The sequence below is a fragment of the Enhydra lutris genome, unplaced genomic scaffold, assembly GCF_002288905.1.
Source record: "Enhydra lutris kenyoni isolate GAN:26980312 unplaced genomic scaffold, ASM228890v2 scaffoldscaffold7, whole genome shotgun sequence".
NCBI classification, from domain to species: Eukaryota; Metazoa; Chordata; class Mammalia; order Carnivora; family Mustelidae; genus Enhydra; species Enhydra lutris.
The window spans coordinates 35,680,490-35,752,267 of record NW_019154091.1 but is presented as its reverse complement, the minus strand read 5'-3'; the positions used below and the strand labels follow the sequence as shown (position 1 = coordinate 35,752,267).

Here is a 71,778-nt window from a genome sequence, read left to right as displayed (position 1 = left end):
TCACCTAGTGGCTCCCATCCTTCCCTAATCACCTGTCCCTCCATCCCTGGATCCCATAAGCCAGTGTGACTCATGCAGGAACCTACCAGCACTTCAATTCTAAACTCTAAACTCAAAGTCAACGGTGTGTTTCTCACCATCATCAATACCCCCTTGGCTTATGTCTGTCCTGTTTGTCCTCTAAACTCAGTGTCATTGAATCACCTCAATTCTCATCTCTGTTGTTCTAGGCTTTGCATCTGTCTATTCCTGACATTTCCATCATGAGTCTCCATCAGCTTTAGCTGAACTCTTCAGCTTCCAGTAAAAGCTGTTGATTTTGGTGGGATCAAAGCTCTATCTCAAAACTCAGGAATCGAATTCCATTTTCCAGTGACAGTGACTGGTCAAGCTGGCCATGTTTCCTTCAAAGCAGAGGGAAAGGAGACTTCCGTTTCTGTATCATCTATCTTTTGAGCACCTACTATTTTAACAAACACGTTGGTGGGTACTCATGCTACAAAGTTAATGAGAAACACCTTAAAAAGCTCTTTTTTTTCTTTTTAAAGATTTTATTTATTTATTTGACAGACAGATCACAGGTAGGCAGAGAGGCAGGTAGAGATAGAGAGGAGGAAGCAGGCTCCCCGCTGAGCAGAGAGCCCAATGCGGGGCTCAATCCCAGGACCCTGACTGAGATCATGACCGGAGCCGAAGACAGAGGCTTTAACCATCTGAACCACCCAGGCACCCCTTAAAAAGCTCTTAGAAAAGAGAGAGGCTAACAATCCACAATTACACACAACTCGGCATAAGTACACAGACATACGTGTGGAGGAAGTTGTTTTAATTAGCCTTGAAGTTCCAAAGAAGGCTTTCCAGAACAGAATACCCAGGAGCTTAATATTATTAAGTTTTAAATAATTTTTTAGTATTAAAATATTTAAATATTTAAATATTATGCACATAGAGAGAAGTGCATGAATCACAAATGACACTTTGAGAATTTTCAAGACTGTATGACAATCACCAAGATCAAGAAAGAGGGCACCTGAGTGGCTCAGTTAGTTAAGCAACTGCCTTCAGCTCAGGTCATGATCCCAGAGTCCCAGGAGGGATCGAGTCTCTCACCGTATCAGGCTCCCAGCTCCATGGGGAGTCTGCTTTTCCCTCTGACCTTCTCCCCTCTCATGGTCTCTCTGTCTCCCTCTCAAATAAATAAATAAAATCTTTGAAAAAAAAAAAAGTGTTTCTTAAAAAAAAAAGAAAAAGAAATAGAACATTACTAGCATTTCGAAGCTCCGCTTCTGCCTCCTCTCAGTCCTCTTGCTTACATTAACAGAAATTAGGAGTGAAAAGTGGTAAGGAGGGGTGCCTGGGTGGCTCAGTGGGTTAAGCCTCTGCCTTTGGCTCAGGTCATGGTCTCAGGGTTCTGGGATCCAGCCCAGCATCAGGCTCTCTGCTCAGCAGGGAGCCTGCTTCTCCCGGTCTCTCTGCCTGCCTCTCTGCATATTTGTGATCTATCTATCAAATAAATAAAATCTTAAAAAAAAAAAAAAGGAAAAGAAAAGTGGTAAGGATATACTTGGCAGAAAGAATGGCATAGATTGAGAGGTTTAGGGATGCGTGGGTGGCTCAGTGGGTTAAGCATCTGCCTTCGGCTCAGGTCATAATCCCAGGTTCCTAGGATCGAGTCCCACATCAGGCTCCCTGCTCTACCTGTCACTACCCCTCCTTGAGCATTCTCTCTGTCTCTATCTCTGACAAATAAGTAAAATCTTAAAACATACAAAAAACAAATAAACACTGAGAGGTTTAAAGTAGTACAGAAGGTAGACATTTCTGTGACTTAGGTAGTGGGAGAAAGGGGGTGGTTGGAGAAGAGCTATCTCCTGTATAAGCAGGAGCCTGATCGTTAAAACCTGTTTTTTTGTTTTTGTTTTTGTTTTTTAAGATTTTATTTATTCCAGAGAGAGAGAGAGAAAGAGAATGCGCAAGTGGGGGAGACAGGCCCAGGGAGACAGACAAGCAGACTCTCTGCTAAGCAGAGAGCCTGACATACAATGGGTGTGGGAGCATCTGGCTCTCTGCTTTTCGGAGAGCCTACTTCCCCCTCCCCCTCTGCCTACTTGTGATCTCTCTCTCTGTCAAATAATAAATAAAATCTTAAAAAAAAAAAAAAAAAGAAAGAAAGAAAACAACTTGATGGTGATCTCATCACCAGGAAAGAAAACAAACGAAGAAAAAAGAAAAGGGTGATAAAGACAATGGGTTTATGGGTTTTTTTTTAAACTTCTTTATTTAAATTCAAGTTAGTTAACAAAGTGTATTATTAGTTTCCAAGGTAGAGTTCAGTGATTCATCAGTTGTATACAACGCAGTGCTCATTGCATCAAGTGCCCTCCTTAATACCCATCACCCAGTTACCCCCATCTGCCCATCCACCTTCCCTCTAGCAACCCTCAGGTGTTTCCTAGAGTTAAGAGTCTCTTATGATTTTCTCCATCTCTATTTTCATCTTATTTTATTTTCCTTCCCTTCCCATGTTCATCTGTTTTGTTTCTTAAATTCCACATACAAGTGAAATCATTTGTCTTTCTGACTGACTTATTTTGCTTAGCATACTACCCTCTAATTCCATCAACATTGTTGCAAGTGACAAGATTTCATTCTTTTTGATGGCCAAGTAATATTCCTGTGCGCACGCGTGCGTGTGTGTGTGTGTGTGTGTGTGTGTGTGTGTATACACATCACATCTTCTTTATCCACTCATCTGTCAACGGACATCTGGGCTCTTTCCATAGTTTGGCTATTGTGGACGTTGCTGCTATAAACATTGGGGTGCACGTGCCCCTTCAGATCACTATGTTTGTATCCTTTGGATAAATACATAGTAGTGCAATTGCTGGGTCATGAGGTAGCTCTATTTTTAACTTTTTCAGGAACCTCCATCCTGCTTTCCAGAGTGACTGTACCAATTTGCATTCCCAACTACAGTGTAAGAGGGTTCCCCTTTCTTCACATCCTCACCAACATCTGTCATTTCTTGAGGACAAGGGGTTTATATTGAGATATGTTAAAGCAGGAAAATGGTTATAAATAAGAGATGTGGGTTGGAAAAAATAATTTGGTAGTTATCAGCCTTATACTTTCTTAAATGAATCCATGCACGTGTAGGAAGTCCCCAAGAAGAAAGCAAATAAAATGCAAACAAATGAAAGAGAACTGGGGAGTACAGCTATGTAAGATGCAGAAAAGGAAAGAATAATCTAAGAATGAGTCTCAGAAGAAAAATCCAGAGGAAAAAAAGGCAAACCAAGGCAGCAGCATCCATGGAGGCAAAGCAGTAGGGAGTTTTCAGAAAGGAATGTTTAGAGGCAGGTAGGATAGTAAGTACCAGTTGGATTTAATGATGTGGAGGTGCACAGGGACTTCAGTGGAGTGGTGGAGGCGTTGGGTTGAGGAAACGATGGCCAGGAAGAGTCATTCTTTTATAAAGCTTGACTGTATGAGGGAGAATTAGAGGGTTGGTATTCTTTTGCCCACTGTTGTCTTAGAAGAAGATTATCTGAAACACGATAGACCCTTGATACATATGTTGTTCTGATTGACTGCATCTTTTTTTTTTTTTTAAGATTTTATTTATTTGTTCAATAGAGATAGTGAGAGAGAGAACACAAGCAGGGAGAGTGGCAGAGGGTGAAGCAGGCTTCCCTCTGAGCAAGGAGCCCGATGCAGGACTCAATCCTGGGATCAGGACCTGAGCTAAAGACAGGCACTTAATGACTGAGCCACCCAGGCTCCCCCTCATTTTTTTTTTTTGAAAGAGAGAGTGGGCATGCAGGCTGGGGAGGGGCAAAAGGAGTGGGGGAGAGAGAATTTTTGTTTGTTTTTTAAATATTTTATTTATTTGAGGGTGAGTCAGAGAGAGCACAAGCAGAGAAGAGGGGCAGACGGAGAGGGATAAGCAGACTCCCCACTGATCAGAGACCCCAATGTGGGGCTCAATCCCAGGATCCTGGGATCATGAACTGAGCCAAAGGCAAAGGCTTAACTGGCTGAGCCAACCAGGCACCCCTCATCAGTAGATTCTTAATTCTACTGAGACTGCCTGCAACCAGGCTATAACTTCTCTTGCCTGGAAGGCACAAATAATACATATCTCCTGCTGTGCTGGAGAGCAGACAGCTTTATCTGTCAGAGCAGGTGACGCCTGACATCACAGCAAGCCAAGGATTGCAAGTACGTTAGTCAATGATGAATCTGTCAGGTCTTACTGAGAGGAGGGCTGATACCATATCCATCAACAGTTGAGATTACCTCAACCAATCCCTCCTAAAAAATGTGAAGGTAGATTAAAGGACATCAGGAGATTTGGTAAACTAGGTTATGGCCTGGAGTCTGAGCTACCCTAGGCCTTGCAAACTTCTCAGAGATCTAAAAACTATTTGAGACCTAAAAGCAAACACCTCTAAGATACAGCTTACCCATTGCCAAATTCCTGAGAAGCAAAGTAAATAAATGTTTAATTAAATAGCAACAAAACATAATATGCCAACTGGCCAATAGTTCCTTAACTCACATATAAATTTAATGTTATATATAAACAACTGATATATAGTAGGGTGTCCTGTGTTGTACATAGATTTTTTAAAGATTTTATTTATGTATTTGAGAGAGAGATCGAGAGAGGGAACACAAGCAGGGGGAGTGCGAGGGGAGAAGCAGGCTTCCCACTGGCAGGGAGCCCCATGTGGGGCTTAATCCCAGGATGTTGGGATCATGACTTGAGCCCTGAGCTGAAGGTAGACGCTTAACCGACCTGAACTACCCAGATGCCCTGTTGTACGTATTTTTAAACTTTTTCTCTGTATTATATCTTGACACCTTAAGAAGGGTCATGTGGCTGGCCCAGTGGGAGCATGTGACTCTTGATCTCAAGGCCCTGAGTCTGAGCCACATGCTGAGCCTAGAGATTACTTAAAGAACAAAAAAAAAAAACAAACAACAAAAGAAAGCACCTAAAACTAAAACTAAAAAATGAAAAATAACCTTCTGGCTGGGAAGCTGCTGCCCCTCCTGGGGGCTAGCCAGTTCTTAAAGAGAGCAAGGACCCAGCCTGTCCTTGACGTGCAAACACCAAATCCACAGCCACACCTCCCGTAGTTGGCCCAATCGCCCCAGGAGTCAAAATTCCTCTTCCTTAGTCATCCCAAGGCCAGGTACTAGGCAAGGAGGGACCATCTCTATAGGTTAGAGCCCAACCAAATTATGCACACTAGGTAATCCTGAACTGTTAACCTACCCTGCCTTGCCTTGCTCCCTGAAAACTCCAATGGAAGATCTGCCCTAGACCTTCCACTCCCTCCAAGTCTTCTGCTTCCTGACCACTCTGATGGTCTTCCCTGGGGCTCTGTTTGACACGCTGTGCCTCCTTTCTCTAGAACCTACGAATAGAGTAAATTTTCCCTGATTGTCTGGGTCTCCTCTTAAATGGCTGCACTTGACTGACGATCTCATAAAAGAATACAAAGCGTGCCCCAACATAGGACTGCCTCAGGCCTACAGGTCTTAAAAGAGTTCTAAAAATAGTACCTAGTGATCTCCTTGACCCATCAGTGATGATTGTATCTTACACGTGCCTCTTTCCCAAGGCCATGAGTGCATCTGGTTGAACCTGGAAATGCCTTCCCGCCCCACCCGGGTCACACACTGTACTGGGTATTCCCTTCAAGCCCTGACCGTGTCTCTTGTTTTATCAAACATAGACGACAGATTCTTGTCATTCTCAGGTTTAACATTTTCTGGTTGAAGGGGAACAGAATATGCCACCGCCAAATATGCCCCTTTGGCATATTGATTATTGTGAATCAAAGGCTTTTGAGAAACAGCTGTGCAAGAAGGACACTCCTACCCTCCCTTGTCCTCCTGGAAGCAGGTGATAATCCCATGTGAAAGGTACCTTCCCCGTAGCAGGGCGGGGAAGGCATCCTTCTCAGAGACGGTGAATTTTGGACTGAGAAGGTCATACAAACAAGTCTTTTACTTCTTCACCATTTAGCTCTCTGAAGTTCAAACCCTGTTGTTTTGCCAATTCTACACAAATTTGTGTTTGTCTGAAAGCTTCCTGCTTTGGTCACTTCTCTGAGTCTCATATTTTTATGGGGCTGCAGTACATATAAAATTAAATGTGTTTTCTTCTTGTTAATCTGTCTTATGTCAATGTAATTATTACACGAACCAAAAAATGTAGAAGAATGGAATATTTTTCCAACCCTACATAGTTTTATTATTTCCTTAGAAGAAGTTTCTAGGATATGGAATGAAGTAATTTATGTATATGGAATAAAGGAATTTAAAAATTCCTTTTTTTTTAAAAAGATTTTATTTATTTATTAGAGAGAGAGAAGAGAAGCAGACTCCCCACTGAGCAGAGAGCCCAATGTGGGGCTTGATCCCAGGACCCCGAGATCATGATCTGAGCTGAAGGCAGCTGCTTAACCAACTGAGCTACCCAGGTGTCCCTGCAATACCTTTTTAATTTGTTTGTGCATCAACTTTAAGACTGGTATAAAGGAAGTTGGCAGCCTAGAATCTATATTTCAGCATGGTTTTATTAGCTTTATTGTACAGGGGATATATGTTGTTTCTTTGTAGGGAAACAAATGGCTTGAAGTGATATATAAAATTTTACTGAAGTCAGAGAAGTTTATTACCTTGTGGTATAAGGATGTTCTTAGGAAGCATGTGATTCTCCATGGAAATGTGATTTGGGATGCAGCTAACTAACCCATACAAGCATTTCCCTTTTCAGGGATTTGGGTGCTCAGAAAGACATAGGGTAATTTTCCTTATTATTTTAAGACTCTAGATTATTCTACTTCAGTTGCTTACCTGACTATATAATCCCTCGTACAGCTCTCATTATAGATAACTATTACACAAAACACTGCACGAGTCTTCTACTTAATGACTAGTCAGATCCCAGAAGAATGTCTCTGCCCTTTCTCTCTAAGAGAATGGGATTTACTCACCCACCTTACCTTTGCAGAAATCCCACAGAATTTATCCCTCCATCAAGAGTGTACCATTCTTCAGCAGCGATGGCTTTATCCTAGGAACTTGCTCAGACCTCTCTGCCCTATCACTAGCCCAGAAGATTTACACCACTCACCAGCTTTTCTAAGATATTTGATAAGTTGTGGGGTGCCTGGGTGGCTCAGTGGGTTAAGCCTCTGCCTTTGGTTCAGGTCATGATCTCAGGGTCCTGGGATCAAGCCCCGCATGGGGCTCTCTGCTCAGCAGGGAGCCTGCTTCCCCCCCCCAACCCCGGCCTGCCTCTCTGCCTACTTGTGATCTCTTTCTCTTTGTCAAATAAATAAATAAAATCATTTAAAAAATAAAATATTTGATAAAGTACTAACAGAAAATCCAAGCTACAGAAGTTGAGGGTTTGCTTCTTGATATGTCTCCCCTACCTCCAGTCCAAGCTGGAAGACTGCCCCCTTCTTTTCAAGCTACTATGGTAATAGAGTTAATAAACCCTTTAGTTTCTCATCTCCAACAACCTTTCTCTATTCAGATACACCCTTGTTGAAACTTCTAGCTCACAAACCAGTATCCAGCTCCCATAAGAGTGAAAAAGAGCAGGTGCTTGAGAAACTGCCAGCCTTCCTCTGAGTCCTGGGCCATCTCTAATACTTGGAGCAGTAGGAAGACCATGTGACCCAAAGACAGGATCTGGTTGCTTGCACAGCTGGGTATACAAGAGGCGAACTTAGGTCCCACTCCATACAGGTGTCCAAGCTGAGGGCTGGTGTCTCCTTTATTCCTGGCCCTGTAAGCCATAACAGCAAACTACTACATGCATCCACACGCTGGTTCACAAAGACAGTCACCAAATATTGTCAGTGTCTACAAGCCTGGGAAAAGCAAAAATGTATTTCCTATCGATTTCATAAAAATGGTCAGAGTCCTGGCAGCCACAGACGTCACGCTTTATTTACAAGGTGAGAAGAGGGCTTCGGGGAGCCAAAAAGAGATCATGAAGTGTCCTGGGGCTAGTAATAGCTGGGAGGGGGTCCCACATCATGGCTGAGAGGCTAGGGAAAGGTGTGATTGTCAGGATCTGCACGGGTTAGCTGGGAAGAGGGCTGCTCAGGAAAGAACCTGTCTGAAGTCACACACCATTGGAGAGATAGGCACAAAGCCTGGCTAGGTTGAGGCAGAGCGAGCTGTTCTAATCTTTGGACCGTGAAATGTGCACAGCACAAATAACCACCTCTGAGTGTTTATCAAATAAAACCTGCCCCTAGGGTTTTAAAGCTGCCATGGTCCATGAAATCTGGTTTCTTTTTCCTCCTGATTTAAATCCCATAGGGATGTCATGTACCCTTTATCAGAGATGAGATCCAAGCCCAAAATTAATCCAGGAGGGATAAAGAATACTGAAACCAGTGAGCTACAGAAGTTGGCAAAGGCCTTCATAAAGATTGGTGAAGTTGAACTAGAGTCTTAAAAACACAAAATCAGTCAACGATAGAATGATAAAATTAGAAGGAACCTGGGGCAATCATCTACTTGGGAGTATAAACTCTCACTTTTTTAATCCTAACTATGATACTATTTTTAATGAAGCATTTTCACATGGGTTCACACAAAAATGAGATTTCATAAGTATATACTACAAAACAACTATGGTAATCATGTATATGGCAATAGCAACGTAAGCTCTGAATTCCACCCTGTGTATCAGGATGGCTCATCTGTTCCATTATTTTAATTTATTCAAGATACTGTTAATCTTTCTTTGGTACAATACCCGGTGCTGTCCTTTAGGCTTATCTTGACATTGATAATTCTCCTATAAAACAGTTATTCCAGATCATCCAGTGTACTCTTTTTTTTTTTTTCAAGATTTTATCTATTTGAGAGAGGGAGAGAGAATGAGCCAGAGAGGGGGGCAGAGAGAGAGGGAGAAGGACTCCTCACTGAGCAGGAAGCCCCATGTGGGGCCCGATCCCAGGACCCTGAGACTATGACCTGAGCCTACCCTTAACCGACTGAGCCCCCAAAGTGCGCCCAGTATACTCTTATTTGAAAATTTGTAATTTGTGTCTGATGATTTAAGTTTGGGAGACACTGCCTTGGCAGTTTCAAAGGTGCCAGTTCTTAGCAAATACTGGGTCTCAGTGAAGCTAAGTGACTGTCATCAATGCTAGAAACATAAATAGCAGATTTCTCATTATATAGTGTAAAAATTATGAACTTTTTTACTTCTTTGTGGGCAGGTCAAAATTTATTATACCATTGTGTACACAGGTACACATATCTGTGTGTTCACTTGCTCTGAGTTCTGGGACGAGAAGGTAGTTACTCATAATATAATTCAAGTTTGTTGGTTCCTTTGACTCCAGCTTTGGCATTGGTTCCAACAATGTTCATTTCCTCTTTCATAATTAGGCGATGAGGGGCGCTTGGGTGGCTCAGTCGATTAAGTGTCTGTTTTCGGCTCAGGTCATGATCCCAGATTTCAGGGTTGGAGCCCCGCATTGGGCTCCCTACTCCACAGGAAGCCTGCTTCTCCCTCTCCCACTCCCCCTGCTTGTGTTCCCTCTCTCGCTCTCTCTCTGTCTCTGTCAAATAAATAACAAAATCTTATTTAAAAAAATTAGCCAATGAGCAGGGCTGTCCGAGCAGACAGAAATGGTTCTGTCTCAGAAAACTAACTTTATACATTAAAGTGAAGAATATATCTTTCATGATAAAGGATCAAATGTTTAGGGGCGCCTGGGTGGCTCAGTGGGTTAAAGCCTCTGCTTTCGGCTCAGGTCATGGTCCCAGGATCCTGGGATGGAGCCCAGCATCAGGCTCTCTGCTCAGCAGGGAGCCTGCTTCCTCCTCTCTCTCTGGCTGCCTCTCTGCCTGCTTGTGATCTCTGTCTATCAAATAAATAAATAAAATCTTTAAAAAAAAAAAAAGGATCAAATGTTTAAAAATATGAGATCAAAAAGTCAGTCACCATCAGGGCACTGATCCCAGGTACCAAGAAAGGATATACTGTTATATTAACTAGCAGAACAATTGTCCACAGCTTGCTTCCTCCGGGGGATATCTTAGAATTGTAAAATCTGGAGGGTAATAGATCTGACATGTAAAAAGAGTTGTAAGAAATGCTCTTTTTGTCACAAATAACTGCTTCCTCTTTGGTGAGGCAGTAGAGTGGCGTGCAAGGACCTTAAAATGTGGAGGCAGAATCACTTAAAACTTAGAAGCTATGTGACCTTGGTCAAATCATTTGACCCTTCTGTGCTTGTTTTCTTAATTATAAAGTAAGAATAAGAACAGTACTTACTTGATGGATAGTTGCTAAGATTAAGTGGGCCCACATATATGAGCAATTTATACCAGTACCTGCTACAGGATGAGCACCTTTTTGTGTTTTTTTAAGATTTTATTTATTTTTTTTGTCAAAGAGAGAGCACAGTGCACAAGCAGGGGAAGTGGCAGACAGAGGGAACCTCAGGTGCCCTGCTGAGCAAGAAGCCTGAGGAGGGACTCAATCCAAGGACCCCGGGATCATGACCTGAGCCAAAAGCAGGCGCTTAACTGGCTGAGGCACCCCATACACGATGAGTATCTCACATAACTGCTGTTTTTATTACTTTCCCCATTCAACCCAGTACTTGTGATCAAGCACATACAAAATTTGTTTCCCTGATTTGTTTACAAGTCTGCTTCTATAATCATACTGAACCTATAGGTTTCCCAAGCAACCATGGTCTCGTTGAGGGTGGGGGGAAGGCACTTAATCTATAACTTTAAAACTCAGGGAGGCAAAAGTCAGGATTGGAGACACAGTTGTAGAATAATGAATAAGAACAGCTTTCATTTATTGAGTGCTCATTGTATTCCCGGCTGTTCTTTTTTTTTTTTTTTTTTTTTTTTTTTTCCCGGCTGTTCTAAATGTGCTTTCCATGTTCATCTCATTTGATTCTCCTAACAACCCTACAATATAAGAACTCTACTATCCCTCATTTAGAAGATGAAACTGGAGCAAACAGGTAACTTGTCCCAAGTCACACAGCAGGAAGCAATAGAGTTAGAACTGGAGATTCCAGTTTGTTCTCTTAACTCTCAGACATCATATTGTCATATAATATTTATATATTGTAGGTTGGGCCGATATTCAGCCAACATCACAGTGCAACCAGACTAGTTGTCTGATTGGCTGGAGCCCTGTTCTGACTTAGTTGGTGCTTGGGTGATACCAACTATTACTCTATTATGACTATCACTTCCGATTACAGGTGGTCGTTAAAGCCGTGGAGATGGAGGAGATCTTTTGAGAAGTGTGTTTTTATAGTAAAAGAAAACTAGCATTTGAGCACCAGGAAAGCAAAGGTGGGATCCGTTTTGGTCACTGATAATTTTCCAAAATTGATTTTACTCAGTCTCTGTAAATATGTAAAGGAAGATAAAGACCGAAGAGAGTCTATCTGTCCTTAGCATAGGTTTTCCAAAGGAGTTGAAGAGCAAAAGATAAGTAAATAAAATAATGTGTATACACTATTATTTTAAGAAATGTGGCTGGGAAGAAATGGACACAGGGCAGTACCACATTATTGGAGAAGAGAGGAAATGTTGCCTTTTCTACCGGACATTTACGGCCTTGTTAATGACATTCTGAAAATTCTAACAGACCCTTCAGAATTCCACAAAATTATTCCAGAGCTCATCTACTAAAAGAAATATGGAAAATAAATAAATAAAAATAAAAGAAACATGTGAGAACACCAAGAAAAATTCTGAAACTTGTTAAGAACACCAAGAAAACAGCAAGAAAATAACGGGGCTTACCTCTTAGTTACTTGACCTCCTCCTTGATTCTACCTTCCTTCTCAAACTCAAGCACAGACTCCCTTGGTCACACCCTCAGCAATGTTATCCATTGTAGCCATTTGGCTTTCAGAATAGCTAACCCATCCTGTTTCTGACCATAACAGACTATTCTTCAAGCTCCATTGTTGAAATACACCCACGAGACCTGTTTCATGATCTAATCAAGATTTCCAGCTGGTTGACCTTTCTGACTTTGCCCAACCTACCAGTCCTCTTCTTCATTTTCTTATTCAGCTCAGACTTGGACTCATCTGAAGCTTTTTTGCCCCTCACTCTATTGCTTTCATCTGCTAAAACCCCAACTGCCGTCTCCATGCCTGCACCTTAGCTCAGTGTGACTGGAGAATGCCACACAAAAGGGAGATTAAAGACTATAAATTTAAGACCACCATCCCAGATGGGCCCTTATGACTGCAGAGCATAGTGAGTCTACTCAATTTTTCCTGGGGACTCTCTCCCCTTACCTTGGGTGGGAGGAGGTGAAGATGAGAGAAATATACTCTGATAGAGGTAAAAGTCTTAAGAAACATTGTCAAAGAAAGTAAAATAATTGAGTACCAAGTCTGATACTCTTCACTCAAGGGAAATTCATCCAGGGACTGTGGGAGTCCAATGCCTCACAAACAATGGAGGGCTCTTCCCCAGGGATGTTTGGCCAAAATTGAGTATTATAATGATATTCTGAAATGTCATTAGAAGCCTCAGCTTGGAAACTTGGCATGATTCGCTAGGATGTAGGGATTTCCTTATAAGGCTAGCAGACCCTGTTTTCTAGGGTAAGGGGAGCTAAGCCGAGTGTGTATGTGTGTGTGTGTATGTGTGTGTGTGTGTGAAGAAGGGTTGTGATTAGTGTGATGCTTCTTTAACCATGAAGCATTTCTCATAAGTACGGACTGATTTAGGTTTCAACTAGTTTTGTGCCATGGACTGGCCACCATTTTGTGGGTCCCTAAATGAGGTTCTGGACTCAATTCCAATATAGGAGGGAGGTTACCCCCAAAGCTTAGGACACCAACTGGTGTCCACTCGATTCTGACACTATCTACTGGGAGATAGCATCAGTTTGCACAGAATGAAGGCTCAGTCCCACAAGATTGTTGCGCAACCCCCCCCATCCCTGACTTCATACCCCAATGGCAGGTTGATTACCTTTGTTTTGACTGATCGGCTACAAGCAGGGAGTTTCCAACAACTCCCTGCAAAAGGATACCAATCACAAGTCCAGGCTGTCACCTGTGCTCCTGACCAGCTGGCTATAAATCAGGGTCTCCCTCAACCCTCTCCTAGGATTTGATTAATTTGCTAGAGGGGCTCACAGAACTCAGAGAAACATTTTACTTACTAGAGTGCCAGCTTCTTATAAAAGGATGTAACTCAGAGACAACCAGATGGAAGAGGCACAATAAGCAAGGTGTGGGGAAATGAGGGGAGCTTCCACACCTTCTTCAAGTGCAGTGCTCTCCCCAAATCTCCACCTGTTCACCATCCCTGAAGCTCTTCAAACCCTGTCCTTTTGGCTTTTTAAAAAACGATGTCTCAGGGCGTCTGGGTGGCTCAGTGGGTTAAAGCCTCTGCCTTCGGCTCGGGTCATGATCCCAGGGTCCTGGGATCGAGCCCCGAGTTGGGCTCTCTGCTTGGCGGGGAGTCTGCTTCCCCGTCTCTCTCCCTCTGCCTGCCTCTCTGCCTACTTGTGGTCTCTGTCTGTCAAATAAATAAATAAAATCTTTAGCAAAACAAAACAAACAAAAAAACGATGTCTCAGGGCACGTAGGTGGCTCAGTGGGTTGGGCCTCTGCCTTCAGCTCGGGTCATGGTCTCAGGGTCCTGGGATGAGCCCCGCATCAGGCTCCCTGCTCAGCAGGAAGCCTGCTTCCCCCTCTTGCTGCCTGCCTCTCTGTCAAATAAATAAATAAAATCTTAAAAAAAAAAAAGCACCAAAAAAACGATGTCTCCTTGGGGCACCTGGGTGGCTCAGTCATTAAGCAACTCCTTGGGCTCAAGTTCTGATCTCAGGGTACTGGGATGGGATCCCACATCAGGCTCCCTGCTCAGTGGAATTCTGCTTCTCCCTCTCACACTCCCCCTGCTTGTGTTTCCTCTCTTACTGTCTCTCTCTCACTGTCAAATAAATAAAATCTTTTTTAAAAAAATGATGTCTCCAGTGCTTACGCAATGATGGATTAAATCATTGGCCATTGGAGATCCGTTTAACCTCCAGCCCCTCTCCCCTCTTGGAATTTGGAACTGAAAGTTCCAACCCTTTAATCACTTGGTCAGTTCCCTGGGCAAGCATCCCTCTTTGTTAAGTGACCCAAGGCATTCCAAAAGTTACTTAATTAACATACAAAAGACACTTTTATCATTCATCCCTCCAGCCCCTTAGGAAATTCCAAGGATTTTAGAAAGCCCTGTGCTATAAACATGGTTGAAGACCAAATAAGTATTTATTGCAATTCAAATTTTAATTCACAGTATCACAGTCCGGATATACAAATTACCTTTATCAGCGTGATATAGAAACTAGAGATTTATATATTTGACTGCAGAAAATTTTAACCTTTCTCCAAAGGGGAAAAACAAACACATCAAAAGACGGAAAAATACATATGACAGAAATGGATGTTTTCTCTAATGTACAAAGCTTGTTTACAAATATTAATGGAGGAGAGATGACAAAACCAACAGATAAATGGGCAAACGATAATAACAGACAATTCCCAGAGGGGCTGTTTCTCCATTACCCAGTGTTGGCAAGAATGTGGGAAAACTGGAAGTTCACTTTTTGTCTTAGATATGTTCTTTCTGGACCTCTTTGCCTTCTTGCCCCAAACTATGTAATTCCTTACTGAGTCTACTGTTATCCTGGGATCTCCCTTCACTATCACCCGGGAAAATTTTTTCTCCTTTCTTCTGTGCTTTAAACTTTTCTGAGCAGACAACATCAATACTGTCTTAAGAAAGAGTTGGATGTTGGGGCGCCTGGGTGGCTCAGTGGGTTCAAGCCTCTGCCTTGGCTCAGGTCATGATCCCAGGGTCCTGGGATAGAGCCCCGCTCAGTAGGGAGCCTTCTCCCCAACCACCCCCACACCCCCACACCCCCACCCCCGCCTCTCTGCCTGCTTGTGATCTCTGTCTGTCAAATAAATAAAATCTTTTAAAAAAAAGAAAAAAAAGAAAGAGTTGGGAGGTTTAACCAACTCAGTCACCCAGGTGCCCTGGGAATTTGAAATACTAGCAAAAAGTTGCAAATGTTTGATGAATAGCAGGTCTATTATAGGTGCTAAAGTGCTGTGGTCAAATTCTAAATCCCAAGCAAGAACCATCAGGTTAATCAATTCCCAAATTCCTGCCACAGAAACTGAGAGAAAGTTTGTCTTGACTAAGCCACTAGGTTTTGGGGTAATTTGTTATATAGCAATAGATAACTAATACAGTAGTATTTGTTAATACTAATACTACTAATACTAATAGAAATTTCCAACTTCAGTCTTCCCTTTCCTTAAGCTATATATTATCTTAATCATTTCCTTTTCCTTAAGCCATGATCATCAAAATTTTATAGAGAGTAAATTAAGGCCCAGATAAGTTAATGTACTTATTCAAGTTTACAGTGTTTAAGTGATGAGCTATGAACATTTTCAGGTTTTCTGACACACAGACAGTGTTCCTTGTATCCGCTCATGTTGACTTTAATAGTTTTTGAATTATTGATTTTTTTTTCCCTAATGAAATGATGACTAAAGACAGGAAGGTCCTCTATTAACCGCTACCCTAGGCACTGGGGATAAAAGGATGGGTGAGGCAGGTTAAGTGGCTTTTGGATAAAGTCGAACTGTGAGATGAAGGACTAGTACAGGGATAAATCTCATGAGAGTAGTGGATATGAAAAAGCTCAGATGCAAAATGTCAGAAAAAAAGGAATCTGAGTGAGTATTTGAGCAAGACAGAAATTTCAAGATTGAAAAAATTTATATTGACCTCAGAGATTAGTCAAGGGTCAAGCTAGACTTATTTTTCTTCGAGAAATATGGTGATCACAGGCATATCTTTATTTAATGTTATGTATTTATTTAGAGTTTTAGGTCTTTTTTATATTGTTCCATAACTTTATCACATAATTCTTATATTGCTCATCATTCACACTTTAATGACTTAACCATGCCAACTTCACAAATCATGAATTTAATATTCAAGTTAGCAAAACTCTTTTTTTTTTTTTAAGATTTTATTTGTTTATTTGACAGAGATCACAAGTAGGCAGAGAGGCAGGCAGAGAGAGAGGAGGAAGCAGGCTCCCTGCCGAGCAGAGAGCCCGATGTGGGGATCAATCCCAGGACCTTGGGATCATGACCCCAGCCGAAGACAGAGGCTTTAACCCACTGAGCCACCCAGGCACCCCAAAACTCTTATTTTTTTAAGATTTTATTTTTAAGTAATCTCTACACCCAACATGAGGGTTGCAGAGGGAAAGACTCTTAAGCAGACTCCAAGCTGAGTATGGAGCCCCAACTCAGGGCTGGATCTCACAACTCTGAAAAATAACCTGAGTTGAAATCATGAGTCAGACTCTTAACCACTGAGCCGACCAGGAGCCCCATAGTTAGCAAAAACACTGAAAGCAAGAATAAAATGACAAAAGGTAAGTGATTCAGGGTGTGGAAAAATATGTTTAATATGTAAGACAAGGCAGGGAGGCTGGCTGGCTAAGTCAGTAGAACATGTGACTCTTTATCTTGGAGCTATAAATTCAAGCCCCACATTGGGTGTAGAGATTACTTAAAAATAAACTCTTTAAAAGTGTGTGTGTGTGTGTGTGTGTGTGTGTGTGTATAACAGAACATATATATATGTATATATATATGTACATATATATATACATACGTATATATATATATATATATATATATATATATATATAACAGAACAACATTTAACATTAAACAGATACATTTAAACTTAGTTCTCAGGGCGACTGAGTAGCTCAGCGCCTAAGCATCCAGCTCTTGATTTTGGCTTAGGTCATGATCTCAGGGTTGTGAGATTGAGCCCCATGTTGGGCATGGAGCCTGCGTGAGATTCTCTCTTTCCCTTTCCCTTTTCCCCTCTAAAAAAAGGAAAGAAAAAAAAGGACAACCACCACCAACAAAAAAAAACTTAGCTCTTAGTTCCCTAAAAATCAAAACAAATGAGACTTTAAAAAATTAATAATTTTCAGTATTCTTCTTGTATAATAAAAGGAAATATATCAGTTCATGTGAGAAACTGTCTCTTACCTTTGAGAGGTCTTTTTTTTTTTTCCCAAGATTTTATTTATTTATTTATTTATTTGTCAGAGAATGAGAGAGAGTGCACAAGCAGGCAGAGTGGCAGACAGAGGTGGAGAGAGAAGTAGACTCCCTACCAAGCAAGGAGCCCTATGTGGGACTTGATCCCAGAACCCTGGGATCATGACCTGAGCCGAAGGCAGCGGCTTAACTGACTGAGCCACCCAGCTGTCCCGAGAGGTCTTTTTTTAAAGAATATAAATCTTTTGGGGTACCTGGGTAGCTCACTGGGTTAAGCTTCTGCCTTCGGCTCAGGTCATGATCTCAGGGTTCTGGGATGGAGCCCCACATCAGGCTCTCTGCTCAACGGGAACCTGCTTCCCTATCTCTCTCTGCCTGCCTCTCTGCCTACTTGTGATCTGTTTCTTTGTCAAATAAATAAATAAAATCTTTAAATATATATATATTTTTATAAGAACAATTAATAAATGGTATCTTTCATAGTAGTTAAAAAATGCATATAGTCAGGGTTCCTGGGTGGCTCAGTTAGTTAAGCATCTGACTCTTGATTTCAGCTCAGGTCATGATCTCAGGGTCGTGGGATCAAGGTCCACATTGGTCTCTGGGCTGAGAGGGGGGTCCGCTGGAGAGTCTCTCTCTTTCCCTCTCTCCCTCTCCCCCTCTCCCGAGCTTACACACTCTCTCTCTCTCTGTTTCTTTCTTTCTTTTTTTTTTTTTAAAGATTTTATTTATTTATTTGACAGAGAGATCACAAGCAGGCAGAGAGGCAGGCAGAGAGAGGAGGAAGCAGGCTCCCGGCTGAGCAGAGAGCCCGATGCGGGACTCGATCCCAGGACTCTGAGATCATGACCTGAGCCAAAGGCAGCGGCTTAACCCACTGAGCCACCCAGGCGCCCCTCTCTGTTTCTTTCTTAAATAAATATATCTTTTTTAAAAATAAAAAAAAATTAAAAATGCATACAGTCTTTAATAAGTTCTCAGCCCCTATTCAGCCCCCAAACCACTGTATATCCCCATGCCAACCCAGGAAGGCAAGTGAAGCAAGTGACCGAACCAGTCTGCCTCCATTATGGAAATTGGTGATATATTGGTTACTGGCGTATCCTGAATGCCCAAACAGATTTTTTTTAATTAAGTAATTTTTTTAAAAAGCACACTGACTTAGTTCCATGGCATTCCTTGTCTGACTCTGGCTAAACTGCATAATCTTTCAGTTTCTTAGTTTCCTCATGTGCCAGGCACTTTATATGTTCACCAAACTCCAGTTTCTTCTCTTCCTGGACTCTGTTCTGTCTTTCTTAGAGTTGGGTGGGGCCACATTACTGATTTTTAATTAGTGGAATTGGGTCAGAGATGATGTTTGCCATTTCCAGCCCTTGATCCTAAGTGTACTTTCCAGACACCTGCATGGCTCAGTCAGTTCAGTGTCTGACTCTGGATCTCGCCTCAGCACTTGATCTCAGGGTCATGAGTTCAAGCCCCACACTGGGTTCCATGCTGGGTGTGGAGCCTACTTTTAAAAAAATAGAGTAAATAAAAGAAAAAAAAAAACACTCTTTCACACAAATTAATGCTTTCTGTCTCCGTTTCTCTCCTCTCTTGTGTGTACTCTCTCTCTCGTGAGCTGGCAGAATGTGGAGAATTCAGAAGGCCATAGAAGATGGTGGAGTCCACAGTTGGAAGGAATTTGGGTCCCTGACAAACTGCACAGAACAACGACATTCTCACCCAGTTTACATTAGGCTGCAATATGAGCGAGAAATAACCCTCTGGGGGCACCTGAATGGCTTACTTAGTTAAGTGTCTGCCTTTGGCTCTGGTCATGATCCCAGGATTCTGGGATCAAGCCCCACATTGGACTCCTTGTTCAGCGAGAAGCCTTCTTCTCCCTCTCTCTTCACCTGCTGCTCCCCCTGCTTGTGCTCTCTCTTTCTCTGTCAAATAAATAAATAAAATTAAAAAAAAAATAAATCTTTTTTGTGTTTAGCTTCTCAAAGTTTAAGATGCTGTAAATTACAATAGTAAATCATCCTATAAATCCTAACAAATTGTCTATTAAATCTTATGATATTCTGAGTCAGAAGTAAGTAAAAACTTGTTCCTTGTTTCCCTTTAGCATATTAAAAATTAGTCCCATGTAATTATTTGTCCTAAACACACAGCAAAATCCAAGATGGCCTCCAATTATTCTCATCTCCTGGGATTCAAGTCTTTGTGTAGTCCCCTCCCACCCTGAATCACGGCTGCCTGGTGTTACCAACAGAATACTGCAGAAGAAATAGTGTGTGATCCCAAGACTGAGTCATTAAAGACATGGCATTATCTATCTTGGTCTTTCTTAGACCACTTGCTCGGTAGACGGCCAGCTGCCATATCATGAGGACCTTAAAGCAGCCTATGGAGAAACAGACTTTGCATCAACCATTAGCACCTACTTTCCAGCCATGAATGTGCCACCTAGAAAGCATATTCTCTAGCCTCAGTCAAGTCTGGAGATGAGTGCATCCCTGGCTGACAGCTTGAATGAAACCTAGTCAGAGACCCTGAGCCACAAACACTCTGATAAGAAGCTCCTGAATTCCTGATGAAGTTGACATAATAAATATTTATTGTTGTTTTAACTCACAAGGTATTTGAATAATTGGCGACAGGACAGTAATGACACAATCCATGATAGTATTGTTTGGTAAAATTTCTAGATTCTTCTTTGATTTCTTTTTTTCCCCTGCAGCATTATTGAGACATAGCTAACATATAACATTGTATAAGTTTAAGGGGTGCAAAATAACAGTTTGATATAATATATACTGCAAAATGATTACTACAATAAAGTGAATAAACACATTCATCACTCACATAGTTACAGTTGTGTGTGTGTGTGTGTGTGTGTGTGTGTTAAGAATGTTTAAAATCCACTCTCTTAGTAAACTTAAAGTACACAGTACAGCATTATTGGGGCGCCTGAGTGGCTCAGTCAGTTAAGCGTCTGCCTTCAGCTCAGGTCATGATCCTGGGGTCCTGGGATGGAGTCCTTCATTGGGCTCCCTGCTCAGCAGGGGAGTCTGCTTCTCCCTCCCTTTTTGCCACTGCTCATGTGTGCTCTCTCTCTCATTCTCTCTGTCAAATAAATGAATAAAATCTTAAGATAAAATACAGTATTTTTAAATATAATCACCATGTGGAACATTACAATCCTAGAAGTTACTCTTCTTAATATTGGAAGTTCATAACCTTTGACTACCTTCATCCCTGCCCCTGGAAACCACTAGTTTTCTCTTTGTTTCTATAAGTTTGGATTTTTTAGAATCTGCATATAAGTGAGATCATATAATATTTGTTTCTCTCTATTTCAAATAGCATAATGCTCTCAAGTTTCATCCATGTGGTCACAGATAGCAGGATTTCCTCCTTTTCTATGGATATATAATATTCGTGTGTTTCTGTGTGTGTGTCTATGTGTATAATATATATCACATCTTCTTTATTCATTCCTGTTGATGAACACAAAGGTTGTTTACTTGTCTTGACTATTATAAAAAATGTTGCAATGAACATGGGGTACAGATATCTTGAGATATTGATTTCATTTCTCTCAGATATATACCCAGAAAAAACATTGTTGAATCATATGGTAGTCTTTTTTTTTTTTTTTTTTTTTTTTTAAAGTATGCTCCATCCCCAACATGGGGCTTAAACTCATGACCCTGATATCAAAAACTGAGATCAGGATTTTGGATGTTTAACCACCAACTGAGCCACTCAGGAGCCCTTATGGTAATTTTATTTTTAATTTTTTAAATGTGCTAGAATCACTTTATTTATATTTTTGAAGTGTTTGTTTATTTATCTGAGAGAGAGAACATCCAAGAGAGCACAAGCAGAGGGGAGGTGCAGAAGGAGAAGCAGACTCTCTCTCTTTTTTTTCTTTTTTTAATATTTTATTTATCCACTTGACACAGAGAGAGAGGTCACAAGTAGGCAGAAAGAGAGAGAGAGAGGAAGGGAAGCAGACTCCCTGCCAAGCAGAGAGCCCGATGCGGGGCTCAATCCCAGGACCCTGGGATCACGACCTGAGCCGAAGGCAGAGACTTTAACCCACTGAGCCACCCAGGCGCCCCAGCAGACTCTCTTTTGAGTAGGGAGTCCAATGTAGGGTTCAATCCCAGGACCCTGGGATCATGACCTGAGCCAAAGGCAGATTCCCACCAACAGTGTACAAATGTTCCCTTTCTCCACAATCTCTCCAATATTTGTTACCACTTATGTTTTTGATGATAGAAATTCTAAGATGTGTGAGATGGTATCTCATTATAGTTTTGCATTTCCCTAATGATTAGTAATGTTAAACAACTTTTCATGTAGGTGTTGGCCATTTGAATATCTTCTTTGGAAATATGTCTATTCAGGTCCTTTGCCCATTTTAAAATTGGATTGTTTAGTTCTTTTGCTCTACACTTGTATAAGTTCATTATATAGTTTGGATATTTGCCCCTTATCAGATGTGTAGTTTGCAAATATTTTCTCCTATTCCATAGGTTGCCTTTTCATTTTGTTGGTTGTTTCTTTTGTTGTGCAGAAACTTTTTAATTTGATATAGTCCCACTTTTCTATTTTTGTTTCAGTTGCTTGTGCTTTTAGTGTCATAACGATAAAATCATTACCAAGACTAATAACGTCAAGGAGATTTTTCTCTATGTTTCCTTCTAGGAATTTTATGGTTTCAGGTCTTGTGTTTAAGTCTTTAGCCCATTTTGAAATAATTTCTGTGAGTGGTGTAAGATAGGGATCCCATTTCATTTTTTCTTTTTTAAAGATTTTAGCATTTCTTTTTTTTTTTTTTTTGCATGCAAAATCAGTGTTCCCACCACCATTTATTGAAGAGACTATCTTTTCTTCATTGAATATTCTTTGCTTCCTTGCCAAATATCAGATGACCATATATGCGTAGGTTTACCTCTGGGCTCTGGATTCTGTTTTATTGATCTATTTGTCCGTTTTTAATGCCAGTACCATATTGTTTTGATTACGATGCTTTGGAATATAGTTTGAAATTACAAAGTATGATGCCTCCAGCTTTGATCTTGTTCCTCAGAATTGTTTTGGGCTTTCAGGGTCTTTCGTGGTTTCATATGAAATTTAGAATTTTTTATATTTCTGTAAAATGTCATTAGAATCTTGAAAGGGATTACATTGAATTTATGGATCACTTTGGGTAGTATGGACATTTTAACAATATTAATTCTATCAACCCATGAGCATGGGATATGTTGTCATTTATTTATGTTCTTTCCTTTGTCTTTTATCAGTAACCTAGGTTTCACAGTGTACAAACTTTTCACTTCCTTAGTCAAATTTATTCCTAAGTATTTTGTTATTTTTGATACAATTGCAAACGGGATTTTTAAAAAATTATTTTTTTAGATAATTTGTTGTTGGTGTATAAAAACACGAACTGAAATTTTCTACATTCTGGTGGCACTCACTCTTCCGTGGGTCTTCAGTGTCTGCTATAGAAACAGTGTACACAAGGAACCACTCTGTTCATCTCCAAATCACAGGAAGTTGTATCAACCCTGTATCTAAAAGGATATGGGGTGGAATAATTTGGTAATGGCAATTTTGAAGAGTAAGTCTGAACAATGTAAGCTGATTCTGATTTCTTCTTGAAATCTTTAAACAGGGAGGGAGACTCTGGAAGAAAAAAAAGTTAAATAATATTTTTCTTCATACTATTATTACCAGAAACATTTTATTTTATTTTAAGATTTATTTATTTATTTGAGAGTGAGAAGTGTGAGTGGGAGGTGGGGAGGGGCAGAGGGAGAGAGAATTCTCAAGCAGGCTCCTTGCTGAGCATGGAGCCTGATGTGGGGCTTGATCCCAGGACCCTGAGATCTTGACCTGAGCCCAAATCAAGAGCTGGCCACTTAACCGACAAAGCCACCCAGGTGCCCTTACCACAAACATTTTTTTTTTTTTGACAAACAGAGATCACAGGTAGGCAGAGAGGCAGGCAGAGAGAGAGAGGGAAGCAGGCTCTCCTCTGAGCAGAGAGCCCGATGCGGGGCTTGATCCCAGGACCTGAGATCATGACCTGAGCCGAAGGCAAAGGCTTTAACCCACTGAGCCACCCAGGCGCCCCCACAAACATTTTAAAACATTAGTTGGAAGACTACTGAACAACTTTGAAGAGAATACAAATGGGACACCTCCATTTCTTCAATAGGATGGCACATACCAACATGGGAAAGGAGAATATCTGCAATTCTGTAGAACCCGTGAGTGTTGTGATAATAATGATAGTAATAATAATATCAAGTTAACGTGGAATCTACATATATCTTAGATCAGTTTATCCATTCCCTTCTCCCACTTTCTTCCTACAGAGGGATTGTTTTGTTCTCACATTTTCTTCAGATAGATCAAGTAATTAAATATAATATAAATGGCAAAAAGATGGTGAGGAAAGTACATGTCAATTCATCAGAAAAGGAGTTTGAAGAAGGATGCTTCTTTTGGCATGAAAATCTCTGCCCCTTAGAGTAACTTACTAGAATTATGCAGTAGAGTTCCAGCTCATACAGCTTCATCCATAGCTCAGGGTATCTTGGCCAGTGATCTTCTTTCCCAGGTGGGTAGTTGACAAAATTCTTCCAGCAATGATCATACTCTGAGGAAACACAAATCTTGGTTCATTCCATAAATACAGCAGAAATTTACTTCAGGGAGCCCAACTTATAGATATACTGTCTAGAAAACCCATTAGCCTTTTTAGCATTGGAGAAGGGCCACTTTCCCCCAGAATCCCTAAAAAAGAACAAAGATGAAGATGGCTGAGAGGTCATAGTGGCAGGAATGGAGAAAGGGGTCCTCTTTTTGATACTTCCTTCCTATGAAGTTCAGACCCTGTCCTTTCTTACATGATTTTGGACTTTCACTTCTGAGACTTTCAGATAATAATAATAATAATAATAATAATGGGATAATCAGTATCCTGGCCTTGAAACATACCAGCACCATGGTCTCTCATAAACCATGAGATTCTTTGTTGTTTTTACCTGGGGCTCTCATGATCTGGACAGTCACACCACTTTTGAGGAGGTCTCGGAGCCCTTGCCGGTTTTGTGGATCCATGTGCCAGAAGAGCCGTGTTACATAAATAACCAGAGTGACACTAGGGTGTTGACTCAAAAATCCTCTAATAGCCTTGCAGCATTCCCAACACGGACTCCAGGACAGGAACCAGGTGATAGAACAGTGGGTGGATGGGCAATACCGTCTTTCTGAAGTAAATTTTTCTATAAAATTGAGTTCCACATGGTTGGCAGTATTTTTGCCTGTGTTTCGCCACATCTTATGGCTTGTGCCCCACTGGATTTCATAGAGCAGGCAGGCCTCTTTACGGAGTTCTCTGGGATCAAAGAAGACTTCAAATTCCCAGGGTTCAATTCTCCTCCTGAAACACAAGCAGCACTCCCATGTTGTCACGCTATCTTTGGAGGGACCTTGAAAATCACTTCCTGCTCCCCTCTTCTATCAGGCAGATATAAAACATGACATCTCAGGAAATCTTGTTTCCTATTCTATTTCTCCAAGTTATCTAGGAAGGTCCATTTGAATTATCAGAGTTTCTCTCACAAGCATAGTGAAGAGATTTTTCCCAACCCATCTTATTTGGTTACCATTCTCTCTATACTGTTATCTACTAATTTTGAATCAGATATAAATGTGTCCTTGTTTCTCTTTTAAAGGCTTCTCTTTGGGGCACCTGGGTGACTCAGTTGCTAAGCGTCTGCCTTTGGCTGGGGTCATGATCACCATCCTGGAATTAAGCCCTGTATTGGGCTCCCTGCTCCTGCTCGGCAGGAAGCCCTTTTCTCCCTCTCCCACTCCCTCTGGTTGTGTTCCCTCTCTTGCTGTCTCTCTATCAAATAAATAAAATATTTATTAAAAAATGAAATAAAGGCTTCTCTTTATTTTCTAATCTTTCTATCTCATCATGGAGTTGCCAGGTCCTGATTGTTAATCTTCACCATGCCTCAATAGACTCTAACTAGATTTTAGGTGTAGAAGCCTCAAATTGCCAACAAGAGTCTATTGCCAAGTCTGAGAAGAGAAAGAGTCAGCCTCAGGATTCTTCCACATTAAATTCTGTATACTAATTCCTCACAAGAAAAAAATTCTGCTCTCCCAATGACATCTTTATTCATTTAATTTTTAAGATTTTATTTTTAAGTAATCTCTACACCCAACGTGGGGCTCAAACTTATGACACTGAGATCAAGAGTCATAGGCTCTACTGACTGAGCCAGCCCGGCACCCCTCCCAATGACATCTTTAGATTTAATATTTTCCATGCGTCAAAGCTGGAACTCAAGGGAGACTCAGGATTGTGCTGAGGACTCTTTTTTGCAATATGGTTGAGTCATCAGCTTACTACACCCTAATATTTCCACTCATCCCTAAAGTATTACATTTATTTATTACATAGATCAGTCCTTCCACCCACCCTGAGATAATATATTCCCTGACAGAAGACCCCCTGCTATCATGCTACATCTGAAAAATGGGCATATAGTATAAAACAAAAGGATGAAATCAAAGTGACAAATGAATTCTCCAGACTTTTCACTAATGGCTATACAATCATGTGATTTAAACAGAGAAGAAACAGAGGCAAGGCAAAAATGGAACAAAGCTGGAAGGTAATTTACTTGAATAAAAACCAAAAGACAGGAGCGCCTGGGTGGCTCAGTGGGTTGGGCCGCTGCTTTCGGCTCAGGTCATGATCTCAGGGTCCTGGGATCGAGTTCTGCATCGGGCTCTCTGCTCGGCAGGGAGCCTGCTTCCCTCTCTCTCTCTCTCTCTGCCTGCCTCTCTGTCTACTTGTGATCTCTCTCTGTCAAATAAATAAATAAAATCTTAAAAAAAAAAAAAACAAAACCAAAAGACATACAAGCAAAGATACAGAAAGCAGTGATTGTAGAGAATGAAGTTAGAAAAGGTAAAAAGAGTAGCGCCTGGGTGACTCGGTGGGTTAAGCCTCTGCCTTCGGCTCGGGTCATGATCTCAGGGTCCTGGGATTGAGCCCCACATCGGGCTCGCTGCTCAGCGGGGAGCCTGCTTCCCTATCTCTCTCTGCCTGACTCTCTGCCTACTTGTGATCATTCTCTCTGTCATATAAATAAGTAAATAAATAAATCTTTTAAAAAAAAGAAAAGGCAAAAAGAAAAGAGTGGGAGCATGATAAAAGAACAAAGGAAAAATATGGAAAGCTATAGTCCTATAGCTCTTAAATCCACTTATTCTTGGTTGTATTAAATGCTCACTCTGATGGTTTTATTCTTACCTCAAGGTGGCATCTCCTGCTGAAGGACCTGTTGACCAAGAGATGATTATGTCAGATAACACCCACATACAAATTTAGCTAAGAAAAAAATACTCTGTTCTTCCAAACCTGCAAACCGTATCAGAAAATGGAGTTTAAAATTCTCTCCTGTATTAACTGGATTGGACCATTAAGAAAAGCAAGTTTCTAAGGGCTTTGCCAAAACCTGTTTGTCCAATCCGAAACCAAGTAATCCTCCTTAAGGCTCCAACAAGAATGATTCAGTGCAATGAGAAAGTCATTCCTCAGAGGCTCCTATGGTAATTTCTATGTGTTTCCGTAGCATCTTGTACCTCCTTCATCATAGCAATCGTGCTGTATTTTTTTTTTAGATTTTATTTATTTATTTGACAGAAATAAATAAAATCTGGGGCACCTGGGTGGCTCAGTGGGTTAAGCCTCTGCTTTCGGCTCAGGTCATGATCTCAGGGTCCTGGGATCGAGCCCCGCGTCAGGCTCTCTGCTCAGCACTGAGCCTGCTTCCTCCTCTCTCTGCCTGCCTCTCTGCCTACTTGTGATCTCTCTCTCTCTCTCTGTCAAATAAATAAAATCTTAAAAAAAAAAAAAAGAAATAAATAAAATCTAAATAAATAGATTTGTTGATCGCGAGAGAGGGAATACAAGCGAGTGGAGGTGGGGGGGGTGGGTGGGGGAAGGAAAAGCAGGCTTCCCACTGAGCAGGGAGCCGGATGCAGGGCTTGATCCCAGGATACTGGGATCATGACCCAAGCCAAAGGCAGACACTTAAAGACTAAGCCACCCAGGTGCCCCAATCATGCTGTAGTTTGATTGTTATTTATATGTCTATAATAACACTGAATTGTAGATTATGTGAAATATGGTTTATGTATATCTTGTTCCAGACCCTATCACACTGCCTGAAACATGTTGGTTAGCAATAGATATTTGTTGAGAAAATACCTGAATGAATCTCACTACTATCCATTATAGGATAGCTGTAGGCAGATAAATAAATAACAACATTGTGCAGAGAAAGTGGATCTCTCATATATTGCTGGTGGGAATGTAAATTGATACAGTCTCTCTAGGAAATAGTTTGGGTGTTCCTTAATTAAAAACAACAACACGGGGGTGCTGGCTGACTCAGCTGGTAGAGCTGTTAATGAGGGGCTTACTAAATGTTAAGCACTCTTTGAAATACAGGAACAGGGAACAAAAAAATATCTCTATCTTTATGCTCATGGAGTTTATATACTAAGCCACGGATTTTATTTGAAGTGTCCTGGGAAGCCATTAGCACATGTAAGGACTATCCAAGTTCAAGTACTAGATTTTAGAGGCCCATACTTCTCAAGACTCAGAGCTTTGAGGATGAAATGGACACTGGCTTGACCTGAATTCAGAATATTCACAGAACAGAATTCTAAAGCTCTGAGGGCAGAAATGCGAGTCATTTGTTTTATTTGGAGAAACATGGATATTTATTTTGGCAACAAGCATTCCTGTTAAGGATTTGCTCCCTGGTTATTTGAAATCTAAAATTTGGGGAAGCAGGAGAAAAGGATCATAAATCAAAAGGCACAATTGTTGCTATTACCAGTCTCTCTTTTCCAAGAAAGAGAAGACACAGAGCAAAAGGCTCCCTTAACATGATACCCTTTCTCAGGGGGCCAGGGAGATGCACAAGTCACTGCCACCTCTGAGGGTGAAGTGGCTGTGCAGCTATGCGGGCAGGACGTTCAGCCTATCCTGCTGGCAAACCTTAACTCTGAGATGGTGTTTTCAAGCCAAGAAGAGTCACAAGTCTTGGAAGACACTTCCTCCAAAATGGGAGGAATTTTGCCCAAGGCTCTGTGTGTGTGTGTATGTGTGTGTGTGTGTGTGTGTGTGTGTGTGTGTTTGTGTGCTTGTAGGGGTCCAGAGTATGCCACTGGCATAAAAATTATTTGGATCTGAAGACATTCAAAAATAGACTGTCTTCCCCTGAAATCTCTTGACTCTTACCACTCAAGATACACTCCCACACAGACATTGTCACAAAAGCATATGTCCATCTAGTCTCCCAAGGGCCCATCTAGATTTCCTAAAAGTTTATTTGTTTTTCTATAAGTGCTCTTGTGCATCTCTGCTTTTCCTCTTAAGGTGGTATATAAGCCCCAAATTCTAAACACCTCTTTGAATCATATTTTTGTGAACTCTTGTATGCACGTTTGTCTTTTCTTTCGCTAATCTGTCTTTTGTTAGTTTAAATCTGAAGGCACCCAAAAACAGAATCTATGAGGGTAGAGGAAAAATTTTCCTCCCCAGCTCTGTGTATGTGTGTGCTGGCTGCCTCTGGATGTGCATTTGTACTAGATGGTAGAGGGATAGTCCAGAGAAGATCCATGGCGCAGTTTCCTGTAGACGGAAGATGATCCTAGTTGGAGGGTGGGACCTTTTTTTGAGAGAGAGAAAGCATGTGCAGGAGCAGTGGGGAGGGGCAGAGGGAGAGAGAGAATCTTAACAGGATTTAAGCCCCGCATGGAAGCCAGTGGAGGGTTGGGGGGTGGGGGCGGTGGTTGATACCTTGAGACCATTACCTGAGCCAAAATCAAGAGTTGGTCACTTAACCAACTGAGCCACCCAGGTACCCATGGAGTATGGGACCTTTCAAAAAGAAATTAGCCAGATGTTTAAAAAAAAAAAAAAAAAAAAAAAAAAACAGGACAGGAGTGCCTGGGTGGCTCAATGGATTGAGCGTCTGCCTTTGGCTCAGGTCATGATCTCAGGGTCCTGGGATTGAGCCCCACCTTGGGCTCTCTGCTAAGCAGGGAGCCTGCTTCCTCTTTCTCTGCCTGCCTCTCTGCCTACTTGTGATCTCTCTCTCTGTCAAATAAATAAATAAAATCTTAAAAAAAAAAAAAAAGGACAGAGTCAGGAGTCAGGAAACACTATCCTAAGTGAGACCTGAAGAATAAACCTCTTATCCTTAAGAGGATATCCAGGGAACTTAAACACTGAGCTGGTGGAGGAAGAGGGTGGCTAACACCTTGAAATGGGTGCTTCTCAGACAATCCAAATTGGGGCCTTTGAACCAGCAGGTCCACACAGAGGGAACCCTGTAGAAACAAAGGCCATAACTATAGAAGAAGGTCGAATTCATGGTGGGTGAAGCAGCAGTGAGAACTACAGAGAGAGTGAGATATATTCTCAGTATCTACCCCTTTCATGCAATGCAATGATGCACAATGAGCCACAGGAGTTGGGATAGTCTGAGGGGTAAAATGCCCCACCTTCAGAGGAAATTCTAGGAAAATTATCCAGATATTTCAACTAAATAATGCCTTTAGTCTTTCCCCCAACATGCCACTCAAAAGAGAATTTTTGTAGAGGAAAAGCATAATGGAGAAAAAATATATATTGTTTCTTAAAACCCAAGACTGATTTGTGTATCCTCTCCTATCATCATGCCCACATTCCTGCAAAGTCTCCTAACTGGTCTCTTTGCTTCCAAGTCTTCTCTGCTACCAGTCACAAAGGCACCAAGTGCCAGCTAAGTATGTCTAAAACACTATTTTGGGCACACCTGGGTGGCTCAGTTGGTTAAGCATCTGACTCTTGATTTCAGCTCAATTCACAATCTCAGGGTTGTGAGATCAAGCCTGGTGTCGAGCCACCCTGGGTGAGGAGCCTGCTTAAGGTTCTCTCTCTCTCTCTTTCTCTGCTTTAAAAAAATTAAAATAACGGGCATCTGGGTGGCTTGGTTGGTTAAGCATCTGACTCTTGGATTCAGCACAAACCCTCATCTCATGGCTTGTGAGATTAAGCCTCACGTCAGGCTCCATGCTCAGTGAGAGTCTGCTTGGATATTCATTCCCTCTGCTCCTTCCCCTGCTCACTTGCTCTCTCTCTAATAAAATAAGATAAAATAAAATAAAATAAAATAAAATAAAATAAATAAAAGCACTATTTTAGTCATCACTATGAGATTCACAAATTCTCCAAAGATCTTCTCTGACCAAAATCTACCTCAATTTCCTTAGCCTAGTATTCAAAGCCCTCTGTAATATCACTCCAGGACCATTCCAGGTTTGCTTTCCTTTCCTTTTTTTTTTTTTTTTTTTTAAGGTTTATTTATTTATTTGAGAGAGAGAGAGTGGTGGGGAGGAGCAGAGAGAGAATCCTCAAGCAGACTCCTGGCTGAGCCAGAGCCCAACATGGGGCTCCATCTCATGACCTTGAGATCCAGACCCTGAGATTGTGACCTGAGCAAAACCAAGAATCGGTTGCATGACCAACTGTGCCACCCAGGTGCCCCTCCAGCTTTGCTTTCTAATCTCACCGCAGAGTATTTCCCCAGACTCTCATAGAGCCTAACCGGTTTACTCCTTGTATTTCCAAATATATTTCCATATATATTTATACTCAGTTTACTCTCTATATAGTTCCAAATATATTTATATTTGTAAATTCTCTCAAGCTTTTTGTGTCAACCAGGACTCTCTTTCTCTTTGTCCATCCAAATTCTACCCTTTCAGGATCCAGCTCAAATCCCACATCAGCTGAAAATCATTTCCTTCCACATCCTGAAGTGTTCTCCCTCTCCCATGAATTTCTCCAACGTTAAGTAACTGAATTTTAAATTATCAATTAACATGCCCTTGTGCTTTCACTTCTGTTGCTGTTAATTAACAGTTGTATTTTTTTTACTTAATATTTTATTATGGTGAAATAAGCATTGATTTGGTACCATTTGATCAAAATCATTTGTGGATGTGAATAGTTAGTATTAATAACAATAATAAATCCTGTTTAAGAATAATATCAATAGGGTGGGTGGCTCGGTGGGTTAAAGCCTCTGCCTTCAGCTCAGGTCATGATCCCAGGGTTCTGGGATCGAGCCCCGCATTGGGCTCTCTGCTCAGCAGGGAGCCTGCTTCCCTTCCTCTCTCTCTGCCTGCTTGTGATCTCTGTCTGTCAAATAAATAAGTAAAATCTTTAAAAAAAAAAAAAAAAGAAGAATGTCAATATAGTAGTAAATAGGAAAATTGAAAAATGCCTAAGGACACAAACACAGGCAGGACACACACCACACACACAGACACACACACACACACACACACACACACGCATGCATGCACACACACACACAGATTTTTGCCCTTTTCAAGAATAAGGAGTTTGCCAGGCCCCCAGGTCCGATTTACCTTTGTCAGAAGCCATGGTGCTCTGTCACTGGACTCTTCCCCTGGAACTGTATATCGTGCTGATTGCTCTTACCAACAACACGCCTGAACATGGTAGGTGTGACCACCGCTACCTGGCTTGGGCAGAGGATGACTCAGTCCTGAGTCTCAGCCAATTACTGGGTATCTAGATTGTACAAGATATGGGGACTTGCATCAATATGTTGATAAGAAAGCTTATGATTCAAATTATTAATGCTTTTTTTTAAAGGATTTTATGTATTGGATTGGCCAGTTAGCTCAGCTGGTTAGAGGCATGGTGCTAATAAAGATTTTATTTATTTGAGAGAGAGACCCCAAGCAGGGGTTGCAGCGGAGGGAGAGGGAGAAGCAAGCTTTCTGCCAAGCAGGGAGCCCCACTAGGAGCTCAATCCTAGGATAATCAGAGCCAAAGGCAGACACTTAACCAACTGAGCCATCCAGGCACTCCTGAATTTCTAAGTTCTTCCCTGATAACATCTGAATTTAGTAACTTTTCCCTTTCCTTAAATTAAGTCTGACCCATCATTCTTTTATTAGAGAGCACAAAGGAAGAACAAAGGGAAGAGAGAATTAACCTGTTTGTATAACCTGAAGACTTTCAGTGGACTTGCTTTTTTTAGCTATTATTTACTTATTTCTAACTTCCTCCTATTTTGCTCTTTGCCCCCAATCCTGTTGGAATGGGGAAGGGCACTGTTAGATGCAAAATCAGAGGAACTTTGGCCTCTGAGTTGGGTAATTATTGTACAAGTCTTAGGTGATCTCTCTTCCTTTTTGAAGCAAAGGTTAAGTCTATGGCCAAGTCCACTTCTGCTTTTTCATCCTTCTTGAGAAAGTGAATACTGTGCTCCAGATTACCATTGTCCCCTGTTGCCTGACCCCTGGCTCAGGCATCTCTGTGTTTCAGCACAGACTCCCAGAATTGAGGTCACTTTCAAGATCTAAGGCTCCCTCCCTCTAGCATCTCAGATCTAGAGCTTCTGAATTTGAATCTCAAGAACCATGAACCCTGTACCTGAGCCCTAAACATAAGACAGTTCTTAATCATGAAAGTCAAACTAGAGTTTCCGTAGGCAAAGCAGTTGTCCAAGTGGCAGGTGAGAGTTTTGAAGAAGGTACAAAAGTGCCACATCATAAATGAAGGCCCTTCAGAAGCCAGGTGTTTCAAATTTGTATTTGTGGTAAGTAGAACAGCCCCCCCCCCCCCCCCGCCATGTCTGCCTCCTAATATCTGGAACCTGTAAGTGTGGTACTTTACAATGGCATGTGGGACTTTGCAGGTGTGATTAAGTTAAGGACCTTGGGGTAAGATTATCCTATCATGAGTACCCTTATCCTATTATCCTATCAAAAGTACCTTGTAAGAATGATGCAAAAGAATCGGAGTCAGAGAAAGCCATGTGACTATGAAAGCAGAGATATGGTTGGAAGGGGCCATGATAGAGAATGAGGACAGCCTACATGGAAAGGCATGTAAATGGATTTTTCCCTAGAGCCTCCTTAAGAAATGTTGCCCTGATGACACTTTGATTTTAGCCAGTGAGACCCTATTGCATATTTCTGACCTCCAGGGCCATATGATAATTTATGTTGTTTTATACCACTAAGTTCATGGTATTTGTTACAGCAGCAAGAAGAAACTAATATGACCACACTCATGGAAGGCACATATGCAATAGTTAAGATGGAGTGTAATTTGAGTTTGTTCCTATTAGATTTTTTATTGAGTGCTTGTCATCAAGGGTATTTCTGTACCCTTGAGTACCCTAAGTGTTGGAAAACTTAGAGCTGGGGCTCCTTGGGTAGCTCAGTATGTTGAGCCTCTGACTCTTGGTTTTGGCTCAGGTCATGATCTCAGGGTCATGGGACTGAGGTCCACAAGGGGCTCTGTGCTCAGCTGGGAGTCTGCTTCTCTCCCTCTCCCTCTGCCTCTCCTCTACGTGCTACCTCTGTCTCTCTCTCTTTCTAAAATAAGTAAATAGGGGCACCTGGGTGGCGCAGTGGGTTAAACACTCTGCCTTCGGCTCAGGTCATGATCCCAGTGTCCTGGGATCGAGCCCCACATCGGGCTGTCTGCTCTGCAGGGAGCCTGCTTCCTCCTCTCTCTCTCTGCCTGTCTCTCTGCCTACTTGTGATCTCTGTCTGTCAAATAAATAAATAAAATCTTTAAAAAAAACCAAACGTTAAAATAAGTAAATAAATATCCCCCCCCCCCCAAAAAAAAGAAAGAAAGAAAGAAAAGAAAACTCAGGGAACATCTGGGTGGCTCAGTTGGTTAAGGGTCTGCTTTGGGCTCAGGGATTGAGCCCCATGTAGGGCTCTCTGCTTGGTGGGGAGCCTGCTTCTCCCTCTCTCTGCCACTCTGCCTACTTGTGCTCTCTGTGTCAAATAAATAAATAAAATCTTAAAACACACACACAAGGAAATACCACTTCATAACCTCTAGGATGGCTTTAATAAAAAAACATGACAGTAGCAAATGTTGGTGAAGATACGGAAAAACTAGAACTCTTGTGAATTGCTGTTAGTAATGTTAAATGGTGTGTACAGCCACTCTGGAAAATAGCTTGACAGTCCCTCAAAATATTAAACATAAAGTAACCAAATGATCTGAAAATTCCAAAATAATTAAAAATACATCTCCACACAAAAACTTGTACATGAACTTGAATTGCAGTATTAATCATAATAACCATGGCTCTGGGCTGGCTCAGTTGATGGAGTGTGTGATTCTTGACCTCAGGGTTGTGAGTTGGAGTCCCATCTTGGGTGTAGAAATTACTTAAAAATAAAATATTTTAAGGGCACCAGGATGGCTTGGTCACTTAAGCATCTGACTCTTGATTTCAGTTCAGGTCATGATCTCAGTGTCATGAGATCAAGCCCAGCACAGAACCCGCTTAAGATTCTTTTTCTTGGGGCACCTGGGTGGCTCAGAAGGTTAAGCCTCTGCTTTTGGCTCAGATCATGGTCCCCGGGTCCTGGGATCAAGCCCCATGCAGGGCTCCCTGCTCAGTGGGGAGCTTGCTTCTCCCTCTCTCTCTGCCTGCTTCTCTGCCTACTTGAGATCTCTCTCTCTGTCAAATAAATAAATAAATAAATAAAATCTTAAAAAAAAAAAAAAGATTCTCTTTCTCTCTTTAACCTCTACCCTTCCTCCAACCCTTACATATGTGCTCCCTCCCTCTCCCTCTCTCTAAAAAAAAGTAAGTAAATAAAATTAAAATTAAATCTTAGGGGCACCTGGGTGGCTCAGTGGGTTAAAGCCTCTGCCTTCAGCTCAGGTCATGATCTCAGGGTCCTGGGATCGAGCCCCACATCGGGCTCTCTGCTCAGGAGAGAGCCTGCTTCTCTCTCTCTCTCTCTCTCTCTCTGCCTGCCTCTCTGCCTACTTGTGATCTCTGTCTGTCAAATAAATAAATAAAATCTTTTAAAAAAAATTAAATCTTAAAAAAAAAACTCATACTAGCTAAAAGGTAGAAACAATTCAAATGTCCGTCAACTGATGAATGAATAAATAAGTTGGGGGATAGCCATACGGTGAAATATTATTCAGCTATAAAAAGGAAAGAAGTAGTGATACATGCTACAACACAGATAAAGCTTGAAAACATTATCCTCAGTGAAAGAACCCAGTCACAAAAGGTCATAAGTTGAATGAGTCTGTTTGAATGAGACTTCCAGAAGAAGCAAATCCATAGAGATAAAAAGTACATTAGTGGTTTCGAGAGAATGGGGGCAAGGGGTGAAAGGACTTGGGAACAATCTGCTAATGGGAATGGGATTTATTTTAGGGGTTAATAAAAATATTCTGGAGTTAGATGGTGGTAATGGTTTTACACTTGTGAATATAGTTATTAAAACCACTGAATTTACTTTAAAATGATGAATTCTTTAAAATTTTTATTTTTTTAATTTCTTTTCAGTGTTTCAGAATTCATTGTGTAGGCACCACACCCAGTGCTCCATGCAATACGTGCCCTCCATAATACCTACCACCAGACTCACCAAACCTCTCACCCCCATCCCCTCCAAAACCTTCAGCTTGTTTCTCAGATCCAACAGTCTCTCATGGTTCATCTCTTCCTTCAATTTCCCCCAACTCCCTTCTCCTCTCAATCTCCCCATGTCCTCCGTTTTATTCCTTATGCTCCACAAATAAGCAGAACTGTATGATAATTGACTCTCTCTGCTTGACTTATTTCACTCAGCATAATCTCCTCCAGTCCCATCCATGTTGATACAAAAGTTGGGTATTCATCCTTTCTGATGGAGGCATAATACTCCATAGTATAAATAGACCACATCTTCTTTATCAAAAATGATGATATTTTAAAAGGTTTTTTTATTTATTTGTTTGAGAGAGAAAAGGAGCAGGAGGAGGGAGAGCGAGAAGTAGACTCCTTGCTGAGGAGGGAGCCCCATGTGGGGCTTAATCCTAGGACCCTGGGATCATGACCCAAGTTGATGGCAGATGCTTAACTGATTGAGCCATCCAGGCATCCCATTTATTTATATTTTGGAATAAGAAGTCCTACTCTGCGCCATCCCACCCAAATCAGAGTACATAACTTTACTTACAGGGCACACACCTACTTGTAGACCAGTTTATCAGACATTTAATGTTCTGGCTGAGAAAGAAGGTAATGTGTGTCCCAAAGCCATGAAGTCAGGAATGCCATGCTCTTCTCTAGCCCTGGGCATAATGGCCCCAGGAGAAAACTTGATTAACTCATGAGTGAACCAACCTGCCAACAACAACAGAACTGAAGCAGAAGGAAATGGCTACCCTTTTATTAATTTTAAATAAACTTTTTAAAAAATAATATAGGGGTGTCTGGGTGGCTCAGTAGAGTGACCAACTCTTGACTTCGGCTCAGGTACGATCTCAGGGTCGTGGGATGGAGCCCCGTGTCAGTCTCAGCTTTCAGCAGAAAGTCTGAAATTCTCGATTTCCCTATTCCCCTCCCCCTCCAAAATAAATAAATCTTTAAAATAAATAAATAATATAACATAATATAAATGTATTAAGCACAGAACGTAAATCAAAATCCTTAGTGGACTCAGGAAATCTAGCAGCAACAACTCCATTCAATTCAGAAGTAAATTTAGCAATGCAGCCTCAGGAATCGTGGTGTAAGGCAGAAAGAACTCAAGGTGTGAGGTGAGAAAGGTCAGGAAAGGAAGACAGATCCTTCATAGGCTGGTGGCAGGAGAGAAGGAGCACTGAAGTCGGTGTTGTACTCGGTAAGCAGGAGCCAAGTCAGGTCCCAGGAAAGTCTTTATTTTTAAATTTTTTTTTTTTAAGATTTTAGTCATCTGTTCGTCAGAGAGAGAGAGCACGCTTGCGAGCGGGGGAGGGGCAGGCAGCGGAAGAAGCAGGCTCCCCGCTGAGCAGGGAGCCCTATGTGGGACTTGATCCACAAATCCTGAGATCCTGACCTGAGTTGAAAGCAGACGCTTAACCAACTGAGCCACCCAGGCATCCCTGAACTCTAGCTTTCTATAGGTCATTCTCCTTTGCTCTTCCCAGCGGAGGACAATGGCACACTGAAGTCAGCGCTCACTCTTCCTACATATAAAGAAGGCCCAAGCAATGGAAAGGCCCCAGAGAAATGGGGACTCCAGCAGTCCTGAAAGTGATTGAAATTTTTCCCTTAAATGCGGAGGATTGTCTGCTAGATAGAAGACTACTTAGGGGTGCCTGGGTGGCTCAGTGGGTTAAAGCCTCTGCCTTCAGCTCTGGTCATGATCCCAGGGTCCTAGGATTGAGCCCCACATCGGGCTCTCTGCTCGGCAGGGAGCCTGCTTCCTCCTCTCTCTCTGCCTGCCTCTCTGCCTACTTGTGATCTGTCTGTCAAATAAATAAATAAAATCTTAAAAAAAAAAAGACTCTACTTAGTTATGTGCTCCATAACCAAGAATTACTATAACATAGACCAATTCTTTCTTAATTTTCAATGAGTACTTTAAGTTTTATTCAAACCTCCATTTTTATCCCCATTCTAGTCTGCAAGTATTATTTCTTTAATATTTTCACTGCTCTAATACTTTGGTTAATACCACTAACCGTGGAATAATGGCATTTTATAATTACTATTATTTCTTTTATTATATTTTATTTTTTATTTTTTTAAAGATTTACTTTTTAATTTATTAGAGAAAGAGGGAGAGAACGAGTGGTGAGGAAGGGCAGAAGGAGAGAGAGAAAGAGAGAAGCCAACTCCTTGTCAAGCAGCTAAGCCCCCATGCAGGGCTCAATCCCAGCACCCAGAGATCATGACCTGAGCCAAAGACAGACACTTAACTGACTGAGCCACCCATTTACTGGCTCTACTACTTTACTAGACTGAGTACCCCTAATTACTACTATTTCTGTTCTAATATTTTAATGACAGATGATTTAAAGAATCTATTTTGATTTTGTGCAACTCTCTTCTAAAATCCCAAATTATCTCCTAAACACTTGGATCAGGTTACCTTTTATACCAAAAAATAGTACTTATTGTAAATATCTATCTACATAGAACACAAGCAAGAAGATTGAATGACCAGATTTCTCCCATAATACTATAAAATAAATTATTGTTATGCTGAAATAAAAATTCAGTAAGTATATTTTATGTTTAAAAAGTATATTTTTTAAAAGTATATTTAAAAATATATAAAGTATATTCAAAAAATGATAGTGTATAAAAAATAAAGATCAGTTCAATGAAATCAAACTGTAAAGATAATTTAGTTCAGAAATAATCTGCACCACAGGATGATTTGTTTTTGCTTTTGTTTTTGGCAGCAAAGCAAGGTTTATTGAGTGATAGATAGTAAAGTGATGGTACAAAGCTCCAGAAGAGGGAGGGGATCCGAAAGGGTTGCCAGTACAAGATGATTTGTAATGTTTGTCCAACATGATTTGGGACCATCCCAATCAATATGAGCAGCTTATTTACTCAATAAAGCAAGCTTAGCATGTCATATTATAAATAAGAAAGCCATTATCCAAGCAAGCATGTTGTTGCCCAATTAAAGAATATTAATAGAAGGGTATGATCTGAAATGACTATAATTCCTCTAGTATCTGGACCTGGAGGTTAATCGATCTTGCCATTTGGATCATTTAACTAATTCCCTTCCTCTGATTTCCCAATACATGTTCTATGCTAACTTGTTTTCCATGTGCACTTGTCCATAAAACACACTATGCTAGCTAACCCTCTTCCCTTGGCATCTTATGGTAAGCCCATATATTGATGACTGATTTGCAGGTGAAATTTTATGAATTTTGTTTATGCTAATCAGACTCACTTGTTCAAGGCTGAATGCACTACCAGGAATGCTGGGATCGCATTTAGCTCCCCCACCAACCAAAGTATTGCTATGTTTACCAAAACAACCGCCTATCTTTCTTCCATTACATTGATTGCTCAGCTCTTTCTTCAACAAATACAATTCGAAAGTCCTTCTGTAAACATATTGACGCAGGTGCTTATTGTTTGCAACATCGTGATTGTTTCACTAAATTGTTCTAAATGATAGATCTAAAGCCAGTCTCCCCCTGCTATCCGTCAGAACAGTGTTTTCAGCTCAAATGATGCATTTGACAAAGTGCTTTTTATACCTCAGTTTTGTTTGTGTTCAAGGATAGGCATTCAGAGTTGCTACAAGTTCTGTAGCCTCATCTCCATTGTCCTTATAAATTACCCATTCACTGCGTTCTACACTGAAGTCCTGGCTAGAGGAGGAGATTGAAAAAAAAAAAAATTGTGTCCATTCTATTGAAATGATTGTTGCAGTTTGTTTGAATGCCTTCAGTGTTCAGTAAAAGATTAATCTATTGTGAAATATACACGTAATGGATTACTGCTCAGCAGTTGAGGGGGGGATCAATTATATCCCTAACTATATCAACCTGTAAGAATCTCTGAAACAAAAGAGGAAAAAAAAGTGGTAGAAGAATATACTCCAATACTGCTTCTATAAAGTTTACATATTTAAGCAGCAATGCTTTACATTATCTTTGGTTCTAAACCTGTGTAGTAAAATTATAGAATGGGAATGGGAAAGACATCAACTTCAGGATGGTGGTTTCTTTTTTTTTTCCTTAGGATTTTAAAAAATGTATTTACTTGAGAGAGAATGAGAAGTGGAGAGGGGCAGAAGGACAGAGAGAGAAGCAGACTCCCTACTGATCAGGAAGCCTGATGCTGGGCTCGATCCCAGGACCCTGGCTGGGATCATGACCTGAGCCGAAGGCAGATACTTAACCAACTAGGCTACCCAGGATGTACCCCAGGATGGTGGTTTCATTAGGAGAATGGGAAGAGAATGGGAGGGTTAGATAGGCATCTTTATGTGTGTTTGTAATATAGTTAAATTATAATGATCAACATTTTTTAAAAACCTAAAAATAAAACAAAAATTAAAATTGTGGCAGTAATCCAGGTGAGAGTGGTGAAGTTGACAGAAGATAGTGACAAATGGCATTAAAGAAGGGAGTAAATAAAGCAGTGATTGACAAACTTGCGCTTTAGTTCTCCCAACAGGGAAATGAGTGAACTCATACTTCCTGGTGCAGTCCAAGGTATCCAACCAAGTCTAGAGTTTTGTATTTAAAGTCTGTGAATTTTACATTTTACCCCAGGAGCCAATTTAAACCTTTGACTGTAATTCCAGGTTTAAAATGTTTCTAAGTGGGGACAAAATATCGACAATGACATATGAACAAAAAGTCATAACACTATTTCACCATGAAAACTGTAAACAATAGAAATCTCAATGATAAACACTCCCTTAAGTAATATATGTATGTAAATAATCATATATAATACAGCCACTAAATGAACTATGTAGATATTGGTGATTTGAAAAAAAATTCCGATGGTCACATTGAGTACAGAGAGATACAAAATTATATAAACAGTGTGATCTCAGCTATAAAAATCATATATGACAACAATAAAAGACTAGAAGGAAATGTAGGTATCAGGTACTATTTTAATATTATTTTTCATATTATTTTATATTATCTCAAAATAAGTTTTTAAAGATTTATTTACTTATTTATTTAAGAAAGTGTGTGTGAATGGGGGAAGCATTTATTTGAGAGAGAGGGAGAGAGAATCCTCAAGTAGACTCTCCATTTAGCGTGGAGCCCGACCTGGGGCTTGATCCCAGATACTGGGGATCATGATCTGAGCTGAAACCAAGAGTCTGCTACTTAACCAACTGAACCACACAGGTGCCCATAACTTTTTTTTTTTTTTTTTTAAGATTTTATTTATTTATTTGACACAGAGAGAGAGAGACAGTGAGAGAGGGAACAGAAGCAGGGGGAGTGGGAGAGGGAGAAGCAGGCTTCCCACCAAGCAGGGAGCCTGATGTGGGGCTCAATCCCAGGACCCTGAGATCATGACCTGAGATGAAGGCAGACACTTAACGACTGAGCCACTCTGACACTCCAAAATAATTTATTTTTAAGTACCATTGTTAGCCTGTGAGATCTGCCAGAGAAAGTTGATGACTTTAGGGAAATTTGATATTCCCTAAAAATTTTATATTCCCTAAAGTATTTGATAAACTTCTCTATGAAGTATAAAAAATAAGGCCTACCTCAAGAAACAACCTGAAATGATGTTTCTAAGTAACACACAGAATAATACCTGTCCATAAGAGACCACCAATAAATATGAGTCTCCTTCTATCTAGAGTCTAATAGACTGTCAAGGGCATCATGACTGTTAGATCATTAGGGCTGATGTGTGTATGTGTGTGTGAGATTAGGGAGATGATTAATCGTGATGGATTTTCCAGGAAGATAAGTTGTAAGTACAAATATACTGGTATTTCAGACTCAAGAAGTCATACAGCACGTGACTAGTTTTATTGGAAGACTTACTCTAAGAATACCCCTTCTATTTCTCACAGCCTACCCACATCCACATTCGTCAACCACCATGTCTTCATAATGTCGTAAAATGACATTGTCATCATTGTCCTGATAGAGCATGGAAATGGGGGACAGCTTGGTGGGGATACAGACAGCCCGGGGGATCGCTGGGTCAACCGCATGCATCAGGGCTTGCATGAAAGCATAATTGGAACTGTTGAGGGAGGTGGTCAGGGAGAAAGGACAGTCTCCATGGCAATAGTTGGCCATGAACCCTTTGGGAGCAATAATCCACTTGTGCCAGCCTAAGTCCCGGAAGTTGATGAACAGCTGGTGACGATGGCAGAGGTTCTTGCAAGAAGCTTTAGGGGCAGGGATGGCTTCCCTCCTTCTTCGGGATGAAGGGTGGCACTGCTCCGGGTTGAGACTCACCACCAGCAGGGAAGCCTGAAGGGATTGTCTCAGTCTGGCACAGGTGTCCTGAAGCTGAAAATTCACCCCCGGGTCTCTGGTCCTCTTGACCAGTATTTCTAGCAACAAACCTAAGTTCTCCCGGGGGTTGTTATTCCAAACCTTCGCCACGTCCAGCAGGTTAAAGCGCACAACTCCTTGAGGCCATGGGACTGACTGTAACACGAGCCTTTTCCCTGGTTTGGGGATGGACTGGCCCCCCACGTGAGGCTCCTGAACCAGGGACAGAGCCAACTCCAGTTCCGGTCCCAGCTTATAGTAAGTGTTGGGCCCCAAATCTAGGCCCAGCTGGGCCATCGTTAGCTGCTCCGTATCTTGAACAGCAGACAGGTTAAAGTAGAGCAGCTTCTGCAGGCAAGGGGAGGCTTGAGGAAGTTTCTCTGAGTAAAGAAAGAGACCTAGATGGGAACAGAGATGTGAGAGTCACCAAAACATATTTCACTTCATATCCACCTATATGATATAAATGCCAAATGCTATATGATATCTACATATGCAAAATCAGGGCGGAAAATTATCGGTCATACTCAAACCCTACCATAGGGAGGATTTCTCTCCCTCCTCATTTAAGACCAGAGGTTCTTATCTTCACATCTGCAGGTCCCCAGGGTGTCCTGGATAGAATTTAGAAGGTCCATGAACTTGGATGAGAAAAAGAATTACATCTTTATTTTCTCAGAACTCTAAATGAGATTTAGCATTTCTTTTAGCTATGAATATAGGCAACAAATCCCAATAATATTATCATGGCCTATGACACTGTTACCAATAAAAATCATAGGTATGTTCATAGATTAAGTTTTTGCGAATGTCTTAAAATCACATTAATGCTCACACTGCTTTGAATGTATCATAAATACAGTCCCCTCCCTGGATCTTATTATGTATTGTATTAATAAATGTATCGGTTTATGTTACTGTACACACATTTGGTTTAAAATATTTTCATAAAAGTATTTCAAAATTTAATTGATTTTCTTGGAATTTTTTAAAAGATTATTTATTTATTTATTTGAGAGAGAGAGAGAAAGAGAACCTGAGCAGAGGGAGGGGTGAAGGGAGCAGCAGAGGGAGGGGCAAGGGAGAAGCAGACTCCCACTTGAGCAGGAGACCAACACAGCACTTGATTCCAGGACCCTGGGATCATGACCTGAGTTGAAGGCAGACACTTAACCATCTGAGCCACCCAGGGACCTGATTTCCTTGGAAATCTTAAATATTTTATTTTAGGCAGGCTCCATCTCACCACTCTGAGATCATTACCTGAGAGGAAATCAAGAGTCAGATGCTCAACAGACTGAACAACCCAGGCGCCCCAACCCTAAGTAAGGATTTTCTAAGGCCATTCAGCTTATGGAGAAATTACACCAGAAACCCAAACATTCCAGCAGTGCCTGGCTGGCTCAGTCAGTAACACTGAACATTGGATCCATGGAGATTACATTAAAAAACACAAAAGAGAAAGAACCCCGCCCCCCCGCAAGAAACCCTAATATTCTAACCATTCCCCCTTCATTCTCAAGTCTCTTCATTCTCAAGCCTCATTTTAAAAAACAATAAAATAAAGAAGCATTTGAAATTACCCGGCATCCTCTTCAAGCCTGCCTTATCATCTTTCTCTTTCTTTTCATTGACCACCTTTTGGAAAGGTAGGTCTATATTTGCTGTCTCTAGCTCTTCATATTCTTCTGTTATTTTCCAACTCTTTACCCCTCACTATTCCACGGAAACATCTTTCTTACAGGTTGGCTAACTGTCAAGGGCAGAGATATCTTCACAGTAATTATCTTCTCCACTTCTTGAAAAGTTGACCTCTCCTGTTCAAGGCTAGAATTCTAACCTATCAGTCTTCCTTCCTCCTCCTAGCACTAAATCAGATTCCTTAAGCATAAAAGAAAATCAAAAAGCCAGAATGGAAAGGATGGAAAGATTTGAGAGCATGAAGATAAAATAACTTCTATATTCAAAATGATGTCATTAACAAAATTAAAACCACAAAGAACAACGAAGGAAACTTATCATATGCATGAGTTTAAATTCATAATTAGAAAGAACTTTTACAAAAAAAAAAAAGAAAGAAAGAAAGAAAGAAAGAGCTTTTACAAATGACCAAGAGGGCTTATAAATCATAAAGGAAAAGAAGACTCCTCAATAGAAAATGGCCAGCATTTATAAACAGGCAATTGTTTGGAAGGAAAAAAGAAAAGAAAAGAGGAGAGGAGAGGAGAGGATGGGAGAGGGGAGAGGAGAGGAGAGAGGGGAGGGGGGGAAAGGAGGAGAAGAGAGGGGAGGAGAGAATAGGAGAAGAGAGGAGAGGGGAGGGGAGAGAGGAGAGGAGAGGAGAGGAGAGGGGGAGGGGAGAGGAGAGGAGAGGAAGAAAGAAAGAAGGAGGGAAGAAAGGAATGAAGGAAGGAATGAAAGAAAGGTTCATTATCCATTTAAAAATGCATTCCAGGGGTGCCTGGGTGGCTCAGTTGTTAAGTGTCTGCCTTCAGTTCAGGTCATGATCCCAGAACCTGGGCTGGAGCCCCGCCATGGACTCCCTGCTCTGCAGGAAGCCCTCCACTTCCCATGCTTATATTCCCTCTCTTGCTATCTCTCTCCGTGTAGAATAAATAAAAGCATTAAAAATAAATAAATAAATAAAATACATTCCACCTTATTAAAGAAATAAAAAGCAAAACAATGAGATCATGCTTTGCTACCAGAATAACAAAAATTAAAAGCTAAAAGAGTATTGTTACTCAATGGCCTTCCAGTGTAGCAGGGATAAGTAAGTACCTTGTAATACCTTCACAGAATGAATGAAATACTGTAAGCAATGAGAATGAGCTACAGTCACACACTCTATGGATAAATCTCACAAATACAATGTTGAGTGAAAGTAGCCAGACAGAAAAAAGGATACATTTCACATTTCCATTTATGTGAAGTTTTCAGAAACAGGCAAAACTGGTAAGTAATGTTACAGGATAAAAGTTACTCTTCCAGAGGAATAGTGATTAACCAGAAGGGGGCATGAGGGCTCCTCTGAGGGTTGTTGCTCTGTTTTTTTGTTGTTTTTTTTTAAGATTTTATTTATTTATTTGACAGAGAGAGATCACAAGTAGATGGAGAAGCAGGCAGAGAGAGAGAGAGGGAGAGAGAAGCAGGCTCCCTGCCGAGCAGAGAGCCCGACGCGGGACTCGATCCCAGGACTCTGAGATCATGACCCGAGCCAAAGGCAGCGGCTTAACCCACTGAGCCACCCAGGCACCCCCATTGCTCTGTTTTGTTTCTGGTTCTAGGCGCTGATTATTCTGTGAAAATTCACGGAGCTGTTCTCTAGGATTTGTGCGTTTTTCTGTACGTATGCTATCATTCCACACGTTTCTTTAATATTTCTATAAGGACTGCTTTCAAACTGGGAAAGTGAGAAATCTTTTTTTTGTTGTTAAAGATTTTATTTATTTATTTGGCAGACAGATCACAAGTAGGCAGAGAGGCAGGCAGGGGGTAGGGGGAAGCAGGCTCCCCGCTGAGCAGAGAGCCCTATGTGGGGCTCAATCCAGGACCTTGAGATCATGACCCCAGACGAAGGCAGAGGCTTTAACCCACTGAGCTACCCAGGTGCCCCAGAAAGTGAGAATTCTTATACATTCATGGTGGGTATAAATTTTGGAAGACACTTATATATAAGAAGTATAAATGTGCCTTCTCTGATCTAAGAATCTCCTTCTAAGAATTTATCCTAGGGAAATAGAAAAAGCATAACACACACACACAAAACAAAACAAAAACGGATGTAAAGCTGTATTGTTTATATTATGTTCATACTCATCAACAGAGCATCAGTTACATAAATTACAGCATGTTTATACAATGGCATATTGTACAGCCATTAAAATGAGATAGCTGTGACTTTTAGTTTTGATTTGTATGAGATATTCATAATACTTGAGTAACATACAGTATGACCCATTTGTTAAAAAATACAAGTTTCTATTATAAATATATGCAAAGAAGAAAAGTCTGAAAGAACATACATATAAACTATTAATGATGGTTTTCCCTAAAGGAAGGTTAAGGAGGGGTGATGGTCACCACAAAAATTAAAGTTTTTTTCCATGGGGGAGGAAGGGAAGAATCCTTAGCTGTTTTCAGATAAGCTTTCCATACCTTTTAACCTTCCACCAGGAATTTTCCCTGAACCCCCACTCCCAAGTCTTGAGTCTTTAACATACTAATACTTAGCATAAAGTATGGAAGTCTTAACGTTTGTCTATCTCCCTTCTATAAACTTTTTTTCTTTTACCTTTTATAAACTCTTCAAGGGCAGACTTTATCTTTAATTTCTATATTCCCATGGCCATACCCAATTCCCAGCACATAGCAGGTATCCAAGAAATGCTTCCCAGACAAATAAGTATTCAAATTTTATCTCCGGATACTGTAAAACTAACCGATCAGGGCCTTTAATTCCTCTTGTGATCCCCACGCCCCCACCCCCCCCACCCCCGCTACTGGGAAGCTATATAGAAATGCAGATTACATCACCCATCTCTGGCTTGGAATAAGAATTGGGTGGTAGAGTGAGGGACAGGAACTGGACAGGAGAACCGCCTGTCTGTCTGTCTGTCTGTCTATCTACCTCTCTATTTGGAGAATCCACTTTTAACAACTGACCTATGTAATTTAGGTGGGTGGTATCAGTTTGACAAATTATTGAACGGCATTTATTCAGATCATCATATAATGGGTATGACAATGGCATATACCATTGTTCTGTACTCACAAATCAGGAGCCATTTCCACCCAACTAAAATAGTGACGAGGTGTGGAGATGGGAACCTGATGTCCGGGGCCAACTGGACTCATAATGTTTCCCCGCCCCACTTGCCATACCAAAGGCACCACAGCGCATAAACCAACCATGGGCTGAAGAATGAAGCCTGAGCCATAATTCCACCTTCGCTGCTTTCACCTTAACTGTAGCACAAAAGTGTTGATTCAGAAAAAATACCTATTTTGAATCCTAACTTTACTCACGCGCTGGCTATACGGTCTTGAACAGCTCTGGAATAGTTTACAGGTTAATTTCCAGTCTAAGACTGACTTTCCTTATTGTTAAAAAGCTAATAAGAATCCCTGCCTTTGGAAACTCAGGATGTGGTCGGATTAAATGAGATAAGATATGTAAAACACCAGCACTGGGCCTTCTACAAATCCCTCAGTAATGGTTACCTTCCCCTTCTTTTCTTTCTTCATGCCATCAACTGCCAGACTTTTCTCTAGAATGTACGCTCATTTACTTACCTTGATCCAGGAGATGTCGGACTATGTTCCCATGCGTACCGAGAGCCTTTAGGAAGCATAAATCTCCGGAGCCCCCATTGGTTGCTGCTGCCTCTCCATCCCAGAAAATTCTCTTCAGGATAGAAGGCACAGGTTGGAACTTCTGGGGTGAGGGCACTTTGTCTAAGCCCAGCAACTGGAGAAAGACATGTTCTTGGAATTGGAAAGTCTGGCCCAAAGACACAGTTACCAGGACGCGAAGAACCAAGATGGTCAGGCAAGGAATCATGGCCTCGGAGCGGAGACGCTGCTGGCCAGAGGGGCTGGAGAGAGCTCGATCGCCTGACTGCCTGGCAATTCAGGTGCTGCTAATTTATCTGATGGAAGATAATCAAGTGTGAATTGCTCTCTTCCCAGCTCCTCAAAGGTAATTGGATGGGAAAGGACAGAGAATTTTTTTCTCTTCTCTTGCTCTACTCTTCCCCCATAAAAGTTCACAAAACAAAGATTATCAATGCATAGACTTAGCCACAAAAATCTGAGGTTTGTCTGCAATAGACATGGAAAGGAGACAGGCGTTATTCATGGAACAAATGCTTATTAAGCATCTATTATGTGCAAGGCTCAGAGAAGAATACGAGAACAGTCATGAAAAATGCCAAGTCTTGTCACTGACAGTCTATTTAGACAAATACATAGGTATATTTCTATTAGACTGTATCCACAGCAATGTGAGAAGCCAGGTCAGGAAGAGAAAACTCCACCCAAGGCATGAGATTAACACTGTTTTTAACTCAAAGAGGGACTGAATTTTATTCATCTAACTTTGCCCTTCCTTTATATTTAAAGTTTTATTTATTTAAGTAATCTCTACACCCAACCTGGGGCTTGAACTCACAACCCCAAGACCAAGAGTTGCATGTTCCTCCGAGTAAGCCAGCCTGGTGCCCTTAACTTTGCCCTTCCTGATTAAAGTCAAAAATCAGACTGACTGGGTTCGTTCTGATTCTACTACGTTTTAGTCATACGAAAACAGGCATGTCACTTAACCTTCTGAAGTTTTTGTTTTCTCAACTGAAAAGAAAAACTGACCTTTTAATTTGTTATAGGGATCTGATAAGATGATGTATTTAAAGTGTTCTGCACAATGCCTGCCAAATGGCAAGCACAAAGCGTTCCCAGAGGAGAAAGCTTCAACGTTGAAATAAGTAGACATTTTTCAGTGAGACAATCCCCATTCAAGGCTGAAGGAACTAATGTGAAAAAGCCTGGAGGTTATTGAGAACTTTTTGGCAGCATATATCAATTTCTTTTTTTCAATTTTTCAATTTATTTTTTAAAAGATTTAATTTATTTATTTGACATAGAGAGAGAGAATGAGTGAGAGGAGGGACAGAGGGAGAAGCAGAATCCCCGTTGAGCAAGGAGTCAGATGCAGGACTGTATCCCAGGACCCTGGGATCATGACTTGAGCAGACACTTAACTGACTGAGCCACCCAGGCATCCCAGTGTATATCAATTTCTGGTTTTGCATTTTTGTTGTTTTACCAGACTCCTAGAAGATTTCCAAATGCAATAGAAGAATAAGCTGGTTTCTTGCCGAACTAATTTTCGTGCTGTTTGAGAACAAGGACTTTTTCATTTTACATTCTTTTATACCACCTATTTTTTTTTTTTAATATACCACCTATTCTAAGACCTTGTTTCCCCTAAAGGAACAACAAAAGGTTGTACCTAATATATAATAGTTTCCCATCATTTACAGGATAAAGTCAAGACTCTTTAGCTTGGCTTTTTTTTTTTTTTTTTTTTTAAAATTTTTTTTTTTTTTTTAAGAGAGAGCAGGGAAGGGGTAGAAAGAGAAGTGGACTCCTTAGCTTACTGGGAGTCCAACACAGGGCTCGATCCCAGGACCCTGGGATCATGACCTGAACTGAAGGCAGGTGTTTAGCCTATTGACCCTCCCAGGCGTCCTGTTTCTTTGGTGTTTGAAGACTGTATTTGTCTGGCACCCATATTGTTGCAGGATTGCAAGGGTTTTGTCTCCCGGAGTTGAAGAACGAATGGAAGAATGAATCTTGCAGACACAAAAGGGTAAAGTGAAGTGAACGTTTATTAAATGAGGGCGAGAACAGAAAGGAAAGAAAAGCTCTCTAGGGTGAGAGGGGTCCCGAATGGGTTGCCACTGAGGGCTTTTAGTGACAGTCTTTTACTGAGAACTGACTGGGAATCCTGTGGCGTTGAGATTCTTGTGCTGTCTTGGTTTATTGCCTGTTCTCTTGCTGCGCTCTGTCTCAGTGTCTCAATCTGCCAGGAGTAGTTTCAGGGCCCAGCAAGGGGAGTCGGTTTCCTCTCTCTCCTGCCTATACCTTAACCCTTCCCCTATTCATGGGACAGGACTGTGGGCAGAAGGAGCTACACTGGGATTGTGAGGAGTGACTGTGTACTTTTTAATTAGTGACGGTTAGGTATAGCACAAATCTCCAAGGAATGTGGAAGCAAGGCTTTCTGGACCTTGAGGAGCGACTGCTACCAAGGTAAGGTTACTTGTAAGCATTAAGGCACTTAGGCAACCACGAGTTCCTTGAGGAAGGTCGCGGTCTGCACATTTCAGGTACCTATCACTGGGCCGCAAGCTGTAAGGAGATTTTTTTTTTTTTTACTTGTTTAAAGATTTTTTTTATTTATTTGACAGAGAGAAATCACAAGTAAGCAGAGAGGCAGGCAGAGAGAGAGGAGGAAGCAGGCTCCCCGCTGAGCAGAAAGCCCGATGTGGGGCTCGAACCCAGGACCTGGGATCATGACCCGAGCCGAAGGCAGCGGCCCAACCCACTGAGCCACCCAGGCGCCCCCTGTAAGGAGATTTTAAGTTACATTTCTTTTGCCTTTCTTTCCCACATCAATATCACCAGCCCGACTCCTTGCCTCCCACCTGCCATCAGCAATGCTAATACTGTAATGATACGGACCTACATGTCTTCCCCGTGAGCTCACTTGATCTGAGAGCCTTGACACAGACCCAGTTCAAAGTTCACTTCCACTGCAAAAACTTCTTGGCTCACCAACCTAGCTTTAAAGGTTTCTTCTTTCTCCCACAGAGCCTCGAGTGGTACCCATGACAGCACTTGCTACACTGCATTTCACTGTGTCTTTTGTCTCTATTGCTCCCAGACGATAAACATCTGCAGAATTGGGATCATGTGTTTCCATCTAAGTATCTCCACTGTGTATTTTCCTCTTAAGTATCTCTCCGTGGCCCAAGAAAGTGTCTGGCAGGTAGTAGACATCCAGTAGACACCTGTACAACAAATTAATGAACAAAACAGACTGGTGCTATTTCCAGAGGTCTCATTCTTCTAGAGAGCCAAGTTTCCTCCATTCCCATTTCTCCTGTCTCCCTCCTCCTGCTTGCCTTCTAAAAAGCTAAAAGGTAACACTATTAAATTCATCTATAATCTTCCACTGTTTTCAACAATAAGTGTGGGTTGCATTTTGTTTTTCTTTATTCAACTTTTCTGACTTAGTGTCAGAATCAGGGGCGCCTGGGTGGCTCATTCAGTTAAGCAACTGCCTTCGGCTCAGGTCATGATCTCAGGGTGCCAGGATCGAGCCCCACCTGGGGCTCCCTGCTCCGTGGGGAGCCCGCTTCTCCCTCTCCCTCTGCCCCTCCCCAAAGATCTGCTCTCTCGCTCTCTCTCAAATAAATAAATAGATAAATAAAATCTTTTCTTTTTTAAAAAGAGTCGGACTCAGACAAACTGTTTTAAAATCAGGTTCCACGACTTACAAGTTGTGTGATCATGACCAAATCACTCAAATGTAAAGTAAGAATAAAACATCCTTTGCTGCGGTGCTGAGGAAATCTGATGGGATGACATGTGCCCAGTGTTCAGGACGACGTCAGCCATGGAAGCATTTGATGAAGTTCATTATTATATTAGGACCCACAAAATGGAGGCCACCTGAGTGGCCCGGGGCCCATGTCACAAACCTAAACCTAAGTTAGCCTGCATTTATGGAAATACCTATGGGGAAAATTTCACATACATCAGTCACAATCCTCCAACCCACCTTTAGCTAGCTCACCTTTCCCTGGACAACAGGACTTGCGAGCCTTCTAAGGAAATCCCCAACCTAGCCAATCACTCCCTGTTCTCATGTTGCCTCTTCTAAAGCTCTATAAAATGTGCATCAGATCCCTTGGGAACAGTGTCCCCTTGCTGTGAAGCACTGTACTCTCCCAATACGTGGTTGTTTTCTCTTAAATAAAGGACATTAAAAAAAAAAAAGACATCAAACTTGTTATTAAATTGTTTTAGTTTTGTCATTTGATATACTTGAAAAAAGTTAGCTCTTATTAACTACTGTTATCATTTTTGTTTATTAAAGGGAAGTTTAATTGGGGCACCTGGGTGGCTCAGTTGGTAAGCGTCTGCCTTCGGCTCAGGTCATGATCCCAGGGCACTGGAATTGAGCCCCCGCATCTGGCTCCCTGCTCCGTGGGAAGCCTGCTTCTCCCTTTCCCACTGCTTCTGTTCCCTCTCTCGCTGCGTCTCTCTCTGTCAAATAAATAAATAAAACTTTTAAAAATATATAAATAAATAAATAAAAATAAAGGGGAGTTTAATCAGGGGAAAGAAAATAATTGAGATATATATATATATCTATCAAGAAAAAGCACCGCATCAAGCAAGAGTGAGAAGATCTAAGGTAGGGAGGTAGGGGCGCCTGGGTGGTTCAGTGGGTTAAGCCTCTGCCTTCGGCTCAGGTCGTGATCTCAGGGTCCTGGGGTTGAGTCCCGCATGTGGCTCTCTGTTCAGCGGGGAGCCTGCTTCCTCCTTTCTCTCTGCCTGCCTCTCTGCCTACTTGTGATCTCTGTCTGTCAAATAAATAAATAAATAAATCTTTAGAAGATCTAAGGTAATCACAGCTCCTCCAATGACCGTGTAATCCTGGTAGTTTCACTCAGTGTCTGTTTTATGATACATACCCAAGCATGGAAATTTTTTAAATAGGAAGATTTAAATGGTCTGAGATGTCATGAAAGTTAACCTATCTGGGCTTCATTTTCTTTACCTATAAAATCACTAGATTGAATCCAGTTGTCTTTAAGGATTTTATAAAAACGTGTGATTCTGGATTTTCAGCCCAAATCAGAAATTCAAAAGTGAGGCAATATGGCTCAATAGCATAGAATTGGTTCTGTAGTTAAGGACTTAGATTAAAACCCCAGCTCTATTATTCACTGTCTGGGGAGTCCTGGACAAATTGTTTCTCTGGGCTTTGGTTTTCTAATCAATAGAATACTAAAGGTATCAGTCCAATAGAATTATTGTGATCATAAGTATAAAATACACTCAACCTCACAAAGAAAAACAAGCCGATTAAAGCAATGAAATGTCTATCAATTGGCAAGAAGAGAAAAGAGAATAGCAGAGTGCCAGGAGGGCTCAGTGGGTGGAGTGTGAGACTTGACCTTGGGGTCGTGAGTTCCAGCCTCCTGTGGAGTGTAGAGATAACTTAAATTTTAAAAAGTTGGGGACATCTGGGTGGCCCAGTCAGTTAAGTGTCTGTCTTTGGCTCAGGTCATGGTCCCAGGATGCTGGGATGGAGCCCCTCATGGGACTCCCTGCTCAGCGAGGAGTGTGCTTCTCCCTTTCTCTCTGCTGCTCCTCCTACTTGTGCTCTCTCTCTTGCACTGTCTCTCAAATAAATAAGTAAAATCTTTTTTAAAAAGTAATAAATGAATAACATTTTTATTTTTTTTTAATTTTATTTTTTATAAACAGATAATATATTTTTATCCCCAGGGGTACAGGTCTGTGAATCACCAGGTTTACACACTTCACAGCACTCACTATAGCACATACCCTCCCCAATGTCCATAATCCCACCCCCCCTCTCCCAACCCCCCTCCCCCCATTAACCCTCAGTTTGTTTTGTGAGATTAAGAGTCACTTATGGTTTGTCTCCCTCCCAACCCCATCTTGTTAATGAATAACATTTTTAAAAAGATTTTATTTATTTGACAGAGGAGACACAGCAAGAGCAGAAACACAAGCAGGGGGAGTGGGAGAGGGAGAAGCAGGTCTCCTGCTGAGCAGGGAGCCCTAAGATGCAGGGCTAGATCCCAGGACCCCAGGACCATGACCTGAAGGCAGACGCTAATGACTGAGCCACTCAGGTGCCCCAATAAATGAATAACTTAAAAAAAGATTGATAAAGATTATAAATTTTGTGTTATGTACATTTTACCACAATTTTAAAAAATACTCATGTCTTTTTATCAGCAATTTAAATTCTGGACTATCTTTCTAAGCCACTAGAATATAAGCTACACAAGGGTAGGGACAAATCATGGGCACTTGATGAATACTGATTGAGTAAATTAACTAACAAGAATGGACAAAAAACTACAAATTTATTGATTTTATTATTTTTTATTATCAAGAAAATTTGAAAATAACCTAACTGCATAATAGTCAATACATTATAGAGCATCTATAAACTAGATATTATTCAACCGTAAATAATGTTGTAAAAAGTATTTAATGGCAGGGGCACCTGGGTGGCTCAGTGGGTTACGCCTCTGCCCTCGGCTCAGGTCATGATCTCAGGATCCTGGAATCGAGCCCCACATTGGGCTCTCTGCTCAGCAGTTAGCTTGCTTCTCCCTCTCTCTCTGCTGCCTCTCTGCCTACTTGTGATCTCTCTGTCAAATAAATAAATAAAATCTTTAAAAAAAATTTAATGGCATAGAAACTTAAACATGAATGCTATTTTATTTTAAAGATTTTATTTATTTATTTGGCAGAGAGAGAAAACACAAGCAAGGTAGAGTGGCCGGCAGATGCAGGCTTCCTGCTGATCAAGGAGCCGGACATGGGGCTCTGTCCCAGGACCCCAGGATCATGACCAGAGCCAAAGGCAAATAAATGCTTAAGTGACTGAATCACATAGGTACCCAAATATTTATTAGTTTTACCATCAGAAGAACTTACTTAAAACAACATAGTTATAACCACCAAAGCACAAAGTGATTTGGATACTTCTGTCAGTTAGTGAACAAATATTGACTGATTGTCTCGAAAACTGTTCTAACCCGGGTGGCTCAGTCGGTTAAGTATCTGTCTTTCACTCAGGTCATGATCCCAGGGTGCTTGAATTGAGCCCCACCTTGGGTTCCTTGCTCAGCAGGGAGCCTGCTTCTCCCTCTACCTGCTATTTTGCCAGCTTGCACTGTCTCTTTCTAATAGACAAACAAAAATTCTTTAAATATATACTTATAAAGATTTTATTTTATTTTTTAAAGCTTATTTTTTTTCAAATACTTTCCACACACAATATGAGGCTTGAACTCATGACCCCAGATCAAAAGTCACATGCTCACCTACTAAGCCACCTAGGTGCCCTCTGTCTTATTCTTTCATTCTACAACATTGCTATTGTCTGGATCACCAATAACGTTTATAATTACCAAATCTAATACCGACTTGTTGACTTTCATCTGACTTTATGCCTCAGCAGCTTTTGACCGAGTTGATCACTGCCTACCACTTCCTACCCTTACTTGGTTTCCAGGATAGTGCTCTCTCTCGGTTTACCACTTATCTCACTGGTCGCTCATTCCCAGGTTCCTTTTCCATTTCCTCTTTCCAGTGATCTCTTAGAGTTGGGGTGTCCCAGACTTTGGGTCTCAGGTCTCTTTTCCTTTATAATTACATTCACTACCTTGGTGATCTCCTGTCTGTGGCTTCAAATATTGTATATATGCTGATGACTTTCTGTATGCTCAGAACTTCTCTGTATTCTAGAACACTTTTACTAAGCTATCTACTTATCTTCTCTTAGGTGTCTGAAAATCATTGTTAAAGCTTATATTATTCACAGTGGAATTTCCAATCTCCATACCCTAGCCCTCTGCATCACCACCTGCAGGTTTTTCTACCTTAGCTAATGCCAACCCATCCTTTCAGGTCTTCAGGACAAGGCCTGGAATTTTCCTTGACTCTGTTCTTTTATACCCTATATTCGGTTTATCAGGAAATTTTACTTGCTCTATCTTCAAAACATTTCCAGAATCTGTACTCCACCACAACCACTCTAATCGGAGACACTATTTCTTCTCTAAATTATACTGTAACCTCTAAATTGATCTCTGCCTTTATGTGAGAGAGAACACACATATGTGAGGGGGAGGGACAGAAGGAGAAGGAGAGAGAGAATCTTAAGCAGATTCCTTGCAGAGTGCAGGACCCACCACAGGGCTGGATCCCACAACCCTGAGATCATGACCTGAGCTGAAATTGAGAGTCAGACGCTCAACAGACTGAGCTTTCTAGGTGCCCTACATCAGCCAAATTCTTTTTTTTTTTCTTTGTTTTTGCACAGCCTCCCTCACCCCTTTTTTATTTATTTATTTATTATTTATTTTTAAATATTTTTTGCCAAATTCTTTTATTTTTTTTAATTTTTTTTTAAAGATTTTATTTATTCATTTGACAGAGATACAAGTAGGCAGAGAGGCAGGCAGAGAGAGAGGGGGAAGCAGGCTCCCTGCTGAGCAGAGAGCCCGATGCAGGGCTCGATCCCAGGACCCTGGGACCATGACCTGAGCCGAAGGCAGAGGCTTTAACCCACTGAGCCACCCAGGCGCCACACCAAATTCTTTTAAAAGATCAGTTAACTCATTCATTCATCTGCTCAGAAACCCTCCACTGGCTCTCTGTTTTTCTCAGAAGAAAAGTCAGTGTCTACAGTTGCCTCATTTACTAATTTTGCCCCTTGCTCACTTGGCTCCAGCACAGTGGTGTTGCTGCTATTCCAGTGTGTGTATGTGTGTATGTGTGTGTGTGTGTGTGTGTGTCAGAGAGAGATAGGCCCTGTCCTCCACTAGTGCTACTCCGAATTCTTTATGTACTTGCTGCTCTCTCTGCCAGGAAGACTCTCATGTCATCTCATAGATGTCCCCAAGTCTGACCTTCTCACCTCCCTCAAGTCTCTACACTACACTTTCCAGACCCTCTCCTTAAAGTGTATTCTTACCATTTCATTACCCACTTGTGCTCTTCTCCCCATCTCTTTTACCTTGTTCACAATCTCTTTTACCCTGTTCACAGCATGTAGTTGTTTGGTTTTTTTTAACATACTAATACTTTAATTCATTGGTTCAATGGATATTTGTGCCAGGCATTGTTTTACACATTTGGGATGCCAACAGGGAAGGGACACCTGGGTGGCTCAGTCGGTTAGGTGTCTATCTTTGGCTCAGGTCATGATCCCAGTATCCTGGGATGGAGTCCCCTTGTTTGGAGGGGAACCTGATACTCCCTCTGTATGCCACTCCCCTTGCTTGTGTTCTCTCTCTCTGACAAATGGATAAATGAAAATTTTTTTTCTTTTGAAACATAGCTTCTTTTTTTTTTTCTTAAGATTTTTTGTTTACAGGGGCGCCTGGGTGGCTCAGTGGGTTAAAACCTCTGTTCGGCTCAGGTCATGATCCCAGGGTCCTGGGATTGAGCCCCGCATCAGGCTCTCTGCTCGGCAGACAGCCTGCTTCCTCCACTCTCTCTCTCTGCCTGCTTCTCTGCGGGCTTGTGATCTCTTTCAAATAAATAAATAAAAATTAAAAAAACAAAGATTTTTTGTTTATATATTTGACAGACAGAGATCACAAGTAGGCAGAGAGGCAGGCAGAGAGAGAGGGGGAAGCAGGCTCCCTGCTGAGCAGAGAGCCCCATGTGGGGCTTGATCCCAGAACCCTGGGATAATGACCCGAGCTGAAGGCAGAGGCTTTAACGCACTGAGCCACCCAGGCGCCCCGATACTGTTTTTTTTTTTTTTTTTGGTTTTTTTTTTTTTAAAGATTTTATTTATTTATTTGACAGAGGGAGAGAGAGAGATCACAAGTAGGCTGAGAGGCAGGCAGAGATGGGGGGGAAGCAGGCTCCCCGATGAGCAGAGAGCCCAATCTCAGGGCTCAGTCCCCAGACCCTGAGAGATCATGATCTGAGTGGAAGGCAGAGGCTTAACCCACTGAGCCACCCAGGCGCCCCTAAGATTTTGTTTATTTATTTGACAGAGATAAAGACAGGGAGAGAGGAAATACAAGCACGGGGAGTGGGAGAGGGAAAAGCAGACTTCCCGCTGAACAGGGAGCCCAAATTCGGGGCTAGATCCCAGGACGCTGGGATCATGACCCCAACTGAAGGAAGATGTCTAAGGACTGAGCCACCCAGGTACCTTGATACTGTTTTTTTGTTAAGTCATAAGCTCTGAGAACCACTGACTTAGAATAATTGGTATTACCAATCTTTCTCTTTCATAATTAAAATGGATTTTCAAAAGTTAAGACTATTTAATCTTATCAATGAAATGGATATTGAAATTAAATCCATAAATTTACATACTCAGAAGATTTTCATAATTAGAATAGCCTACCTCAAAGTATTAGGTAAATAAAAACTACTCTGGAGCAAAAATAAATATAAACACAAAGCAATAGTCACTTATGTAGTTTAGATAGGATAAATATAATTATAAAATAAAATAAATATTTAATTCAGAACTGAATAACTTTGTAGATTAAAATTAGGTGAGAGATAAATAATATTTCATAATAAAATGTTATATTTAATATTTTATACATTATGATTAAGAAATTGCTTGAATGGCACTTTAAAATTTCAATAAGTGGTTGTGAACAATTTCTCTCCTGTATCTTCTTGGTTTCTCCAAGGCAAGAATAATAAAATATTAATGCTATGTCTAGGGTGCCTGGGTGGCTCAGTGGGTTAAGCCTCTGCCTTCGGCTCTGGTCATGATCTCAGGATCCTGGGATCGAGTTCTGTATCGGGCTCTCTACTTGGCAGGTTCCTCCTCTCTCTCTGCCTGCCTCTCTGCCTACTTGTGATCTCTCTCTGTCAAATAAATAAATAAAATCTTTAAAAAAAAATGCTATGTCTAAATTATGTACTTATCTAAAACATTACCCTGGATGTCTGGGCTTAGAGCAAAGAAAACAAAAACAGTCCTCCTTTCCTCCAGCGGTATAAATTTCCAGCTGATAAGAGTTAGCGGGGTCATTCTTACTGCCTTGGATAACAATGTTTTGTAAGCCTTGCATTCTTAGATAACAAATTTTTTAAAGTTTTCTTGTTTAAGAGGGTCAGAAGATAAAAGAAAAGATGTTGCTCTTGACCTTTACTCTTAGGATTAACCTCTTTAACCTGTTGAGATTCAGGAGCTCAAAGATTATTTTTGTTGTTTCAAAAGCAATGGCAGAATTTACAGATTTTAAGGGAGAGGAAGAAAGAACAAAAACCAAAACAACCTTGAAAACGAATGTACTCATTCTTCGACTACTTGTGACCTATTATATGTGAGTATGGAGTGTACATGGCCATTGATTTAACAATGAACAAACACACGACTAAACAGATACTATGATGTCCTAACTTTGTTCCAGGCAAGCACTAGATGGGTGTTTTTCAACCTTTGAGTCATTAATGAATAGGGAAATAAATTTTGTGTGTCAGCATTGAAAAGAAAAACTGTAGATAATATCAGAGTGCATTGTACAATAGCTAATGATTTTTTCCTGAAAGTTTTAGCTTCCAATATTTATCTGGATATGTTACTGGGTATATTTCTTTTCTCTTTGCTGGGGGAAGGGCTTTAAATATTTTATTTTTAAAATTTTACCCTGAGTATATTTCTTCTACTTCCTTTTTGGGGGGAAGATTTTGTTTTTAAGTAATCTCTACACCCAATGTGGGTCTCGAATTTACAACCCCGAAATCAACAGTCTCATGCTCTACCAAGTGAGCCAGGCAGGCACCCTTATATTGGGTTTATCTCTTAATGTGGGTCACTGGCAAGACACTGTGAATGCCGCCATACTAATGACATTCTTGAACGACTCCTTTCTTTCCTGGAGTTTACATTCTCGTGAGGGAACTGATAAGGAACCAATAGTGAAGTTGTGATAGAATGAGCATAGCAACCCAGGAAGCAATGTGAAAGGCGCCCTACCTAGAAGTGAGGGACTGGGGCTGATTCCCCGAAGAAATGACACTCCACTAAAGCCTGGGGGAATGATTAAAACCACCTAACATTGAAAACAGACCGGAGCGCCTGGGTGGCTCAGTGGGTTAAGCCGCTGCCTTCGGCTCAGGTCATGATCTCAGAGTCCTGGGATCGAGCCCCGCATCGGGCTCTCTGCTCTCTAGGGGAGCCTGCTTCCTCCTCTCTCTCTGTCTGCCTCTCTGCCTGCTTGTGATCTCTCAGTCAAATAAATAAATAAAATCTTAAAAAAAAAACAACAACAACAACAAAAAAAACAGACCACCTGGATCCTTCCAGGGCACCATCATTATTTCCCATAAGACTTTGTGCAAGTTACTTAACCTCTATGCCTTAGTTTCCGTATCTGAAGAAGGAAAAAATAAACGTCCCTATCCTATAGGGAAACGACTAACCGACATAATAAAAGTATTCAGCCTGACTCAGCCTTAACAAGTATTTACTGTTAGCATCACGGGATCTGGGGGGATGGGCGGGGCAGGAGGAAGAAGTGCGTATGTGCGCATGTGTGGGGCCTTTGGGCATATAGGACTTGGGATGGGGTTGAGAATGCGCAGACGTTGGGAGAAGTGATAAGATGGTAACGTAAAAGAGGGGTTAGAGCATGAAAGGTCTTGTAAACCATAGGGAAGTGTGCACTTCAATTTGCGGACAATAGGGTCTTTGAAGAGTTTAAAGCAGGCCTGAAATCATCACCCTGGTTCTCATGAGGCCAGAACCTGCTTGATGCTTGATGGCACACGTTTTAGATATATATATTTTTTTCTTTTTTTAAGATTTTACTTATTTGACAGAGAGACACAGCGAGAGAGGGAACACAAGCAGGAGGAGTGGGAGAGGGAAAAGCAGGCTTCCTGCCAAGCAGGGAGCCTGATGCAGGACTGGATCCCAGGACCCCGGGATCATAACCTGAGCGGAAGGGAGACACTTAAGGACTGAGCCACCCAGGCGCCCCCTGTACGTATATATTTTTTAAGAGTTTAATTAATTAATTTTTTTGTGTGAGTAAAGTGATAGAAGTTTATTAAGTGAGGATACAGAAAAAGCTCTCAAGAGTGAGAGAGGTCTCCGACAGGATTGCCCACAAGGGCCTTTAGTGTTGGTCTTTCATAGATAGCCAATCAGGGAACTTAAATCCTAACATCTCTATTGATAATACCTTCAATGGCTTACTTCCTTTTTAGGAGCTGGTTTTTCTTTGTTGGTCACAAGCGATTATCATAAAGACACCCACCCCACAGGACCCACCCCACACGCCTAGGGTAGGGTGGTCCTCCACCCCACTTTTTAAGATTTTATTTGTTTGAAAGGAAGAGCACAAGTGAGGGGAAGGTCAGAGGGAGAGGGAGAAGCAAACTCTCCAATGAGCAGGCAGCCCAACTCCAGGCTCAATTCTAGGACCCCAGGATCATGACCTGAGCGGAAGGCAGATGTTTAACTGACTGAGTCACCCGGGAACCCCAGTACATATTTCTTTTAAGGATTTTCTCCCTAGACCATGGTTTAGACATCCTTCTTCTGGACTAACAGAGCCCGGTAGTAGGGCACAGGCTGGATTTCCCCATCATCTTTCAGTAAACCATACCCTCAATGGGAAAAGAAATGGATTGCAGAGGACTAAATAATACAAGGAGGTTCACCAAGGGTCCAGCTCAGTGATTAGGACTGGAAATAATGGTGGCTGTAGCAGCGAGGATTGAAGAGAGAGACATGAATACATAGAATTAACCAGGCTGAAAAAAGGGAGGAATCCTATATGGTAATGAGGCTTTGGACCTGGGCAGTTGGATGGATGGAGGTGTCGATCACTACAGTAGGTACAGAGGAAGTAGAGCAGGTTGGGGGGGTAAATCTAAGCTGCCTCCTTGATGTCTGAAGAGAGATCTTGCGTGGACACTTGCATACGCCAATAGGGAGCTGAGAAGGGGCAACTGATCGCACATGTGGATTTAGGAGTCATTGGATTACCCAGGAAGCTTACTCAGAGCACTGAATCATTATCTTTCATGAATCTTGGACACTTAGGAAAATGTAATGAAAGTGATCTATCTGCTTTCCAGAGAAAAGACATGCTCATAACTCTGATTGCATTTTTAGGGAGTTCTTTAACTTCTTAGAGAATATCCATGAAATCTTTGAGGATGTCTGATGTAGCATGAGAAAAATAATGGGGGGCACCTGGGTGGCTCAGTGGGTTAAGCCTCTGCCTTTGGCTCGGGTCATGACCTCAGGGTCCTGGGATCGAGCCCCGCATCGGGCTCCCTGCTCAGTGGGAAGCCTTCTTCCCCCCTTCTCTCTGCCTATAGCTCTGCCTACTTGTGATCTCTCTCTCTCTGTCCAATAATAAAAAAAAATCTTTAAAAAAATAAATAAATAATGGACCCAGGGCAGAATCCACAGAAAGAACTGTTCAGTTAATTAGACACGGAAGCCATTAGACTAATGTGGGTCTAAGGTCATGGAGCCTACCTAAGGACACCAAAATCCAAGTTTGGAAATGCCTCAAGGTTATAGAATCACTGTGCTAGGGACAGCCAGCATGGCCAGCTAGGCTTTGAGCAATATCCAAGCAACCCAATCATTTTCTTTCTTCTCTTCTGAACTTTCTCTATATGTCTTTCCCCCTGGCTGCTGTCCTTGCAGTGCTCCTACCCACTTCCAGTTTGGTGCTGTCTGATTGAAATCTGTTTTTGCTCAACTAATCTCTTAAAATTTTCAGTCTGCCTCAGTTTATCTTTCCTTTCTTAATTCTTTTTAAGTAGGCTCCACGCCCAATGTGAGGCTTGAACCCACAAACCTGAGATCAAGTGTCGCAGGTTCTTCCAACTAAGCCAGCCAGGTGCCCTTGCTTCCGTTTGTCTTTCAACAGAACACAATACAAGGGAAAACTGTCTTTCTTCTGGGTAAAAGGAAACCCTGTAGAATGTGGTGTTGTGTAAGTCAAGTGATGTTTTAAGAAGGACTTTTCGAATGGGGCCAAACATTTCTGAGAATAAGACCTGAACAGTGTCCTCTAGGTGTTTAGAGGACTTAGAGGAATGTGTACAAAGCAGCTAGAGAAAGTTGTTAAAGGGAGTGAGTGGGCCCCAGATTGAGGGATGGAAGAACGGAGATGGAAAGGAATGGGCAGATACTGAGAAATCAGCATTGAATGGCAAATGAGAAAGGAAGTGGATGAAGGAGAGAAGGAAAGAAAAGACGTATTTGGGAGGCACCTGGCTAACTCAGTTGGTGGAACGTGGCTTCTGATCTTGGGGTTGTGATTTTGAGCCCCATGTTGGGTGTAGAGATCATTTAAAAATAAAATCTTGAAGAAAAAAAAAAAAGAAAGAAGGGAAGGAAGAGAGAAAGAGAAAAAATGAACGAAAGAAGGAGGTCTTACACATGTTCAAACCTATTCCGGGTTGAAGACACAAGGGGGGGGGCACTTCCCTCAGGAAGAGAAAGGCTTATGTTACATAGCTTGTCTTCTTTCCTTAGTCATGGCTCCCTGATCACTTTGCTTTTTCTCCCTCTGTTTCTGTTACCACACAGCTTTCTCTGTGTGACCCTCCAGCCTCCCTCTTGTAAAGACCTTTGTTATTATCTTGGGCCCACCTGGGTTATCCAGAATCATTTCCTGATGTCTGGAATCTTAATCACATCCGCAAAGTCTCTTTTGCCATGAAGGGTCACATATTCATAGGTTCCAGGGAATGGAATGAGGACATCTTTTGAGGGCCATTATTCAGCCTGCCACATGTGACTTCAGGAAAACCTCACCTCCTGCAAAATTATGCATGTGCATATGCACACAAACAGAAACACACAGTCATTGTGGAGAGAAAGGATAAAGGGACAAAAGCACTCAAAGTCTATGCAACTGCCCAAAACATTTGGAATTCTAATACAAAGAGGGGTCCTAGGCTGGCTCAGTCAGTAACAGATGTGAATCTTGATCTCGGGGTTGTGGGTTGGAGCCCCACAGCCAGTGTGGAAATTGCTTAAAAATAAAATCTTAAAAAAAAAAAAAAAAGAATTATAATGCAGACAGACTATCACTGTTAGAAAGATACACAAAATTCCTAATAAAGGTCAAGGTCCACTAAGGGAAGCAAAGGTAGAGAAAGCTTAAGCTTCTGATTTTGTATAAAGGATAAAAGGTCGAACGACCAAGAGCTGTGTTCTGGAGGGAACAGACTTCATTTTTTTTTAATAGTTTTAGATTTATAGAAAAGTTGAAAAGCAATACAGAGTTCATGTATTCCCCACACCTGGTGTCCTCTACTTAAATCTTACTTTAATATGGTACATTTGTTAATGTTAATAAACCAATACTAAGGGGTACCTGGGTGGCTCAGTCAGTTAAGTGCCTGCCTTCTGCTCAAGTCATGTTCCCAGGGTCCTGGGATCCAGCCTTGCATTGGGCTCCCAGCTTAGCGGGTCCTGGGATCCAGCCTTGCATTGGGCTCCCAGCTTAGCGGGGAGCCCGCTTCTCCCTCTCCCTCTGCTGCTCGCCCTGCTTGTGCTCTATCACTTTCTCTCAAATAAGTAAATAAAATCCTTCAAAAAATAAACCAGTATTAATACATTTTTATTAAATAAAGTCATAATTTATTTAGATTTCCTTTAGGTTTTACCTAATGTACTTTTTCTGTTCCGGGATCCCATGCAGGATATGACATTACATCTAGTTGTCCATTCTCTTGTCTGGCCAACTCCTCAGACTTGCTTTGTTTTTGACGACCTTGAAAAAATTTTTTTGAAGATTTTATTTATTCATTTATTTATTTGAGAACAAAAGAGAGAGAACAGGGGGCGGGGGAAGGGAAGAAGGAGGAGGAGTGGCATGCAGAGGGAGAAGCAGGCTCCCCACGGAGCAGGAAGCCAGATGAGGGGCTTTATCCCAGGACCCTGGGATCATGACCTCAGCCAAAGCCAGACACTGAACTGACTGAGTCTCTCAGGCGCCCCGACAACCTTGACAATCTTGAGAAGTCCTAGTGAGGTGTTTTGTAGGCTACCGCAGTACTGGAATTGGTCGTTAGGTCTTCTTGTGATGAGACTAGGGTTATGGGTTATTGAATGGAGCCCACAGAGGCAAAGTGCCATCTTCATCATATCACATCAAGGGCACATGCTACCAAAGTGACTTATCACTGTTGATGTTGGCCTTGATCATCTGGCTGAGGTCATGTTGGTTACGTTTCTGCACCATAAAAGTATTCTTTTTTCCCCTGCTTTCCACACTGCGCACTTTGAAATGAAGTGACTGTGCAGCCCACACTTAAGGAGGAGAAGTTATGCCCAAACTCCTTAAGGAAGGGGTGAAAACAAAAATTATTTGGAATTCTTTGCATGAGACATTTGTCTCTTCCCCACCTGCCAATTTCTAGAATCGGTTCTTTTTATCCACAGGGACTCATGGATATTCAGTTTATACTTTGGGTTAGAATCCAATACTACTTTATATATTGTTGATCAATTGTTCCAGCTCTTCAGCTGGTTTCCGTACTCCTTTTATGTGCCCCATCAATGTGTGTATTGTGGTGTTGTTTTTCTTTTTTCTTTTTATTTTAAAGATTTATTTATTAATTTGAGAGAGTGAGCGAGCACATGAGTGGGGTGGGGGGCAGAAGGAGAGGGAGGGAATCTTAAGCAGGCTCCATGCCCAGAGCAATCCAATGAGGGGCTTGATCTCACCACGCTGAGATCATGACCTGAGTCAAAACCAGCAGTCAGATACTTAACTGACCAAGCCCTGTAGGTGCTGCTCTTTTTTTTTTTTTTTAAACACTTCCTTACTTTCTAGCACTACAAAGTGCTCAGGATTTATTTTATGTATTTCCTATCCCAAATCTAGAAATAACCATTTCCCCAAGGAGCCTTGGTTCCTTTTCAATAGGAAATGGCATTAGAAACCAAGATTCAGGCATGAGGCATGCTCATAGCTCCTGGGGTCATTTCTGCAGGCCCTCTCGTGGACAGCACAAAAAAATGTATGTGTTTTTATACTAATATGTGTATACACAAATAAAAACCTTAATTGGGTTTTTTTTTTAAGATTTTTTAAAAATTTATTTATTTGTCAGAGAGAGAGAGCACAAGCAGGCAGAGTGGCAGGCAGAGGCCAATGCAGGACTTGATCCCAGGACCCTGAGATCATGACTCGAGCCAAAGGCAGCTGCTTAACCTCTTAACTGACTGAGCCACCCAGGCGTCCCCTTAACTGGGTCTTTATACGACTTAATATTCTTGAGTTGTGTGCATTGGGGGTTCTTTAAGGGTAAAAGAGCAGAGGGAAAATAATGTTTGGTCCCTGCATTTTCTTAAAAACCCGACACTAAGGCAGAACATCAGTTGGACAATTTGTGCAGGGGCATGTGGATGGCACCGCTCTGATCTCTGGCAGGTTTTTAAGCTGACTTAGAGTCCTCATTAATGTCCCTGGTTATTTTGCCATGCAATACCTCCAAGTTCTACTTTCATCTCCCTTTTCCAATCTTTTGTTTCATATTATTACTATTTCATCTCAATTTATTGATATTAGAATTCTACAACACTTGCGTCCCATGGGTCCTGATGTTTCTTCTTGGGGTGAATTAATAAAATGGAAGAAAACCGAATTGAAATCAGAAAGCTTTCCAACTATACAGCTGGCTTATGAAATGAGGATAATGACACCGGAACGACAGAGCTGGAGGGGAAAAGGCAACGGGATCATGGAAACTGTACTGTGGGGGAAGTTGAAAAGCACTGGTGTCCAATCTTCTTCCCCACTGTCCCTCTGGAAGAGGGGAGGGGGTTTAGTACCAGGGCTGAGGCTCTCTGCCAGCATATCTGCGCATGAGCTGGCGAAATGAAGCAACCTAAATAAAATCTGTTAGGGTGAAGTGCCTCCTCCCAAGTCCATTGCCCGCCCGCCCCCTCCCTCCCCCCAGGCAGATACCCTCTTTAACAAGCCAACAATGGACTGCCACTGCTAGAGGGTCATCAAGGGTAGACAAACAAAGGAAAGACAACAAGCCTTTGTGTCTGGGTTCCTTTTCTCAAAAAGGAAGTCAAGGCAGAAAGTCCATGAAGCAACAGGAGCAAACACACAGGCATTCCTTTGATCTGGGGACGGGGTTCCCAAAGCTGAAATACAAGGTTCCACTTGGGCTGTGCCTCTCCAGCATCACCTACTTGTCTTTCCTGGAATCTCCTCTTTAAGCAAACTTGGGAATGCTGGGAGTGTTTTGCTCCTCTCCTCTGATAGGCCTAACTGACCAGTAACTTCATGGGTCCAGTAACTTCATTCAAATCACAAATATTGGGAAATTTACCTCCCCGCGCACCCTGAGATCTATCCATCAGAACCCTGCCCAGCGGGCTGGTCTTTAGCCTGCCCTCAGATTGGAAAGTCATTAAATGTTTTCCACCAAGCTGTTCAATAATTGATTATAGACCCAGGATTCGGCTCCGGGAAGTACTGATTCTTCCTTGTGGGATTTCAAGAACTAAGGTGAATCCGCGGAAAGGAAAGCAACCGCAGTCGGTGCGGGGAGAGGGAGGCAAAGAGCCGGTCGTCTGCGCGCGCGGCAGGCGGGCGCATGGGGCTGCAGAGACCTCTGCCCCCAAATGGAGCCTCCGGGCAGAGGGACCGAGGCAGGGACTAGGGGCGTTAGGGGGAGCCCCGCCCCGCCAGACGCGAGCCCACAGTAGTACAGCGAGTCATTCATTAACTGTGTGTTTGGGAGATTTTCCAAAACAGCAGCTTTCCCCTCCTTTGCCAGGCTTTATTTACCTCTCTTTGGAATACTTCTCACTCCGCACGCCGTATTTTGGATCTCTGGTCTGTTGTTTCGCTCCACCAGAGTGTTTGCGCCCCGAGGGCAAAACTTTTGTTGTGCCTGCGGCTCTGTTGCCTGACCTAAAACCATCCTCGCACAGTTGAAGGGAAAACATTTCGAAGCTAGAGAAGCTACCTGGAGGGACAAGGTGGGCCCCAAAGATAAGAGAGAAAGTACAGCCAAGATTCCGACTTCGTCAGTTAAACCCCCGGGGGCAGATTAGAATTTTACATTCCATTCATCCGATTTTAAGGACTTTCCCCCTCTTCCCACCTCCAGTAAATGAAACTATTTCTCTACGTATCATAACCCTTTCCACAAATGAGTCTGGGGACTGGAGGGGTCTGTACTGTTTAAAAGGTAAGCTTAGGCAGGCAGTGTGGGGCGGCGGATGGGGACGCAGCTGTGGAGCAGGGTGGCAGAGGGTGCCGGACCCAGCTGGGGGGCTGCCGGCTGCGGGGTTTGTTGAAGGCGGGACCAAGCGCTCGGCCCCACCTGCCTGATCCCAGGACTCGCGCGCGCGCCCTGCGCTGCTGCAGGCGGTCGGGCTCGCCCTCGGAGGAGCAGTCCGTGTGGGGCGCCTGCAGTCAGGAGCACATTATCGCTCTGGCCCTAAATTTGACAGCGGTATGCTCATTTCGCTTTTGAGGCTGGAAAATGCAAGAGTCGTTTGTGAGATTAAGGTTCCAACAGAAATGAGATAGGCAGAGTACCTTGTGATTGGTAGTGGAACGTCCATCCCTTAGGTGCCCCAGCCTGAAACCTTTGTGAAATGGTCAAATGCCTGAAACATAAAAACGGGCCTCATAGTAAGAGAAGGGAAGGACACCGATAATGGGCTCTGTGTGGACTTCGGCAGCGTGGTGATTCATTTGATGCCTCCAGAAAACACAGAAACCTGTGAATTAGAGAAATTTATGGACTCTACCTTCTTGTGATGACCAGTTAGCTCACAGAGCACGTGAGATGTTTCCTGAAGGCCTCATTCTTGGGATGAAAGATGACAGCTCATCCCTGACTCCAGTAGAGGTGAAAGATGGATAAAATTATATGAGCTGATTTAGTAAAAGAAAGATGAACTTGGGCATATTAAAAACTCTAAGTTTATTTGAGCAAAGCTCAGTTCGAATGGGGAAGCATCCAGTCTAGCAGACAGAAAGGAGCCCCAAGGGGCTGTACAAAATGAAATATTTTTAAGGCAGAAGGGAGCAGAAACAGGACATTATACTTAGGCAAAAAGCAGATTGGTTGTGGCAAGTTTACTCACCTTTAGGGGATAGCAAGGGTCTATCAGATTACCTCACTAGGGCTGATCAGGTGATTCCTGGTTGGCTGGTTTGAGATTTCATTTCTAGGGAGAGCCAACTTGTAATTAATTCTTGGTTTGGTGAGGTAAGGCTTAGCAGGAGTGACTCCATTTTGGGCCCATTGTCTTGTTCTTAATTACACGGTTAACATAGTTTAACAATTGAGTTCATCCTTAACAGATTTTCCCTTTGCGCTCCGGTTTTGCTACAAGGACTTAATGCTCCTTCTTCTTCCAGCTTGAGGAGCTGTTCTTATACTCCTCCTTCAAGGACTGGAGATTAATACAAAGAACAAAATTTCCCATTGTCAAGAAGGGGGTTATCATGGGGCATCTGGGTGGCTCAGTTGGTTAAGGGTCTGCCTTTGGCTCAGGTCGTGATCCTGGGGTCGGGCTCCTTGCTTGTCACAGAGTCTGCTTCTCCCTCTCCCTCTGCCTCTCTCCCCTGCTTGTGCTCTCCTCTCTCTCTTTCTTCAAATAAATAAATAAAAATCTTTTGGGGGGGATGGTTCTGGCTTATCTGTGTCTTCCCGTTAATTTTCTTCCCTGCCCATCTGTGAATACTCCAGTTCATGGTAAACTTATGTGGTGGGTCCATGGAGCTCTAGTCCCAGCTTGAAGGTCCACAGAGCTCTGAGCAGATCTAGGTCTGACCTCCTCCCAGAGGTCTGAACAGAAAGGTGACACTTTGCTCCAAGTCGATCTGAAAAGAACTTCAGCTCAGTTAGCCCAGACTCCCAGTAAAATGGTAGGTGGGACTGGCCTAGAAATTCAATTCTTACCTCCTTTTGGCCTATCAAGTAAACCCATCTGCCAGTCCATTGAAAAAATAAATGAACCATTGAGTGAAAGAATTAGGTGGGTGGGTATTGAGATTGAATTAGAACTGATATGCTTCCCCTTCTATTCTCTCACAAAACAACGACAGCTTCTACAATTCTTTTGGACAATTTAAAGAGCCTATCTTTTCTAGCTGTATCTCTTCGAGATTGCCTAAAAAATCTGCCTGCTTGGCAAACTAGGCTTGGGTGTTACAGGACAAAGGGAAGAATAATGGCAATCATTCCCAATACATAGAAAAAAGATGAAGCCAACTGGGACTGTTTCCTTAAGGCTTTTCTCACCAGACACTTTTCCCGCCTCCTGTGCCTTTCCTACTTTGTCTTCCGCTGAGGGTAGTGGAGAGCAACCAGAAGAAACAAGTAGCAAAGCACTAAGACACTAGAGGAGTAAATCATGTGGGACCGGTACATAAATAAGGTCTGGAGCTCTGATGCACAAAATAGTGATTATAGTCAACAACACTGTTAAAAACTTCAAGGTTGCTGAAGGACTCAATCTTAATTTCTCTCCTCACAAAATAAATAATTATGTGCTAGAGGTGATAGGTAACCCCAAGGCAGTAAATATATTGCACTATATAAATGTATCAAATGAACACATTGTTTTATGTTAACCTTACATGTTATGTGTCAATTATATCTCAATAAATTTTTTCCAAACTATTACTACATCATTTACATCCCTCTCCCCAAAAGAGTAAATCATGCGGCGTTCAAGAAGTTGATAGTAAAAAAAAAAAGAAGTTGATATTAGACATATATTTTGTAATTGTGGTGTTAATTTACTTTAACATATAAATGGTTTTGTAACCTGTATGAGCAAATTGTTCCATAGACTGGTTTCTCCTTTTCTTCCATTTAATTAACTATTCCTTTTAATTTTTTTAAAGTTTTATTTATTTATTTATTTATTTATTTATTTTAAGATTTATTTATTTGACAGACAGAGATCACAAGTAGGCAGAAAGGCAGGCAGAGAGAGAGAGGGAAGCAGGCTCCCTGCCAAGCAGAGAGCCCGATTTGGGGCTCGATCCCAGTACCCTGGGATCATGATCTGAGCCAAAGGCAGAGGCTTTAACCCACCGAGCCACCCAGGTGCCCCTAACTATTCCTTTTGAACATCTCTCCCACTACCCCTGCTTGTGCTTCCTTTCTTACTGTGTCTCTCTCTGTCAAATAAATAAATAAAATCTGAAAAAAAATCAGGTTTTCAAATTTTTATTTATTTATTTGACAGAGAGAGGGGTGTGGGGGAAGCGTCTGTGCATAAGCAGGGGGAGCGGCAGGCAGAGGGAAAGGGAAAAGCAGGCCTCCTGCTGAGCAGAGAGCCCGTGGGGCTCGATCCCAGGACTCTGGGATCAGGACCTGAGCGGAAGACACTTCACAGACTGAGTCTCCCAGGCACCCTGAAATATCAATAGTTTTTGATGTCTGGAAAAGAGCCCCAACATTTGAGGAAATTCAGCCCTTACTTGAATTGGGATAGCTTCCCTGCCGCTCTTCCTTACCTTCTTTCCTTCCTCCCGTTACACCATCCTTCCCCAGCTCTATTTTATAATCCTAGCTATTAGCCCTTACTAAGAAAAGATAATCATCCTTCTAACCTTCAAAAATGGAAAACGTAAATGGTCTACATTGGTTCACCATATGGTTATGTATCTGAGATTCCCTCAGACAACTGTACACATTTTGATACTGTTAAAACCAAGATAACAGGCCCAAAATGGAGCCACTTATGTTAAGCCACACTTCATCAAACTGAGACTTACAGTTTCAGCTCTCCTAGAGAGGACATCTTCAACCAGTCCATCAGGAATCGGCTGGTCAATACTAGTTAGATAGTTGGCCTGATCGAATCCATCCATCCCCTAAAGGAAAGTGACCTTGCCATAACCAACCAGCTTCTTCACCTGGTGTAATGCCCTTGTTCCCACTCCCTTCTCCCTACATTTTGTGCATCTCCTGGAAATTCCATTCTATCCACTGGATGGGATGCGGTCCCTTTCGTGGATCATTGAATAAAGTCAATATAGATCTTTAAAAATTTACTCAGTCGAATTTTGGCTTTTAACATTGGTCTGAGTAGAGATGCTGGTCTTATGTGTTGATTCACTCAACAAGCGTTCCATGTCTATGGTTCTGCAGTGTGTTACACACCCTACATAACACGAGTTTAACAGTTTACCTGATCTCGAATCTCATGCTTTGTATGTATCTATTTTAAAGCTCTTAATATCTGTCGTCAGACCATATTTCAAAGATTTTTGTCTTAGCTATCAGCTATAGGAAATGCTAATCTCACAATACATCTTTCCTAGTTTTTCTATTTTAAAATTGCCATGCAGTAGTTTATTTTTTTTTTTTTTAAGATTTATTTATTTA

At 41.7% G+C, this 71,778-nt stretch overlaps 3 protein-coding genes across 3 annotated transcripts in view; all 3 read right to left on the bottom strand.

Moving 5' to 3' along the window:
- The window catches only part of LOC111142053 (ribosomal modification protein rimK like family member B), a 158,493-nt gene extending 146,430 nt beyond the window's left edge, over positions 1-12,063 (bottom strand). The window contains exon 1 of the mRNA XM_022494992.1: positions 11,839-12,063. The gene's annotated coding sequence lies outside the window, so the exon portion shown is untranslated. The remainder of the gene's footprint in view (positions 1-11,838) is intronic.
- Positions 12,064-22,562: 10,499 nt separating this feature from the next.
- Positions 22,563-31,753, bottom strand: LOC111142361 (apolipoprotein B mRNA editing enzyme catalytic subunit 1). Its single transcript, XM_022495387.1, has 5 exons — positions 31,701-31,753; positions 26,515-26,542; positions 24,224-24,621; positions 23,717-23,835; positions 22,563-22,856 (listed from the first exon to the last, which is right to left on the bottom strand). Exons 1-5 carry the CDS (start codon positions 31,714-31,716, stop codon positions 22,707-22,709), a joined length of 711 nt encoding a protein of 236 aa, XP_022351095.1. The 5' UTR covers positions 31,717-31,753; the 3' UTR covers positions 22,563-22,706.
- A 9,808-nt stretch (positions 31,754-41,561) lies between these two features.
- On the bottom strand, positions 41,562-47,646 carry LOC111142291 (growth differentiation factor 3). The gene is made up of 2 exons (XM_022495349.1): positions 47,374-47,646; positions 41,562-42,476 (listed from the first exon to the last, which is right to left on the bottom strand). Exons 1-2 carry the CDS (start codon positions 47,639-47,641, stop codon positions 41,647-41,649), a joined length of 1,098 nt encoding a protein of 365 aa, XP_022351057.1. The 5' UTR covers positions 47,642-47,646; the 3' UTR covers positions 41,562-41,646.
- Positions 47,647-71,778: the final 24,132 nt, after the last annotated feature.

Bases quoted from the DNA above. Each gene is read 5' to 3' on its own strand.
- LOC111142291 (XM_022495349.1), bottom strand. From the start codon at position 47,641: ATGATTCCTTGCCTGACCATCTTGGTTCTTCGCGTCCTGGTAACTGTG. The intron at 42,477-47,373 runs GTAAGTAAATGA...GTTCCCATCTAG, and splicing joins CCGACATCTCCTGGATCAAG to GTCTCTTTCTTTACTCAGAG.
- LOC111142361 (XM_022495387.1), bottom strand. The intron at 23,836-24,223 runs GTAAAAACAACA...GTGTTTCCTCAG, and splicing joins CCAGATCATGAGAGCCCCAG to AGTATGATCATTGCTGGAAG. The intron at 22,857-23,716 runs GTAAGTTACTCT...TTTTTCTTCCAG, and splicing joins AACTCTACTGCATAATTCTA to AGTCTCCCTCCCTGTTTAAA.